This window comes from Sipha flava, unplaced genomic scaffold, assembly GCF_003268045.1.
Source record: "Sipha flava isolate LNK unplaced genomic scaffold, YSA_version1 124_pilon_pilon, whole genome shotgun sequence".
NCBI lineage: Eukaryota > Metazoa > Arthropoda > Insecta > Hemiptera > Aphididae > Sipha > Sipha flava.
In genome coordinates this window covers 164300-218812 of record NW_020271750.1, presented here as the reverse complement: position 1 = coordinate 218812, position 54513 = coordinate 164300, and the positions used below count along the sequence as shown (strand labels likewise).

Below are 54513 nucleotides of genomic sequence, written 5' to 3'. Positions count from 1 at the left end.
ACCTAACCGGCACTAGGTATTGTGGGCAGTGGCGGATTTAAGGGGGGGGGGGCGAAAGGCCTCGTCCACCCCCCATTGGCCTACGTTAGGTTTAATTTATTCAATAGTGTTAAGTTTTTATTTTAATCTTAACAATTTTATTTTTTATATTGTTTCGTTCAAAATTAATTATATAAATTATATAATAATAATATAATGCAATATGATATGAGAATTTCCAAACATTCGTCAACTTTTACTAATTTTGGCAATATTACCTGTAACAACATCGATAAGTGAGTATTTATGAATTCTAAAACGCATAAAAACATATTTTAGAACAACAAATGTTTAAACGGGTTAGCTTTGCTTAATATCCATAAACAAATGTATGTAAAACCTGAAGTATTAGATATGTTTACAAAATCTAATCCTAGAATATTACAATTATCTTTATCGTTATACATTTCTTCCAATATTATTATAATTTAAATATAATCTTTAACAAATAAAAAAAATACACATTTAAAATTATCGTCTATTTGTATGTACCTATTTGTTAATTACTAAAAAAATTTGAAATTTACGTTCTGGACTATGCCCCCCCCCCCAAAAAAAAATCAAATCCTGGATTCACCATTGATTGCGGAGCCCTAGACATAGATATTGGCCTTTAGATTCCCAGAGAGGGACGAAATTCTAGCTTTTTTTTTTAATCAGGATTTTTAAAAAAAAATACTGTTTTTCTTCGAATATTAAACACTAAAAATAATATTATTGGGTAATACATATCAAAATGTTTAAGTAAAATAATGAGTTGTTTAATATTTAAGTACGTGACCGCACCAGGCAGAATAAAACAATATACGACGGTAGACAATAAATATTAAAACTAATTTTGATTCCTGATACACTGTAGATACTCACGCAGTACCTTATTTTATACGGCTATACTCTAAAGTGTATAATTTCATGAAATGAAAACTTGCTTTTGTGATATGCAGAAATTGTTGTAAAAATACAGGAACGTGCAAATCGGACTGCGGTAAAATATTCAATTAATGTCGAACTTAATGTTAGATTATCAAATAAATATTTTAAGAATATAGCTTTTTCCCCTTCTATATAATACGATGATACAGGCATACGACAATACGCGGAAAGCCTTTCCAAATAAAAAACAGTAACTACCTATAGAGATAATAAATATTTTCATTATTATTTATTGTAGGAATCTTACTCGATGGGTATCGTCAAAATATTACTCTTTCGTCGTACTGATAACGATTTACTTTGTACTATAGTTAAATTTAGATATCGCTTTCCAATATAGATTTATAATTTATTGATATAAAATGTCAATGTGTCTCACGGTATAAAGATGATAATTAAAAATCACGGGGCTCTTTAACAAGCGCGGGGCCCTGAACAAATGTTCCATTTGTCCTTCCCTAGCGCCGGTTACTGTTATAACCGGCACTGCGTGCACCATTTTTTTAATTATTTTAAAACCGTTAGTGCATCGTTGTCTCGTACAGTTTTAATGAATAAATCTATTCCATATGATGTCCACGTTTTTTTTATTAAATGCTTTATATTATATTTATAACCGCTTTTTTTTTTTTTTATAATTTTCTTAGTATATAATATAATCAAGCTATTTATTTATTTATTATATACGGAGTAAACTCCATTTATAAAAAATCAATTTACAGCAGCAAAACGTATGTTACATATCAGTTTACAAAATTAAAATTATAATAGCATAATAATTTATAATATATAAATAATAATAAACATTTCAAAAAATATATAAAAATAATTCACCATATTGGTGTAACAATTTAATAAAAATTCAATAATATTAAACAGCCTATTTCTAAATAATTCAACATTTATAACCATATCGATATCGAAATTACATAATTTGGAAATATTAATAAGTAATTTCCGCTAGTTGATTCAGGAGCGGATGTTTAATTACTCAAGCTAACAATACCTATATAATCTATAGTTGGTCTACAGTTAAATACCATTTAATTTTATTTTCAGCAATTTCAGCACCCCCAATATTTGGGCTCTAGTCGCGCCCATGACCATCGTATCGGAACGGGGCCGATGTGCGAGAACCGTGTTCGTGTCGTCGTTGTACGGTGTGGAATATTATAATATACCTGTGCACGTAGCACGCGGTAACATTTGGCGCGTCGAGAAACAAAGACATATTTGCATTGTTTACGTTCTATCCCCCTCGGGCGCGGTACGGCGACGGGTGGAACAGGGCGTTGGGCGGCAAAGGCGCTGAGAGAATAATACAAATCGGCGAACCTGCGGCGTATAAAATCCTCGGTATTATAATAATAAATATATAAAACATTTAATTATCATACGCGTCCCCGAGACCGCACAGGTGTCGCGCCTCGAACATCTGCACGTCCCCCCATCACCCGCACTCGTGGATAATATAATTTCCCGGGCGGACAAGAGACGGAGAGCTAAAAAACAATATCGCAACTTGTGGCGGGACGTGACGATTTTGTTTCGTTATAACCGTCAGGCTGACTGTGCGGCGGCGAACAACTTGAAATGAGCAAAACTCGCACCATCGGAAATCTACTTCGCAAACACCACAAACATTTCCCTGGCGCGTCCCAGCAACGTCTGATACGCACCCGTATAACAACACCAAGGCCGGATTAAGCACTTATTGGGCCCCCGGGCTGAAATTTTATATGGGCCCTTTTGACAAAACATGCTTTACAAAGCTGCTCGCTACACTCGCAGAACGATACATTTTTTTAAACTATTTCACAAATTGTCAATTGCATTATAAAATTATAAAATTAATAGGTACATACACAGTGCTACAATTGCCGCAGATGCAAGTGGTGCAAGACATAGTCTGATGGGCCTTAAAATATTTGTATTGGGGGCTTCGGATTCCGTAAATTTCATATATATGTTACGGGTAATGTTAACATTTGGATAATGTCAACATTATTCGGCTAGAATCGACTTTATCCATATGTTATAGCTAATGTGTAATTTTTCGTTTATAAGCAGGAATTATTAACATTATCCGGATAATGTTAAAAGTCGTATATTAAATAGACTATAGAGTTTTTATCAGTGGTGTAGTGGAGGGTACATGGGGGTACACGACGTGTACCCACTTCTATTTTTTCAGAATATGCGTGTACTCAATAAAAAAAACCCAAATCCATGGTTCACAGCCGTGTACATGCGTATAACCACTCTTTAGTTTCTTTATTTATTTTAAAAATATATTAACATTCGTCAGTTTACAATTTTACATTGGTGTTTCATATAAATTGTAATGTATTATTTTCGTTCATCTCAATTCGTCATGTATTAAGTATCACTTGAAAATTATATTGCAATAAGTGCAATTATTATGCAATATTTTATAAGTATATAGTTGCTATAAATAAAAATGAAAATGTAAATTGTTGTTGTGTGTGAAATGGCTGTAACATTTTTTCAAGCACAACATATAAACTATATCATAATAGAGCATTGAGTTGTATTACATTAAAAATAAATAATATTGTAAGTTAGTTCATAGGTAATTGATAATTAAGAAATTATATTTTTAAGAAATCTTAAGGGGGACGAAGCCCCTACATCATATTTTTACTGTGGAGATTTTATTTTTGACAGAATTTGGAGTATACCCACTTGTATTTTTAGCACTACATCATTGGTTTTTATTAGCATCCTATACAATAATAAAGCGTCGGATTTCTAGAGTATAATATCTTATCTTGACTTGTAACCGAGTTAGTCAGTTATCTTACCAATAAAAAAAAACAATATATCGATGTATGGCAAAGGTTCCCAACCAGGGTGCCGCGGCACCCTAGAGTACCACAAAAATATTTGAAATATATATTTATTTTTAAACACCTTCATGAAAAATATAGCACTGTGAGTAATAAAACAGACTGTACATACTATACTATGTCTATAGTATAAAACCTATTGTGTATAATTAATTAGGTATATACAATATAATTCAATGAATTAATTATAAACACATAATTTTTACATAGTAATACTAAGATGTTCAATCTATTTTAATTTTCATACTGGCTCGATTGCTATCGATTTGATGTGAACTATTTTAAAGTTATTTACTGTGAAATACTTGTAATTTTATCTGATCTTTATTGTTTATTAATGCTAAATAAAACCGAAGTTACAAAATATAAATTTAAAAAAACGATATATTAGTATTGCGTATTCAGTATAAACTATAGAGTATATATAGAACTATAAATTCTATAACTATAGAAATATTTGAATTTAGTTAATGAATTGAAAGGCGGCAATAAATCTTGTGGTTTGAATAAATTTGAAATTATTAATATCGGAGGAGAAGAGACACTTATAGAACCTATTAAAAAAGGTAGTACTAATTTACTATATTACGTAAAAAATGATGAATTATATGACATATTAAATGAGATATATCTTAATATTGGTTATGGTGGTAAACATTGAATGATGGCAGAAATAAAAAAAAATACAAAAATTTGACTCAAGAAGTTGTACTTATATTCTTAAAATTTTGCCGACCCTGCCAAACAAAGCTGTCATCTAAACGAAAAGGCCTTATAGTTAAACCAATAATTCATTCAGAAATAAATAGTCGTTGTCAGGTTGATCTCAATTAAACAGTTAAATTTTTCTGGTTATTAAGACATTATCCAAAAGTCCTTGGCTAATATCATATTATCCGGTTAATGTTAACATTAGCCAACATTTAATAATATTCATGGCGGGTAATGATAACAGTTGGCTAATGTGGACTTTAGACGGATAATGTCGACATTATCCAAATGTTAACATTACCCGTAACATATACATACAATTTCATTGTACACATATATGCGTATAAATGTACACGATTTCAAATGCAGCATTTTACGATCTTTAGAACCGGAACTGTGAGATAATTGAATTAATTTTTCATATATGATTTTCTATATTCCTAATATTTAAGATGATTAAGTGATGATGATTGGCCTCTAAAATATTTTTGCACCTGGGCTTTAAAATTGTAGTTACGGCATTGTATATACAATATGTCTATAAGACTATTAATTTTAGTATGTTAAAAAATTGTGTATCGGCTTAAAATTGTTTGGGCCCCTATCACTTGGATACTTGAGAGGGCCTAACTTAACCTAACCTAACTCGGCTAGACCACCCCCTTAATCCGGCCTTGAACAACACCGATACAACGGTTGAAATTACTGCAGCACAACATCGTACATCATTTCAACAACAAACTCACGACTCGCCACAGCTATTCCGTCGTTAGGTTAGACATTTCTAACATTAGTTATCCTACAAAAATATTAAACCGATTTTGATTTGATTTTATTGTTATGAAATAGTTTGCAAAATGGGGACAAGCTAATTGGATATTTTAATAAAATGTTCAATGTACACACAGTGTATCATGTTAACAATTCAAAACAGATTCATCAGTTACTCGAAACAACTAATACAATTATGGTCCAACAAGGAATTACAAAATAAAAATAATAATTAACAGGAACAAACATTTGTTTTTTAAGATATATTAGCGTTTATAAATAATATCTTTCATTTCAATCTTGTCAGTGAAATTACATTAATTTCAACATCTTGGTGCGGCGTATTGCGATTTCAGTAATTCGTAATGTAATTGATCCTGAAAAATAAATACAAAATTATAAATTTTCAAAAACATATTATTAATATTTGTTTAATAAATAATAACCAAAATATGTGAAAAAAAAACATAATTTTACTAAAAGGTACAAAACGTTTTTTGAAGTAGATTATTGTAGTGTTAAAATTAAATTTACATTTAAGTTCTTCCATTTTCATAAAAATAATTATTTCATTTTAGATAAACTAATATTTTATTTAAAAGATTGTATCTCAACATTTATTTTTCAATCTTATTTACAATGTTAGAAGAAAACTACCTTCTATACCCTAATGGCGATTAGTCTCTAGAGACGGTCATCTATTAAGAAAGCAGAACTACTAATAGTTGGGTTTAAATCGTCAACAATACGGTTAGATATTGCTGCTTTGTCAATTTGGCCATACCAATGCCTTTATATAAAGACTAATATACATATAAAACATATTTTTATTTTTATAATAATTAGAGTATATAAAAAAGGATCAAATAATAAATAAATAAATTATTATACATGAAATAAAGAATATCTAAAAATTTAGAGTAAAAAGTAAACTGTGGGTAACAGTTCAGTTATTTTAAAATGTATAATTATAATCAGAATTTATTAATAAAAATCTACTTTACATACAAACTTTAATTTATTTATTTTTTTTATTAACTTGATTTTATAATTATTTTTTAAATTAATTGTAATTATAATATTATACATATATTTTTAAATGTTTTTACACTTGAATGCTAATATTTTTGTTTATTAAACTTCCAACATAAACATAAATGTTAAATAATCATTTATTATCTGTAACTAACAACTTATAATTATTATTATTATTGGTAATTCTACCATTAAATATAGTATTGTTTTTCATAAAAATTAAAAAAGAAATACATAATATAACTAAATACCTCAGCAGAAACCGAAGGTCTAATTTTCATCATTGCATCATCAAAATGTTTACTCTGGATGGCTAATTTTTTGTTTAGTTCATTGGAGGTTATATACTCTTGTAAGCATAAAATCCCTGCTTCTCGAACAAGAGCTGCTAAATCAGCTCCTGTGAAGTGTGCACATTTTTCGTTCTTTCCAATTGCTTCCAAATCTACATCGTCTGCCAACACTGGTCTTGTACGGTTCTAAAATTACATAACATTTAAGTAAACTTTAGAAAAACCTAACCAAAATGTATTTTACTTTAGTCACAGCTTTAAGTATGTCTACACGCCCTTCTTCATCTGGCAATCCAACATATAAAACTTTATCCAAACGACCAGGTCTAAGTACAGCAGGATCAATCATATCGGGTCGGTTAGTTGCTCCCATAACAAATACACCACCACTTCGAGCACCTTCAAAACCATCCATTTCAGTTAACAATTGATTGACAACACGTTGACCAGAACGACCATTCGCCTATTTATTTATTTATATTTAATATTGAAAAACAATATTAACATTAAAATTATACATACATCCATGTCACTTCGTTTCGGACAAAGTGCATCAATCTCATCAAAAAATATCACACATGGTTGTGAATTACGTGCTCTTTGGAAACATTGACGTACCCCTCTTTCACTTTCACCAACATACTAAACAAAAATTACATTGATTAGCTTAAATAAAGTAAAACTACAATGAAACAATATTATAAAATACTTTTTCATTATTTCATTTAACTGATATTAAATATAGACTTATACAAATTGATTTTCGAATAATGAAAGATAACTTATTTATTTTCTAGAAAAACTGAGATTTAAAATTATGAATTTATCAACAATTTAGTCAAAAACTTTTAATTTAAAAAATAATAGCTATCAAGACACTACAGTTGCAAAAGTAAGTTTAAAAAAGGCAAAAATATTCGATAAGTGGTAAATGGTTTGAAAATAGTGCAATAGTAACTGAAATAACAAGGATGTAATACCATTTTATAATCTTAAATGGTGATCAAAATAATAGAAAAATATAATTATACTACTATTATACTTACCATGTTCAATAGTTCAGGACCTTTAATAGATATAAAATTAATACCAGCTTCATTTGCAACAGCTTTGGCTAACAGTGTTTTTCCACAACCTGGTGGTCCACATAACAATACTCCAGTAGGAACATCTAAACCCAATGCATTAAACTCTTTAGCATGAGTTACAGGAGCCTAAAATGAAAAAAAAACTTACTTTAATATAATCTAATATAATAATATAAATAAATATAATCAATCATAATCAATATTATATATAACAAATGTATGTTAAAAAATGAAAAACTGAAACTTTTCAATATACTAACCAACATAGCCATGTGTAATTCTTGTCTAATTTTCTTTAAAGAACCTATGTCGTCCCATGTAATATTGGGCACAGTGACAAAGCCCTCTCTTTTGGACGAAGGGACAACTTTCTTAAGAGCTTCTTTAAAATCATCTAATGTGATTTGCGTTTGACTCACTTCATCTATTGAGATGACATTATCAGAGCGTAGCAAATTCAAGGTATCTTTAACCATTGTATTTTTGTTATAACCCAATAGCTGTTCAGTTTCAACTAGTGTACCGACATTAGATATAACTTGTAATCTCTTTTTAATAGCTTCAATGGTTCTAGTAAAATATAACGATTATAAATATAATAACGAAAACATTTTACTCGAAAATATTTAAACAATTAATATACAACACAATATATAAATTATAGCATTGAAATTCATCCAATTAAAATTACTATTTTTTCAAACAAATAATTAACAAAATCATAATAAAAATTGGCTGCAATAAATATTTCAACTAAATAATATGGCTTTATTTGAGTCATTCTAAATGTCTAGTTTCATATGTAGAACTCAAATTGTATTATGAATATTAAAAACAATATCAAAATAGTATAACCTATTTCTTCAGATCTACTGGAAGATCAATAATATAAAATATTTTACTTAAATTCATTCTTTAACAACTCAAAAGTTTAATGACTTAACTTTCTTTTTTATATTAAGCTTTTAGCACTTACAGTAATCATAATTTTATTGTATTTAAGTATAAAATTACTTTATATTTAATTTAATTAATACAGAGTTTAATAATAATAATACTTGTGTTTATATACTGAAAATTAAGTTCATCCATCTCTTTATTTGTTATTTTTTTTTTTAAATCAGTAAGCCAAAAGTAATAATTTTAAAGTAAATTACAGTTTACAATATGTGTGTAGAGTATATAATAAAATAATGTCCTTTTTTTTAAGACACTCCTCTACAAGGATATCAAAATGAGAAATGTGAAATAAGACCTTATCAACTAATTTTCTACAATAAAATATATACACTTTTCATATTTAAATAAATTACATGCATGAAATAATATACCTGTTAGCTGATACAGTAGCTGCTTCTCTAGTAAGAGATTTTAAATCAGCTCCAACATAACCAGGAGTTAATTCACTTAATCTATCCAAACTAACTGTTGGATCAATTCGTAAATTTTTACACATAAGATCTAGCATTGCTCTGCGGGATTGTCTGTCGGGTATACCAAGACAAACTTCTCGGTCAAATCTACCAGCTCGTCTCAATGCTGGATCTAAACTATCAGGGCGATTTGTAGCACCAATCACAATAACTTTGTCATCATCTTTTAAGCCTTAAAAAATATTTAAAATATATATAAATGAACAAATGGACATGTATAACAAAGTATTATTAAAAATAATTAAATACTTAAATAATATCAACAGTGAATAAAAATAAAATTTCTTGTTTAGAATATTATTTTATAATATCCACAAATGTTTAAAACTAATTTCGAAAAAAAAAATATCATAAATAATTAAATACATTATAATACTTCAGGCAAGAACTTCAATTTAATTTTAATTTTTGTATTTATACTGATATTATTAAAAATATTTAAACATTTATATATATATATATATATATATAGTATTATGTTTGTGTATGTATATTATTCTATTATAGTAGTAGGTACAGAAATTAATAAAAAATCTCACTGTCTAAAGATGATAGTAGTTGGGCTACAATTCTACGTTCCATATCACGTGAAGTTGTTTCTCTATGTGGAGAAATTGAATCAACCTCATCAATGAAAAGCACACAAGGTGCAGACTTTACAGCAGTTTCAAACAGTTTTCTCACTCGTTTTTCCGATTCTCCACTAATGCCAACAACAAGTTGTGGAGCAGCTATGCTTATCAAAGGTATCTTTAATTCCTATCAACCAATTTAAAAATTATTGAATATGATACAATATTAAGTAAATAATTCTCATATAAATACTCCTGCAACTGCCTGTGCTAACAATGTTTTACCACATCCAGGTGGCCCATGCAATAAAAATCCTTTAGGTGGAGACACACCTAATGTTTTATATACTTCTGGGTGCTTAATATGCATAATTAGTTGACATATTTCCTAAAAATAAGATTAAAACATGATATGCAAACACATAGATTATATATAAATAAATATTGTACCAATAACACTGAATCGCAGCCAGCTAAATCATCAAATGTCACATTAACCCGTTCCGCGGTCCCCATTTGTTGACAAACTTTTTTCAAAGGTGTAGGCAATTCTTCCATAGTCTTATCCAAGTTATTTTTTCTTTTTATACTTTTATATGGAGTCTTGTCGATAACCCAACCAGACTATAAATAATAAATAAATAAATTCTCGCAATATAAAATGTAATAAAAAAAATTAAATTTCTTGCCAAATTTTCTGGTTCATTAGCAGGCGGAGGAAGATGTTCTGCTGGTTTACTACTGCTACCATTTGTTTGTACATTACATACAAATGAATTTGAACCAATACTAAAATTATAATTTAAAAATAAATAATTAACTGTGTTTAATAATGAAATTAATTAGGATAGTTGGGATAGATTACTCTTGGGCTATTTCTGAACTGTTTACATCGGTGATATAATGATTTGAGCTTTCAGGTGGATCTAAATCATTTGTAATATCAATATTTTCTTCTCCAGATGACATAATATCAATAGTTGATCCATCAGATGATTTGTCTTCTACATCATTTACATTTTTCATATTGTCAATTGCTGCTAATGCTGAAAAAATAGGAAATTATCTAATGGTAAAATGTTATTCACAATAAACTTACCTCTAGCAATTAAATTTGACATAACACCCCAAGGCTTTCTGTTATATTCTGGATACGCCGATCGTAAATCATTGACTATTAGTTCTTTGTCAAGAAACCTTCTTTTCCTTGAAGATTCCATGAAACGGTTCAAATACTATAACAAGTTATTCGGTTCGAGTAAGTCAATAGAACACAAAAAAATCCTCTAGTTTGTAATTCAAACAATTAGTAATTACCTCTTCTACCCGCGGTATAATGTTTCGATCAGAATATTGCACATCCGGTACTGATATTTTGTTCAAATATTTCATGCTAAAATTCGTTTGCAAATCAAAATTGTATAAACGCAACATTTTTGAATGATATCAGTCGTAGAAATTTCAATTTTTTGATTTTAATTTCACATTGAATAAAAGAAACGAAACGACTACCATCGACCGCAAAGAATATTGAACCTAGCTGAATACATTCACATCCTCGTATTTACTATTTTTGAAAAATTCGAAGTGTATTTTCTTGTCGCTTGTAAATGATAACGATAAGCGTCGCGAGACATAACCAAATAAACTCATGATCAAAGAGAATATAGCAACACGTTATAATCTCCGTGACAAAGTAGATTCCAGTGAGTTTTCAGTTTATATTCCGTACACATTCCAGAGTATATCTATTTCTTGATCACTTCTAATGTAATTTTAAACTGTGTATTTTAGTGTTGCGATCTCAAGCTTACGAAAATAGTTTATAGACTTTTACAACACAATAATTTCATTGACTTTATGATGCTCTACAAAATAAATATAATGTACAAAGAAGTCTAAAGTCTTAAAACGGATTCGAAAATTCGATGATGATCGACTGAATAAATCTGTAAAAATATTTGCATAAAAAATGAACCAACAAAATTTAATTTCAAATATAACTAACCGATGAAAAATAGTCGATCGAAAAGAAATGAATACGAATTAAAGTAATTAGTTATTTTCAGTTAGTTAAGTTGTTCATTTGTAAACATTAATTATTTCTTAAGTTTTTAGTTCGATTAAATTGTACCTGGATAGTTAAGACAATTAAACTATAATTTATAGGTCAATAATTAACTCCCAAGTATACTTTTGATGGTGTGCAACGTAATATTATTGCACAACATAACTGCAATTTATACAATTTACTGGCGTAGCATCGATTATGGGTTATATTCCATACTCTACGTCTCTAATAGTCAGTAGTGAATCCTGTATTTAACAGGCACCACTAACGGTTCACAAAAAAGATTTTTTTAGTGTTCCTGTTCGTAAAAAAGATACGTTTATCGTTCCGGTTCAAACAAACTATTTAACTCAACATGTTATAAGTGACATTTTAGTATATATTCGACTATAGATGTCGACGATTATTGAATGAGGATGATTATACAACATATTATAACTGTGGCCTGTGCTTCGATTTTCTTAAACAGCAACTTTTCTGAAAAGAAAGTAAATATAGATGATACTTTGGCAAGTCAAAAATCAAACTATTTCAATACTTTTTAAAAGCATCGGAAAAACCAAAAAAGAATTACGAAAACAGGAATTTTTATGGAAAACCACGTTTTGGCAAACTACATTTTTTTTAAAATGATCAAATTACATTTGATGCCTGGTTAGAATTAAAAATTAAGCATTTAAACAATTTTATAATAACATTATTGGAAGGTAGAAGGAAACAACATTAATAATGAAACTAGTAAGAGTATATAATGATAGATGTGAACTTCTAAGTCTAAATATAAATTTTTTTATCATAATATTAATTTACTTCTTTTCAATTAGGGAATTGCAATACATTTTTTTGGCCAAAATATGAAATTGCTTTTGGCATTGAATTAGATAATACCCGGGCTGCAATTTTACATTTTGTCTTTGTGATCCTACTACATTTAAATGGAGATCTGTAACTTTGTAAACACAACTTAAATCTCCTTTGTTTAGACCAACAACTTCTTGAAGAACTTGTTTTCCAACGTATGTTTGATTCGGTAAAATAAAACCACTATTCAATAAATTATTTCTAACAAATTTCAGAAGATGTGGAATGTCAGCAAACATGTAAATTTGTTCTCCAGAAACAAGATGCTCAAATGAAGTTTTTGTTGGTGTGATTCCAAGACATTTCCAAAGTCTAATATTTGTAGAGGGACCCCACAGCATATGCAAATGGGGGGGTCCTCTTTTTTTCATTAAGTGTGCGTGTGTAAGACGTGTGTGTCCGATTCTGAGGCGGTTAATAGCTGTTTCGTATTTTCTTGGGGTGTTGACAGGAAAAGTCCAGGGTAGTATTGATCTTTTAATTTCATTAAGCTTCGTGGTCATATTGTTCCATTGTGTTTCCCATTGTTGACATGTATCCCTTTCGATGACCTTTTTTATATAGCTGTAAGAGAAGAGGAAGGAGTAGGGAATATTAGTATTTGTGTGAGCTTGTTTGGCGGCCTTGTCCGCACGTTCGTTACCATCGATGCAACAGTGATCAGGAATTCATGAGTACGAAATGTTTTTGCCTGATAGATGTGTTTTATAGTGGGCGTTATGAATTTTTCTGACTACTTCGGTAGGATTTTGGATATTTTTAAGACTAGTAAGAGTAGATAGTGAATCACTATAAATTGTGATATTGTTATTATTTATTTCTGAAATAGTGTATTTGATGGCTTTGAAAATAGCTAGAGCTTCAGCTGTATACATGGAGTATTTTTCCGAGAGTCTCCATTGGATCTGGTTGTCATCATGAATGATGGCCATACAAACTCTGCCCTCCGAGAGAGAAGTGTCGGTGTATATTTGTGTATGAGTATGAGATAGTGAGAGTTTTTCCTTGAATAGGTTTTTAAATGTGTTAGGGCATGTGGACTTTTTTGGAAATTAGTGCAGGTCTAGGTCAATATTCATTGAAAAAGACCAATGTGGACATAAAGGGGTTTCGGTCGGAATTATGTTTTCGAGATCGTATTTTGTGTATATATTATTAGAAGAGTATTTAGGATGATATGTGCTGTCTCGAGGCAGTCTTGACATTTTGGCTGCTTTTTTGGACGTTTGTTCTTCCCATCGTGTTGCTAGAGATGGAATGCCTGCTATTGCATGGATGCTAGGAATGAGGCTGGAGCGGAAGGCGCTGATGGATAAACGAATTCCGTGTTGTGTATAGTCTCCAGTGAATTTAAATGAGAAACTTTGGCGGTGGAGAATAAAGGAGCCCCATAATCCATTTTGGAAAGGATAAAGGCTTTGTGTTTTTTCAAGAGGGTAGAAGATTGGGCACCCCAAGAGGTGTGGGCCAGTATTTTTATTATGTTAAGTCTGGAGGTGATGGAATTTTTTAAGTTTTGGATGTGTGAAATCCATGAGGCTTTGCTGTCGAATGTTATACCTAAAACTTTAACTCTAGGTTGATCTTATATTGTGCGGTCTCCGATGTTGATGGAGATTTTTTGTGATTTTCTTTTTTGGTTGAAGATTAAGAGGTTAGTTTTGGATGAAGAAAAACGAAAACCAGACAATTTAGACCAAGACATAAGCTTATTAGTTGAATTTTGTATAAATTGTTGAATAAGAGCAAAGTTTGTGCTACGGCAGATCAGGGTAAAATCATCTGCATATAGCATTGGTATACAGGGAGAGTTTCTTTCTTCGGTGATGTCATTGATCGCTATAAGAAAAAGGGCGACGGAGATGGTTGAACCTTGTGGGACTCCGTTTTCTTGGCAAAAGGAGTCAGAAAGGTTATTGGAGGTTTTAACTTGGAAAGTGCGGTGGCTGAGAAAATTTGTGATAAAATCGAGCATATTTCCTTTTGTGATAATTTTATTTAGTTGATATAAAATTCTGGGTCTCCATGCCGTATCGTACGTAAGTAATATTATGACTGTTTAAGATGTCAATTAGTATTTCCTGGAACACATGACTTTAGAATGTCGGAACGATTTGAATTTCTTTTAATGTTGATATTTCAATTAAGTAATTACCTTTGATCAGACCCTTTATTGACTCTATTGCATTAAAATACTAAGAATAAGAGTAAAGATTAAGCCCATGTCTAAATCCTATATTTTTGAACAATTCCTAACTATTATTAAAATTGATTAAGTGGGGTGAAACAGTATTATTAAAGTATAATAAACTTAGTATATCAATATTAATTTTCATTATGGTTTTCGACTACGTGTACTGTGTAGTATGTAGTAAAGACTAAAGAACAATTATATTATTGCTCTAATGCTCTGTATTTGTATACGTTTTGTTTTAATTGATTAATATTTCGTATTCAATTGTTTGAAATTACAAAATGAGTAAAAAAAAAAATAGCAATGTATGGAAGTTTTTTAAAAAAATACGATGACAAAACTGCAACATGTTTGCTTTGCCAAAAAAAATTGAATCATCAGGTAGAGTATAATATATTTAGTATTAATACGTGGGTATCTCAGTTCAAATAATTAGCATTAGGATTTGTAAGCATTTCAACATTTGCATATTTATTCTGGTTTATCGTACGCTAAGTGAGCACAACATTTATTTCATAACATATTTTATAGGTAACCTTAATTATTAAACATAAAAATACTTTATTATCTAATAAAAATAAACCAAAGGGTCCTGAGGCATCAGTATCCGAGATTCCTGAGGTATCAACATCTAAGATTCATGATATACCAGCAAGTTCCATTGAACAAAATAAAAATCATATCGTATCCAACAAAACTTTTATGGGAGTATTTAAACGGCAAAAAACGATTTCAGAATCATTTGGTGTTATGGCACCGTTCAAAAAAGGTGATGTCAAATCCGAAAAAAATATCCATGCAATTATGTTTATGATTTGTAAAGACAATCAACCTTTAATCATAGTCAAAGATGAAGGGTTTAAATACTTAATGAAGACAGTTTCACCAAATTTTAAAGTACCCAGTTGTCGATATATTTCTAGCAAAACATTTAAAAAATATGATGCAATGAAGGACATTTTTATGGCCAAATTAAAAAATGTACAATATTTCACTTTAACGACAAATATTTGGATAGACATCCAAACTAGGAGTTATATTGGTGTTACTATTCACTTTGTAGATCAATATAAATTCAACGCAGCATTATTAGGAGCATATGGACTAGACGAAAGACATACAAGTGAATATATAGCCACTAAATTGGTAAATGTTTGCACAGAATAGAATATTTTCGATAAAATTAAAAATAAACAAGAATATCCGGACTTAAACAAATCGAACGCCATATTTTTAGTCCGTATTATCTAAAAATAATAAAACAAATAAAAATACAATCTCGAATGCAAGGATGACTGCACAATAGTTATTGAAACACACTACAACTTTTAAATAATCATTTATAAAAAAATTAATGATTAAATAATTCTTAAGTGCTACAAGTGGCTTTGATATACTTCGCAATTTAAAAACAATAACTCTCTTACCCCCCCAAAAAAAAATCAAATTACTACCATGCAAATATTGAAAAATATTAACAATAAAATCAATGTGTAAATTTTATGATAATAACTGTAGTATAATGAACTTCAACAAAATTAACAATTAAATAATATAATTTTTTCTTTTTATACGTTTTGTGTGTAGTATAAATTATTCTTAAATATTAATCATTCAAACTAAAAGAAGGTCTTAAAAAAAAAAATTAAAAATAACTGAATACGACTACATAGTATTCTGCCCCGATAAACATTCATTTCAACAAGGGTAAGTAAATATTCAAAATCTTGAGGTGACATTCTAGTAAAATTTTGAAAAAATAGCCGATTTTCGTCCATCAACATATCATTTAAAAAAATGACGCCTCTGTTTTTATTATTTTTATATAATTGTGATATCCACCACCGCCTATCACGCCGTGATTTTCTTTTTTTTAATGCATGCATTAAAATAAATGCTGCACTTACGATTTGTAAATTGTTCATAATAATATTTATAAAGATATAGGTATAATTATAATACACAATGTAATTAATAAAACTTAAAAAATCAAAGTATAAATATCACCCGTTCACAGACATACACGCAACTGCGAACAGCTGGAATAGGTACGCACCGCATTAACCAGATGGAACAGTACTTATTATATGTTAGAACGCTTCACTAAACTAAGCAAAATAATCAATGATATTGTGCATAAATATATTACCAATGATATCCGCAAAAGAAATCAAAGATATTTCTAATATTATAGATTTTTTAAGACCTATTGAAGCATCTACTAAAGAACTTTGTGGTCAAAAATATATAACTTGAAGTATAGTTATTCCTATGTTATACATGATGGTTAAAGACATCAGCCAATTCAAACCTACACAAGAATTAGACATTCAGTTAAAAAAAGAAACCTTATTTCATTGTGAGAAACGTTTTGGTTCAGTTGAAAGTATTGCACTTTTTAAGCATAGCGACAGTTTTAAATCCACGTTTCAAAAAGATTTATTTTAAAGATCCATTGGCACTCTGTAAGACGTTAAAATATATTTCTGATGAGATAAAACAAAACCAAAATCATAGTGAAAGCTCAAGTGACAACGATACTGTAACAACAGGTATGGAAACTTCAAGAAATAAAATGTAAAAAACTGTATTATAATATTATTCTGTGTATATTTTTATTTTGTTTTAGAACATGATAAAGCAAGAACTTTCAATTTAGGCAAGAACATGAATCTATGGTACAACAATCTACCAGACGTAGAGAGCAGCTTCGGTCTGATGACATGTGGTTTCCAAGTGAACTAAATTTATACTTGAAATCAAGCGTGGCTCGGTTATCAGACAATACTCTTCACTTATGAAAAAATGAAAAGTGTATATCCCATAGTGTCAAACATTGCAATAAAATATTTGTCAACTGTTGTAACATCTGTACCAAGTGAGAGGTTGTTTTCTAAAGCTGTACTAACTTTAAGTAATCAAAGGAATCGTTTAACTCCAAAACATCTTAACAAATTATTATTTTTGCAATCCTTAGATGATACGTTATGGTCATTATAACCAAGTTATTGTGTATTATGCCATAAATGTTTAAACAAAAAGTTATCGTTTTTAATATTATACGAGTATTATCTTTTTTGTTAAAATCTATTTGTTTTAATATATGTATAAACATAAGTTATGTTTTTAATATTTTACTCTCTTAAGTTTTTAGTTTTTTTTTTTATAATTTATAAACAAAGCTATGTTTTTAATATTATATATTTTTTGTTTAGTTTTATTGTTTTTATTAATATTATATTTGTAATTTGTATGTATTTTAAGTTATAACTAATAACTAAGTACTAAGAAAACCTATATGATTTATCTAAAAAAAAAAAATGTACTTATTATCTTTACCTTAGTACATATAACTAATTAACTGCTCATAACAGTTATTATTATAATAAAACATTTTATATTAAACATTGTTATTTGTATTTATTTAAAAAATTATTCTTATGAATATAGGTATTAGGTAAGTTATACATGTATTACTAATCGTGGGTAACTAATGATTTATACAAATAAATAATATAACAAAATAATTCAAAATAAAAATGTTTAATCTAATATTTATTGAAACATATAGTTTTATATTTAAGGTTTACCTAATTAATTACCATTTAATAGTAGGTATAAAATTTGCACAATGTAGCAATTAAAAATTCCACCTCACTAAAAAAACAGCTTTTAAAGTAAAATTTTTTTGTGAAAACATCGGTAAACATCGATATTTTTTCTATGTACATCGAATTTTAAAAACATCGATTTTTCACTGTGAGAATCGATGTAAAAAAATCGATGTTTCAAATTTCGATGTATCGATACATCGAAAATCGATGTTTAAAAATTGTTACCCATTCCTATTTAGCACACTGGTGTATCCTCTGTATATGCCGGTCAAGGTGTTGGATGTTTTGGTTTGCTCGATCAGTATTTCTCAATCATGGGTCACGACCTAATTTTGGGTCGCGAATAATTTTGATTGAGTAGCCAAAATATTAAATCATTTATATAATTCTTGCATTTTAGAGATTTAGTTTATGATGAACTATATGAAATTATTTTAAAAATAACTATCTAGGAAAATATTATACGTAGATAATTTTTTGAATTGATAAACAAGCAAAGTAACAACAAAGCAAAAATATCACTCGTTCACAGACATACACGCAATTGCGAACAGCTGGAATAGGTACGCACCGCATTATTCTATATGCGATGCGCGCGATGAACGTCCATACTCGTATGGGACGAAACGAATGCATAAACGGCGAATGCCGAACGCTCATGTGTGCTTACTGCTCACCCTGTTTGTGCTCTCGTCTGTACGGCACCTTTAAATACATTTGTCCAATTATTGTGCGCTCTGTGATCATTACATCAGATCGATCCGACCACAGAGACTCTCCCCCAAAAATAATTAAATTCATCTTCCCCACTCCCTTGTATAAATTCAATCTCCTTATTCCCTGTATTATTAATTTATTGTTCTAGTCTTCCGTCCTGGTCACAGTCGTCATCGTGCATATTAGATTGCGTATACCGTAAACCGTCAGGTAACAGTACGTTAAGTTGCCTATACGGCAAAGATAGGGCGTATACTTTTAAATCGAGTTTTATTTCTTGGTCAAACCAAGTGGTCCCTCGATTGTCTTTGCAATAAAGCAAACAAGTATTATTATTATTATTATCAGTTTATTACAAATTTACTCTGAATAGTTTCCAAATGTATTTTTACTGATGTATTTGTCGTCTTAAATTTATATTTATAGCCATAGAAGTTTATAATGTATGCTGTGTACTTACAAACATTTATTTAAGAATTAAAAATTAATAAATATCAAAATTCTAATGCTATTAATAAATAAAAGAAAATATGATAATCTAATCAAGTACACTTAGCTATACTTAAATTGATCAAATTACAAAATAAAGCTAACACACACTCTACATATGTCAAAAATGCATTGAACATTCTTATGAATGCTATAGAACTGAGAGTACAGAGAGTAGTGATTGAAGTCGTAAGCTATATTTTCGAAAGAAAATTGATCATGCTCCAGCCCCCTTAATGACCGCGACAGACAATGACCTTCCATTAACCTTACCGTACTGCAGTTTTACTACAATTCGAAAAAGTGCACATAGCACAGCACAACTATACAAAGGACTTTTAGTTATATCTGCGTTTGGAAACATGACTTTATGCGATTGATACCTTGACGCTCAAAACATGACGTAATCATGCTGTTGATCACTACACCATTCACCAGTAGTGGCGTGGCAAGCATATTTCAAACCTTAAACAAAGTATTTAAACAATGATCCATCCCTCCCCTTTCTATCTAATTTACAGGTATATGTATGTAACTATTAAATTGTACACTCTATAGGATTTTCTTTAATACCTTTCAAATGGGCGCATGTAAATTCCGCCACTTACCTTTTTTTACTATAAACTCCGCCAGAAAAAAAAAAAAAGGTAAAATTGAGTAAACGCCGCTAGTGAAGAAAATCAAGTAGTAGTATAAAATTAATAGGATATATTATTAAAAAAAATTATAGTATAATATAATATCATATCGTTCACATTAAATCATAGTAAAAAAATTATAATAAATAATCGTTAAACCTAATAATTAAGGAACGGATTTGAATGCAAATTGCATTTTTTTCTGAATGTCCGAAAACATTGGTTTCCAAGCAAACAGTTCATTTCATACATCAAAGAATTAAAAAAATGTAACTTTTATTTTGCATTTTTTTGCATTTTTTTTATATTTTTAAGACTTAAATGCATTTTTAGAGCATTTTTTGAAATTTTTAGTGCATTTTGTGGTTTTTAAGTCATTTTTTCAACATTTTTTCCACATTCTTTCTAAAAAAAATTAAAATACCTAAATATGTATTATGTTACGAAATTACGAAATTATTGTTGACACGTGTAGACACAAATTTCAAATATTTTGGAAGGAAAAGCAACATCTCGAAATAGTACAATATCTGAAAAACTAACTGTTGATGATATGGCTCATATGAAGTTTGCACCTATGACGTCAGTTGACGTGGAACGAAGTTTCTCGAGATACAAAACAATACTGGCCGATAACCGTCGAAGATTTCTGTTTGACAATATTAAGCAGCACCTGATTATACGAGTACAATGCTATGAAACAAAAGGTAAAAGTATAACGAATATGCCTATCTAAATGGTATACCTATTAATTTTTTTATTTTTAAGGGTAAAAAGAAGATAGTATGACATATATCAAGATAATTGAAAGTTAATTAATTAAGGTTGTATTGTATTTAAATATTTTTTTATTTTTTATTAGATTTTTCATAATTATGTGTTTTTTTATAAGTTTTAAATTCAAAATTTTGTTTTTATTGAATATAAACCCATTTTTAAAATTTTTCAGGGCATTTTTTTAGTGCATTTTTGATGTTAAAGCATTTTTTTAAGGCATTAAATCGTATTTTTTTTAAGGCATTTTTCCTGTTTTTTAGAGCATTTAAATCCGTTCCCTACTAATAATCCAAAAATATATAGTTATGTTATGTACAGTGGCGTAGTCATGGGGAGGGTGTAAGGGGTTTCCACCCCCCCACAGATTTTTTTTTTAATGATTTTTGATTATTATTTATTAATATTTACATATTATAGTAAAATATTTTGATTTTACTATGATTAGGTATATATTAAAAATTGAGTAACAAAATAATTTTCATTAAATACGGGACACAATAATAATACCATTTTAAATGTAATATTATTACATATGAGACCTCGTTTTAAGATATACTAAGAGCACTTAAAAACTTACTCTTAAACCCCCCCCCCCCCCAGAAAAAAATTGTATCTACACCACTGATTATATATGTAAACTAAAATGATGTGATACAATTTGTAAGTATTTTTGTAATACTTGTAAGTCTTGTATTATTCCATTAGTGTATCTATTTATAGCATCCTGTAACGGTGGTTTTTTTATATTTCGAATATTTTAGCTTATTTACTGTAGATATACCATTTAGTTTTATATAAATATGGAATTAAAATTCGGTAAGAACTTTACTAAAAATATGAACATTCGGTTGACTTCTATAAAATTAATTTCATAGGTGACTATGAAAGGATTCACAGGCAAAATACAAAAAAAAAAAAAAAATGTACGATGGAGATCTTATAATCATATAATTATATTGAATCAATCCCACAAATTTTAAGCACAAAAAATTTAAGGTAATATGTGATCATAGTATGGTGACGTATTCAACATTCAATTTGTCTTATAATTGAAGTGTACAACATTTTATATTGGGTAATATGTTAAAAATTGAACATCATGAATAATTTACATAATTTTAAATTTCTTATTATCTACAACAAGACAATATTTCGTGTTACGGAATATTATTATTACTAATTTTTTTTTTTTTGAAACAATATGTATTTTTTTACTTTACAAAGAATATTTTTCATTTATAATAATTCTTACAAAAACGATTATTGCAACAAAAATTAAGTTTTTCAAGGAAATACCTGTTTTATATTTTTGTTAACTGTAATATACAGAATACAAAGATTAACCATTTATCAGCATTCCGTATTATTATAATTCGTATTGTATGTTTTCAAATCTATTATGAGTGTACAAAAATATGTATTGGTTTTTTTTTAAAAATTACAAATTTTACAGTTTTTGATAATTATAATTGTTTTGCCATTTCTAAGAGCAGTAAAATATCATTATGCATATATACTGATTGTACATTTGAAATTCGCTGATTATCGTATGTTCACGTTTTAATTAATACTCAATTATCAAGGTGAATACATAATTTAAAAAATATGAACCACTAACGCACATATTTTTATTAATATATTAAATGTTTTAGATTTAGTTTACATACATAATGTTGTAATCTTATTACTTATTTGTGATGTACTTATTTTAATAATGTTCATGACTTATCGTTTCGTCAACATTTTATAATTAAACACTTGTATTTTTTTTATACATATTGAGCTCAATGTTCTTCTTTAATCAATAATATACATTTTTAAGGAAATTTATAATAAATTCTCGACTTTTTGGCAAACCGAAATGATTTTATAGATATTTCGAAAAAAACATTAAAATTGCAATTTTATATAAATAGTTAAGAACATTTGAACATTTTGAACATTTTGAAATTAAATCCATGTATAACAAACGGTGATATAAACATTCGGTGAACATTTTATATAAGTACGAAAATTAATTTTTGAATGACGAAAAAAATTTGATTTAGTTTAAAACTATCATGCAGTATATTTATGACTTTATTTATTTATGACTATATTATGACTTTCATTGTTTTTTTGCTGCTGTTAAAAAAACAGTTGGGAAATTCATAAAATAACATTCTTTCTAAGTACCAGATAGACACATTTTTCAATCAGAAATCTTTTATGATTATGATGATTAAAGCAATATTTCTAGTCGAAATCGTGTAGTCTCAACAAAAAAAATTGTGTTTAACAAAATATTATGTGATTATTAGTAATGGCTCATTACTAATGAGTAGAGCTCGGATGTTAATAATCAAAATTTTATAAAAATATGCAATTATATGCATAAAATGTATTTAATATATCTAAATTTTCAACAAATATATGCAAAAAAACAGTTAATATTAATTCAAAAAATGTGTATACTCTTTTGAATGTGTATTTAAAATACTTTTTTACAAAAAACACAGCTTATAAGTATGAAAAAACATGTTAATTAGTTTTCGATCTATTACAGTTAAATTTTACATAAGTTAGGCACTTTAAGTATCAGGATTATAATGATTACTCTGTACAATAAAAATTTTGCTGATATTTTCAAACTTGAAGGACTTTCGACTATCCGACAACATGGGCGTATTTTAGGGGAAGGTGGAGGGGGCATTCGCCCACCCATGGCTCTTTTTTTTAAAAATATAATACATTGATTTATTTAAAAAATGTATTATATAAATAATTAAGAACATAAATTACTAGTCTATCATTATAATATGATAATAAATTCAATAATATGTTAATTTGATCATGGGTATCAATTTTTGTTTATCTTTTTATATCATAACATTTTTGGTTGTGGAACAAATAGTGGTATTATCTTCCACGGATATTGCTACGGTTATAGACATTTGCAACCATAACCGAGGTATTTATCAGATAGTAAAAAGTAATTTAAAGTAACCCTTTTTTTACCACATATTTACTAGTTAGTCATTTTTTGGTACATTAATGCATATTCTATATTTTTGTATTTATTAGAGCTATTTAAGTCCTTAATAATTTTAATCGCCTATTTTTTTTTTTACAACATAATATCTGGTACTTTTTGTTGTGCATAGGTATTTAGTCATTATTTTGTGCACAAATGTATGCATATTAATGTATTTTATATAGCTAGAAGCCCTTAATCCAAATAATAATCATAATAACTGACAATATCTGTTTCCATATTCTTTAACTTGCAAATATTGGCCAAAAATATATTCTTGTAAATTGAATACATGGTTAAGATCAAGAATAGGCCATCATAAACTAACAGGTTTAGCTTTGCTGCATGGGCATAAAAATAATATTGTATCCATTGATGAAACAATCAACAAATTTGCCAAAATAAAAAAAAAAGAATTTTGGAATTTGTTATTTGACTACTTATCAACCTAATGTTTTTTACTTAGATATTTGTTAAATTAAGTTACCTATCATAATTGTTTTTTAAAGTTTTTAAAAAATAATTATTAAGTACTATTACTACTATGATTATTTGTTGTTTTTTTTATACAGGATTCAGACTGAAAGTACAATCTTAAATAAGAACTATTTGTGTTGTTATTATTAATACTTAATTTAATATAGTTTAATATAATTTGAAATCAATTTTTATTTGGTAGTAAAATGTTATAAAAAAATACATTATTTAATTAATAGTAATAAATAATATTAAAAAATCAGTATAAATTGAACATGGTTTATACATTATAGGTATATTATAAAATCTGTACACTCTGTATATTGAAGATAATAGGAAATTAAAATACACTATATAGTATATACTATTTACTATTAAACCATTGAGTATGTAGAAATTTCAATGGGGAGTCCGGACCCGAAACACCTCACCCCCTTGGATAAATCCCAGTAATAAACTGTAAATTATTTTTAAGTTTGTATTGAAGAAAAATTTGTTTCCCCCCCCCCCCCCCCATGACCTCAACACAAATACACCTTGTTCGACAAGTAGTTTTTGTAGACTGAAAATAACACAATCAACGGAAATGATTGATAATTTATAACAATATGGACAATTTTTAATATTATACTTATTATTTATAAAATATATGCTACTTAATCTAGAATCAATTGTTATATGCATTTATATGCTCAAAAATGTCAAATACGTAAAATAAGTTTGCATATTTGCAATCAAGATTTCATGAATCGAATTTATATCATATTAGGGTATAATTCTGGTTGCTTGAAAAAAATATGCATTAACATCCGAGCTTTACTAATGAGGATATTTTTTCGGTTGAAATTTAAAATTGCATGCATTTTTTTTGCAATCATTTGGAAAATTGTCGAGAAATTCAAAACATGACATTCCAAAGGTACCAACTGTAACTTCGTTTGTTTTTATATTTTAATTGCGATCGGAGTACTCCTTCTGGTTGAAATCTTATACACGGGCACACAAAAAAAAAATTCACGTTATAACGATTGTTACACATCATTAGTTTACACACATAATATTTATATTTGCTGAGTAGACGCTACGTTCCCATTAGGTCATAAATCACTATTGTAAGGCCTATGGCCAATGTCGAATGTGTAAGAGACGACAGTTCTTCATGAGTACCGGTGAAGTACTTGAACTTTGTCTTATCGTGATACAGCTACAACTTCATGTCCAATGTTCGAATACATACAAATATATGTTGAACATTAATAACCAAAATAAATCGATTTGCATTCATTTGTAATATTAAGATTCCAAAAACCAAAAACGGTCCCAAGCTACGGTTTAATACATTCAATAGGATTGGAAAGCCTTCTCTGAATATCACATATCTAACTGATCACCACCGACCGCGTTACATCACGGTAGAAACGGAACAGTTTCCCACTTGAATGCATTACACGCATGTGTATATGATTCGTCCACATTCGTATGAGAATAGAAATTACACGTGGTTCGAACACTATGGATGAGCATTTTTCTGAAAACGATTTTCCAAAATTAAAAGGTAACAGTAAACCGTAAGCGATAACCTTCTCCTTAATGTGCGTTACGCGATTTATGGATTACCCATCTATGTTATAAAATAGAATACATTACATCACAGGTTAAAGTCCACCGAAAATGCGATTAATGAAAAATACTGTGTAGTAATTACGAAACATACACGTCCACTCGGGTCAACGATGTGTGCATAGGTAGGTAGGTCTTCATATCATTAAAACTAAGCTATTGTTTCACTTTCGAGTATTATATTTCTTCGTTCCAATAACAAGCGAAACAAAATCAGTGATAACCATTTAGAGAAAAAAAATCAATCGAACGATATAATATATAAAGCTTCGAAAATTTAATTATACAACACATTAACAAAAAAAAAAAAAATAATAATAATAAAAATTACCAGTATAATATTTTGTTCGCGTGGAATAAAATCAAAACAATAAAATATACAAATAAAAACAAAAGGTATGTACGTAAACTTATACTCTAACTAACAAATACTGAATTTTTTTTTTTTATATAATTATGTATAATTACATATTACTTGCCGTTTATTTTTCTTGTGTATAAGATTAATAATTATATAATTGTTATAAAATATGAATACAAAAATATCGGATATAGTGTCTAGTAGTGACTAACTTATATAATAAATATGTCTGTGTAATATTATGAGTAAGTACAAACGCCGGGATTCAACAGAAGGTCATTGGCAGCTTTACAAACAACACGCATTTAAAGTGAAGACGTTCGGACGCGACGACATATTCGATTGTGCAAGCTACTAAGTCACCTCTTCGTTTACAGCGATAAGTGAACATTATAAAAAACACGATGTTTCCTTAAAAACTAATTATAGTAACACATATACGATCAAAGGCTATACGAAAAAAAAAACCAATAAAAATCTCATTCTGAGGAACTCGTTAGACCGATGATTTTATTTTACGGAAATAATTTTTTTTTTTTAATTTTAACCATTTCAAGATAATGTATACTTTAATGTTATATTCATTTGCTCCCGAAGGGATCGGAAAAACCTCCTGGTTTAAAGAGATCATAAAAAAAAAAAAAGTTTATAAAATAAGATCTCGTGACATAATATGTTAACATTAGTAAATACGCCGTGCGGATACGCTGCGCGCGCGTATAATATACACACACTTCCGCAAAAATATGATAAAACATAACAAAAATAATAATAATAGTATTAAAAATAATGCAAATAAAAACGCGGACAGCCCACGAGGCGTATAATAATAATAATAATAATAATAATAATAATAATAATAATAGTTATAATATTATATCAGCGGGTGGGTGGTGACGGGGAAGAGGGGTAGATCAAAAGTATGTTTTCTTCATTATACATCATGTTCGGAGGAGGCGAAAAAACGATTAAAAATGATCAAACTGGACGGAGCGGAGCACGCGGTGGTCATGGGGATGACAGGAGCGCGGCAGGCTCGGATTTGTTGTTGCCGGTCGTGGTCGGATCGATGGTTTCTTTGGTGTCGGGGGCCGGCACACTCTGCACCTTGTCCGTGTGCCGACGTCGGTTCCGCCGGCGCAAGCACACGCACAGCGACAGCAACACGACCAACGCGATCACCAGCCCCAGGCCGATGGCCCAGTATGGCGTGTTCCGGTGCTCCCACTCGACCATGCAGTTCTTGAAAACGGCCCGTGCCTCGTCGTCCATGGCCGAGGTCGCGGTGCAGTTGTCCGCGTCGTCCCCGCCGCCGTCGTCCGCGGCCGGGCACGGTGGCATGCCCACCACGCGGATCTTGTACGTGTGCGTCCACTCGACGACGCGCAGGCACCGGCACCGGGACTCCGGCAGCTGGAACAGCGCGGTGCAGCCGGTCACGTCGAGCCGGGTCAGCCGACACGTGGCGGCCAGTTTGGCCGGGTCCAGGTCGTCCATCAGCTCGTTGTTGGACACGTCGAGCTCGACCAGATTGGGCATCACGCCCAGCGCCGGGTACTGGGCCAGGTCGCAGTTGCTCAGCTTCAGCACCTGCAGCCCGACGGCGCGCGACAGCCTTTCCATGTGCTTCACCGGGTTCTTGTTTAGGTTCAAATGTATCAGCGACGCAGGCAGCCCGACCGGCGCTTCCTGCAGTGCGTTGCCTGACAGGTCCAGCAGCTCCAGCTCGTCGAGCACCGTCAGCGCGCTGGACTCGATGGTGTGCACCACGTTGTCCGACAGCAGCAGCTCTTTAATTTTCGGGTAAATGACGAAGCTATTGTTGGTCAGCTTGGAAATACGGTTGTCCTGTAGCTTCAACAACTAAAAAAAAAAAAAGACGGTGAGGATGTTATTTATATTGTGCTATAGTTAAAGGCGGAACTAGGGGTGGAAGACGGGGATTCATCTCCTAGTGCATATTGACATACCATATATTGCTACACGACCGGTCGTTTTTGATTGGCTCATTTCAAATAGCGCGCTATTATCAATTAATCAATTATTATAATATTGTATTAGTATTAGAATCACAACAGTTATTAATAATAGGAATATTATATTTATACTAGTGATAGGCATAATCGAATGATTTCAATAATCGAATTATTAGTATTCGAGACATTTTTATAAACGAGAGATGTCTCGAAATAATCATTCAAAATATTAATAATTGAGATACGTGATTAGTGATGGGCATAATCGAATGATTTCAATAATCGAAAAATTAGTAATTGAGACATTTTTATAATCACAAAATGTCTCGAAATAATCATTCGAAATGTTCAATTGAAATATAAATATAATATAATTTTATTTATAAACGTTCTGAAAAATTTTTGTTGTTTTGTAGTTGAGTAATTCAAAAATTATAGCTATAGTTAATTATAAATAACTAAGAATAACCGTATGCCCATCAATATTTGTCCAACAACCAGTCCCACGAATAGCACGAGTCGAAAATACAAAGACTCAAAGTGAACAACTAGTATTTACTTATTCGATTATGAAGATTTAAAATAGTATTCCTCTCTCACTCCATCGTTCCATGAAAATCATTCGAAATATTTTTCCATTCGATACACATTTCGAGATCAAGAATTCATTGCTTTTAAAATAAACGAGATATCCACTCGAAATAATCTCTCGGGTATATAATCGAATTTTTATTTTGATAATCGAGATATCTCGATTACGCCCATCAATAATTTATACATAGACCTTTACTAGTGTAAGGTCTATGTATTTATATAATAATTGAATATTGAAATTTATCATAATATTGTAGTATCATAGTATTGAAAATTGAAATTCAACTCGTGATAAAGTAAATTATTAGTTAATTTGAAAGTATAGTTAAGTTAAACAAAGTTAACATGATTTTACCATTAAATTACACTAATGTCACATTATAGAAACAATTTAAAACTTTATGAAATGTAGATCAAGTATAGCAAATTTAGTAGATTGTAATAATTGGGTTGCTGAATATGAAAAAATTAACCATTGAAAATGAAACTCACGATCAACTACACCAAATGGAAAAAAAAAATTACTTGTTCATTAGTACTTACCTATGAATTCATCAGTACAAGCATTGATTATAAATACTATTTTATGTGTTTATAATCAATGGTACAAGTATTTGTTATTATGACATAGTATTAAAATGTATATTAAATTATTTATTTTAAGTACCTATAAAATATAAAAGCATTATAATAAATATAATGTAAATGTTTTCTACTAGTTTCAATATAAAAATATTTTAAAAATGTATATATTATTATGCTATATTTCCAAACTAAATAATAATATCAAAAAAAAAAAAAAAAATAATAAATAAATAATAATAACAACTGTGATTCTAATACTAATACAATATTTACGATAATTGATTAATTGATAATACTATAATAGCGCGCTATTTGAAATGAGGCAATCAGAAACGACCGGTGTAGCAATGTATGGTATATTAATATGCTCCCCGGGCGTAAAATTTTAGTGGGTGTAATTTTTATAATAATTAATAACTAATTTGATATTTTTAACTTTTTTAAATACTGATATTAGGTTAAAACTCAATAAGTATTATTCGTGTATATATTATATAAGTATTTATTTATTTAATTATTATCATAAATTATTAGAAAAAAATTAGTGGTCAACCTTGACGTTAAAAATGTACTTTTCATCGAAGCTAAAATATTAGTGATGACCAAAATCGGTGGACGATTGGACGGCACGACAGGATTTTTATAGGGAAAATATGTTATTTAACACTTCAACCGACTATACATCCTTATCGCGTTCGGATCTAGTATATTTGCAGACCGATTATTATAACCAGGGTTGGGAATTTATAGCACTTAAAATTGCATAAATATGCGCTATAAAATTACCTGAAACATTGCTAAATAAGCTCTAAAAATATGCAATAAAAACAACAAAATATGCAACCAAAAAAATAGAAGGAAATGTATTATTTAATATTTTTGTACGAGCACACGAGACAAATGTGGACTGTTAAAACGAATTCTACACTCGTTTGTTGATAATCGGCAATTATTAGATTTAGTAGTAATCCACAAAAAAAAAAAAAAAAAACAAATAAGATCAGCAGATAACAAAAATTAGAATCAAATAACTAAAACGAAAGTATCGTAATATTATATTATACCTACCTATATATTATCGCTGTAATTGTATAGCGTTGCATCAGCGTAATCGGTCTATTTACTTAATCTAAACATCTATAATTTACTTGAAAATTCGATTGATAAAAATCAAAAAACACGTTTACTAAAATACAATTTCATAAAATATACCCGATTTTGATTAAAATACAGGTAAAATGTAAAAGTCTCTAAAAATCCAAAAAAAGCACTAAAAACTAAAAAATGCAAAATATGCAAAAAAAGCAAAATACAATTATTTATTTGAGTTCTCTGTATCACGAAACACATTTTTGGCTTACTCTGCAATTTTGTAAGCATCTCATAAGAAATATACAAATGCTATAAAATCCCAACCCTGATTATAACTATTACACTCTAGGACAGGCTTGAAAAACGTTGCTGGAGACTGTTTTGTTGAAGAATATTTTTTGAGTCGTCACCGATTTTATGCATATGTAACATTTATGCCATTCAATTACGTCTATAGTGAACACGCCAGTGGCGTAGCCAGGAACTTTATGGGGGGGGGGATTCAGCATATTTATATATATTTAATCTTATCACGATTATTTTGACTACTATTTGTAATGATCTCGGTATTTTTAAGTGTGGTTGACATTAGTTTTTTTGACTCAGGTTTTTCTAGTCTATTTGTTAGAGAATTTGCCTATAATAATAAATAATAATAATAATAATAACAATTTAGGAATTAGAAACTAATATAGGAACATAAATATTAGATATTAGAATATTTTCTGTCCAATCACTTAGGTAAACTAAAAATCAAATTTTAAAAATATCTTACCATAATGGAATGTTTAGACGTCTTAGAATGAAGTCAAATTAAAATAAAACAAATATAATGTATACAATGTTAAATATAAACGAATAAACGAGTTGTAAGTAAAACAGTAAGACACTAACGGGCAACGACCAACTATTAACTATTAGTTCCACACAATAAAAGGTGCTTGTGTTAAATGATCGGCGAGCCACGAATGCAATAGGTATACCCAAAATAAACTTTGAATACAGACAATGACATAGCTTTTATCTCAGTTATCGGGACCAGACGACCGATTTAGAATCAACCGTTGTAGAAAACCTAAATAATATGTTCCCAAGAAAAAATTATCAAAGTAGTAGTAAAGTATCTAAATATAATCATAATATTACGGCTTTTGTGTGTGTGTGTGTGTGTGTGTGTGTGCAGCGTGTGTATAATACGTGTATAGTGTTTATACAAACTATTAAAAAAAAACTTATGATTTCAAAGTCAAAATTCTAAAATATAAAAATGTTAAAGAAAAAACCGTGTTCACGTAAAAGTTAATTTACCATCTCAGATTTGGGGGGTTCTGACCCCCAAAGGATACGCCATTAGAATACGCTGTGTAGAACACTGCGCTCGTTTGCATATAAATTATTTAAAGATACGTTCGTCGATAACGTTGAAACGTCAATGTGGATTGGATAAATATAGGCGAATAAGAAAACAATAGGATCATTTTAAGTTGTACTTATTATTTTTAATATACATTTTGAATAAAGAATATAACATTACCAAAACACTAAACAGCGCACATGCGTGTTTAACTTCCAATTTCTAGTTTTAACTGTTGATATAGGTGTTGCTATCAGCGTAATTACGTAAAAATTATAAACTGACAAGATAATACAATCATGTGACCTCTACAAGTTTATCAACGAATTGCAGGTAAAACGATTCCATTCTCTACTGCATCTAAATTATGTTCCTTCAATATGATTCAACTTAAAATATCCTATTTAAACGTAACAATAGCTTTTAACTGATTAGAGTATATTGTATTATAGGAATTTAAATAAATACGTTTTCAGAGTTATACTGAAATAAAAATAGATTTTAGCAAAACGCACATATTTCTATCATGGATTTACTTATCACACATTGATATATGGTCCTAAGATGTAATTTAACTTATTAAAAAATTCATTATTTCAAACGGTTTTTATTATTTTTTTATTACGATTTTAAACACAAGCAATATGTTGGATCAATGTATAGGTCATGTTGGAATATTATAAAATATGAATATTACACCAAGTGGATTAAATTTATTTCGGTAATTTCATGAAATATGTGATGAATATATTACGTTGAACTTATGAAATTACCGATTTCATAAAATTGGCAGAAAATTGCCGTATTCATGCACGGCATCATATAAATGACACATGAATTATACTACATGCGTACAAAATATTATTTTAATACATGTTAATTTTCGAGATATTCACGCACAATTTCATCAGTGTATATTATATAAATTATGTTTATGATATAGTAAAATATTTTTTTAAAACACGTTGAAAATAAATATAGGTAGATTTTTGGACGATAATGACATTTTTTGTTCAATGAATCATCGATGATTTCCCGGCCACCGGGGTGCTCTCGAAAGAAAAGAAAAAAAACGTGGGTACATGAATACCAACTAATTTCATTAACAAGTCGAGTATAATTATTGTCCTATTGTTTATTGTACATGTCACGAGAAAAAATAGCCATTTTGCGTATATTTTTTTCCCTATATACTAAAAATAAAAATCAAGCCTGATATACGAGTAGGAGGGCATCATGAGAGTTTATTTTTATGTCCTGGAGCCGATGAATACACATTAACAAAATATACGACGTGTATAATAGCCAAAATGCGTGTCCAATTTCTACTCGTCATAAAATAAAGAGTGTGGGACGCGACCTTTATACATAATAAAAAAAAAAAAGAAAAGATGAATTAAATTATTCAAATATCGACTGTAAAATGCTTTACGGAGATCTATTATAGCACAAATGCATATACCTATCATGTTATTTAAGAATCGAAATTGATCGAGTTTTATTTTTAGCTCAATTTTATAATATACGAACATTTATTTTCTCGCAGAATATAAAACTAAAGTGTAACAGATGCCCAAATTATTCTAATAACATTAATAAGAAACGCATGTATAATTCATTTTTTCCAGTCAAGTTGTTTACTTAAAAGTAATTTGGTAAATTAGTACGAATGGATCTCTATCGATCGTATTTAAACGAGAAAAAAAAAATCGAAAACTATCATTAATTTTATACAATTGGCTGTGGTGCATTTGTTTATTGGATATCAGTCAAATTTCAACCGTCCAATTTAGTTATAAATTATTATTTCTATTAAAACATTTAACAAACCTGAACTTCCGGCATAATGTTGCCAGGTATTGATTCAAGCTTTTGTCCTTGATCACCGTGACAGTTAGCTACCAAATACCCTTTTTCTTTAGAGTTTTTACAACTCGCTATTGGTCTGCTGGTAGTCCCCTCAACCTCGAAGACAGACATACCAACAACAATAAACACTGAAACATAGTACAATTGTATTATAGTTAAATATCACATAAATTAACATTGAACTACGGTTAGCTACAAAGTAGCAAATAAACAAAAACAATTATAACGAGAAAATTTAAATACCGTGAGTTGAACGAATATAAGATAATTTGTTTGCAACAAAGTTCATAAGTCATTACTCACTAAAAACTTAAATAGTCGGTAGTAATAGGAAATAGGTTACGAAAAATAAAAAATAAAACACAGTACCAAACATTAAGTGATCATATTATTAAACGGATTTGTTATAAAAATTGTGGATTTTCAACAAAATAAAATAATAATTGGTAACACTGTTATTGAACGTTGATTTATTCATAAAAATATATATGTAATTATGTATGCGTAAATGTTTAATGATTATTGGTTCCATTAGTGAAATACAATTAATAAGTAATCATACCTATTTTAATATTATAATGTATACCATATACCTACTGATCGTTAACTTATATTTTATTTCAATTTAAAATTGTTCCTGTTCGTTTACCATTAAATATGTTTATTATGTGGAGCGTTAAAAATAAAATAACGACTTCTATATAAAAAAATTAAATTAATAAGAAACAAAATATTTATATATGTTAATGACGTTTTTTTATGTTTGAATAATGATTGTCTAAATATTAATCTTAAAAATTTCAATTAAATTAATTAACACTGCATTGTAATCAGTAGTAGAGTATAGTACTTATGATAATCCAATTAATTTTTCATTTGCTTATTATATAAAACAATAATACTTTCTTTACCTAATATTATTTAATCTAAAAGATATTCGTAAAAAAAAAAAAAAAATAAATAGAAATGTTAATTCTAATTTTGATGATACAATAACAATTTAAAAATAACTTTCAATCATTTACTAACATTTAGTATATTCAGTTTGGATTTTCATTAGTAAAATTGATATTGATTGTATCATAATAATTATAATAACCATAATTCAATCATAACTCAAACATAAACCAAATATTGTTTTATGGGATATACATTGTTTGGTTTATAAGTTGATATCATATTTGCGATAAAAAAATACAATAATTCGCATTATTTTAAAATGTTTTATGGGTGCTGAATAAAAAACTAAACAAAGAAACATGTCTCATTTTCAAAAGTTTACATAACGATAGAAATTTATTTTAACGATATTTAACTTGGTTTTTAACTTTGAATGGCATATTATTTGGTATTCATATTTACTGGTATATAATTGTAAATTATTGTAGTAAAAATTACAAATTAAGTAAATAGCGTTGCATACAAAAGTATTAAAAAATACCAAAGACAATGATTTGAAGCTAAAACATTAGCCTTACGAAGTCACCACTACTGTAGTTGTCATACATCATACAAATATGGCAGGGATAACTTATGAATAAAGAGGGACCTAAAAAAGCTTAGATTATTTTGGAAATAAATAATTTCTTTTAATGACCCTGTGAGCATAACCAGTAATTTAAGTAATCTTCATGTACCACTTTCAATCTACTACCATTTCAAATTTAATGTATATTATCAAAAGTAATAAATTCCCAAACATATTTATTAAAATTTCCCGTCAAATTTATTTAGTTTGTGGTTGCTACATAACCACCATTGTGGTACCATTGGTACTGTTGTACGCAACATAATTCAAAGCGACTTTATCTATATAATTGTGGTTTTTGCTTCTTGCAAACAATTTAAGGTCTTTCCATAGGCGTGCGCAGGGGGTATGTAGGGTAGGCAACTGCATACCCTTAACATAAAGCCTTCTTTCTAAAATTACAAAAAATAAATAAAAATTATGACATATTTGGTCTTATGTATATTATGTGATTTTTTATTACATTATGATTTTCATTATATTTTTATACTCAGTCCCAGACAGTTTAATTTATTTTTGAAACACAAATCATATGCTAGAATAACGATTTTATGTGTTAATGAAATTAAGAAGTACAATAATTCAAGCGAGATTAAATAGCTATCAACTACAGAACAAGAAATGGCTTTAAATTCAAATCGCGAAAACATTATTAGGTTATATTAAGAACTCAACTGTACGCAGAATCGTTTTATGATTAATTTTGATTATTTATCAAATTTATTTTGTTTTTCATTTAAGTATATAATCACGTTTATATTTATTTATCCTATTTAAACGTATTACTCAAACCATTTCAAATGTTATGTATTTAATTTTTTTTTTTCGTAATTTATTTTAAATTTTAATTATGTAGACAGTTATAAGAAATGGCTATTCAGTCATTTTTTTCAGAAAAAAAAAATTAAAATTTTAAATTAAATAGTTATTAAGATCAGAATTTCGAATGCTTAAATTAACTTTCAGTTGTGGAAGGGGGTAGGCAGTGGCAGCCTTTTGCATACCCTGAAAAAGAGGTTTGCGCACATCTATGGGTCTTTCAATTGAATTGGGACGATTTTCAACAATATGAAACACCGACGATTTTGTAATCATTCAATTTGCATGTGTAATGTCATAAATGTCATAACGTTTGTAATGATTACTATTCATAAACAGCAATACAGGAGCTCTCGAGTTAAGTGGGCGTAATAATGACCATAGTAAATATACGATCATATTCAACATTTTTTTCCACGAGTTCTTTCATTGTTTTTAACTTTGTTTTGTTTTAAATAATACAGTAATAAGGTACGGTTTAACTAATTCTTAATTGCGATACGGGTAAATTGTTATTGACTAATAATAATCATAAAAATGTATAACAATATAAATATTTTTTTAAATATAATTTATGTGAACCAATATATTATAATGATCTAAACTAATCATATATTTAAAACTTACACACGACTCCCATTAGTCATTACCAATGACCTGATTAAAAATTAACACAAGACAATGATTTCATATTCTTATGATTTAAATAAAAATATAGTCTTTTAAAAATAAATACAGATATACCTACATGTGTAAATAAAAAGTTAAAATATATGTTGAAATAATATTTATTTTTATGATCGAATTCGTACAATGAATATAACACTTAATAAACATAATTAAAATAAAACATATAATTCTTATTCTTACAGTGGAATACAGTCTACCGGAAAATGTACACATATATAACTGGAGAATACCTATTATTGGATTATTGAAAATATCAAATTACTTGAATTCATAGGAAAATAAATATTTTATTTTATTACTTCGATAAAATGCGCTTCAAAAACGTGTAATGTGTAACCATCTAAAGGCATTATAATTTTTAATGATTTATTAAATAATGTATTAGAAATGTTAATATTTATTAATTTAAAATGTTACATATACTATACATATATATTTATTGAAACTATTATTGATTTTGATATCAACGTACTAAATCATTTTTAATACAAATTGATCCTGATGGAAAAATGAGTCAGATTCCCATATATACGTTGACATTGCTGAAATATTATGGTTTTTATACATCAAAATATTATTATTTAGAGTAGTAATTACGTCAATTTAAGTAGTTAAGTGTAGATGATGTGTGATTGGCGAGCATCACATAAACCGAAAAAAATACATACTTATTAAAATGCATATAATACTGGAAGTCACACGATAAATAACATACACAAGTAAGGAATCTATGTACATAAATAAAAATTTTTTTCTATAAACGTGACATTGAATATTGAATTCGAATTCGTCATTTAATACTCCAATATGGTATCCAATTGCATATTAAATAATTCAGTATCTTCTCCGTCAGAAAGGTATGAGTAGTACATTTGATAGTCGTCTCCTCTATATTATTGCAACTGTGTCTTTAGTTTTTAAATCGCAGTTTGTATACAATAATTTAATGATGACAACAACATAATATTTATGTTAATGTCGCTATACCACCATTAGGCAGAAGATAATGTATATGGAACCGATGGATTGGTTTTGAACGACTTTTTTCTTTTTTTTTTTTAAACAGAAACTACATCATTCGTTTTAATTCGGACAAATGTATGTATTTTACACTCGCGGACGATTTTTCATTTTTTAACTCTTCCAATTATTGCACCATATTGAAGAACTAAATAAGGCAAGAAGTCGTTATATTTACATATACATTTAATATAATAATAGTAAGTAAAAAAAAATAAAAATGAAAACGAACGGAAAATAATGGATCCGATATTGGTACACGTCATGTTCGTGGTCGTTATTGAGTTTGTTAGGTGTTACAAATATAGATATAACTGGCTAGTGTGATTGCGTATTCTAATGTGTTTGTCGCGCGTAGAGTTGACGAGTTACTTTTGTCGACGTAGACGGGTTATTTTTACGTACCACTTGTAGAGTATTACTACGTAACACGGGAAAGTTTTATTGAATTTATTGATGATATTTTCCATGTAATAATTGCACGTACATATGCTACTACGACGACAAAACAGGAGAGTTTAATAACAATCGGTAAAATATTATATTCATGAAAAAAGAAAAAGCCAGCCGACAATCCAAATATATATTGTAACACGCAATTCATTTGTCACGGTATTCCCATACAAAACAGTAGTAATAGTAGTAGTAGAATTAATAATAATAATAATAATAATATAATACATAGTATAGTTTTTGGTATTATTACTATGCGCGTGACGCGTCTTGGAAAACAAAAAAAAAAATAAAATAATTTTAACCGATTGATTTTCCGAACAAAACCAATTGATTAATGTATAATAGATACACACACAACGAACGGGTACGCTACATAACGTTTGGTGTGATATGATAAGAGTGTTCGTGTCGAATTTGCGATTTCACGAGATCAACGGGTTCGTCCACTGCGAGCGAATGATTTTTCGAACAGATTCCGACCGACGGACGTAGCAGAGGAGGCAAAGGTAAGCATTACAATATTAAGACCATGTACATGGTTGGTGCGGGGAAAACCGTTTTTGGTCATACCAACCGCTGCCGTGCGGTAATCGTTTTTCCTTACACGGTTCACCGGGCACGCGGTCTTGGTAGGTGCATGTAAGAAGCGCACAAAGAGGGAATATTGTACTAGTTTTTTCTTCTATTTTCAGTGTACGGTAATAAAAGAAAAAAAGAAAACGGCAATCGATTTGTGTCATCGGTAGCCAGTGGACTGTGAAGGACATCCGTAGGTTCCGAAGCGGTAGAAGAATTATGTTTTTTTTTTATTTTATTTGTCTCAATGTACACATGCATCAGCTGCGGCAAAACAACATAATCAAGATCATCGACGGTGTTTGATTTGACTGCTGTCCCCGTTGGACTCATTTATTGTCTATATATTTTATATTATAGTACCTATGTTGCACGTGTAATCGCATTATTTGTAACATTGAAGGTGTACTGCAGTCGAGACGTACACCGCCGCAGGCCTACACATATCGTATCCAGTATGATCGACATGATATTACAAAACCTTATGGGATATATTTTATTTTAGCGGTAACTTAAAACTAATACATAACTAAATCGCACTACTTAGGATATACTATACATAGTTGTTGCGTTAAATATTAAACGATTTGTTAAACTTTTCAAAACTATTTATAAAGCGTTACATCAAAGGACCATCCCTAATATAACAATAAAATAAAATGCAAGTAAAAAAAAACCCAACTCCTTAATTTGATGAACTATAAATAAAGAAATATGTATTGACAAATTAGATTTGATTTCGTTGACGAGGAAAAACCACTATTTTTTCAGGTATTCCGTTTAAATCTTATTGTTCTTGTTGTCGAAAAATATTGTTTTCGTGTAATATATTAATCGGTTAAAATAATTGATACTAAACAATTTATAGTGTGTACATGAAATAACTGTAAATATTTGGGTTTTGTAGAAAAAACATTCAACTTGGACATATTTGATATTTCATCCAAATAATAATACATTTTACAGGAAACAATTTTTTTTTATTTTTAAAAAAGTCTTATAGGTCGTTAGAAGAATAAAATATAAAAAAAAATCGAAATAAAATTATAAACCTATTAACTTTCAATCAAATAAGCTGCCGTCATCTTTTAAAAAAATGAAGTTAGAATATTTTGTCAGTAATATAATTATAATCTATAAATATTTTTTTGATACGTGAGTTACAAATAAATATTTTATAACCCTATACAAAATAACTGTAAATAAGTAGACATAAAAAATAATGAAAATTGAAAAGTTTTCGGTTGATTATATATAATTAAACATGGCATAATTTTTTTTTTCAATTGCAATGGTTGGTTTACGCCAGCTTACGCAGCTAGGCCTATCCATGATTTTTCATACAAGAAGGAAAACTCGGGCGTTACACTATAATTCATGAAAATCATCAGGAAATAAGGAAATCTATTCTCGGGCAACGTTAGCTATTATATTACTATTATTATTGTTATTATCACGGTCCCTATTGATTAACCGCATCAGCTCTATGAACCATGTCCTTGGCCAGTAGGGAGGACAGAGAAGAAAGTGGAGAAAACTAAATGATGGAAGTATTCAAATTTAATATGTTATCAAAAATGAAAAATGTAATTGCACTTTCTACATTCAAATTGTCAAAGGACTGCAAAAGTATTTTTATAAAATACAATCTCCGAGCCGTAACTAAAACTATTCATAATATACATATTATACTAACTTATGCTATAAATATATAAAAGATGGACCAACGTATTTTCACCCGTAAATGATTTGAAAAAACATGATGATCACGATAAAATGTATTTTACACTCAAACTTCTATATTATGTATGTAGCAAATAGTTTATCCGTTTAATAATTTTCAATTATTTTTGACTATGAATTACATTTATATATTTTACATGATATAATTTAAATACATTCGATATAAAACTCCGGTAATGTTATTGTAACACATCTATTTAATATTCAACGATTAGGGGTCCTATTTTAAACAATCTTTTTATAGCGTTTTTAATACCTTTACATTATAAAAATATTTCCCATTAAAATGTATTATAATTCACTGGGAATATATAAATCGTTCAGCGCATAATATCTGTACTTTTTATGAAGCATTATGAACTAATGTTCATTTTGGAACGTATATTATTGTTTGTCACGTACGTCCACTGTATTTTAGAAAATATAAACTAGTAGTAAAAAGTATAATAAGTACTTACTTAAAATCCTAATTGTCTTCATATTGTATTTTCTTATACTTCAGGACTTCGTTTTCTTATTGTTAAACAGTATTTTCAGTCATGTTAATGCAACGCTCCATTATCTTCAGCGTTAGGGAACATTCCAAATTATAAGATGGAAAGGATCATTTGAAAATAACACCATGGGTAATTCTGAAATAAAATAAATCAAATTTTTAGCCAGTTATACTTATAATTGTTCTTATTCAATTTTCACTATTTAACGCATAACTATTACTGTCCTATATTTAGTTATGTATCTATTGAATAAAACCGAAAAATTCAAACTAACCCATCATTGTCATAGAATACGTACATGTCGTACCAGTGCAAAGTTAGTATTTTTCAAATAATATTTCGATGGATAAAACAAACATACAAAATCAACATGATGATTTTATACTGTAATATTTCCTTAATATATGTATAATAACACTGCATTGCTAAATATGCAATAAATTAACTTTATTAAGATGAATTTAAAATTGCAATTACTAAAAATGTTATATAGAAAACTTTTATAGTAATATAAACACTCGAAACTACACTCGGACAAGGTAGGAAAAACACAATTATTTCATGTAAGTACCGTATGTCCATTTTTTCATTATTAAATTGACTATAAACTTGCCAACTGAAAACATGGAGAGGTTATACTTCAAATGGTGGATGCACCTTATCGTTCTAAATCTATAGAAACTACGATTATGATCTCATTCGAGAAACATTTGATTTAAATTGATTTCGTTAAAAATAAGGTTTAATGATTTTGAATAAAAGACATATCATTAATATAAAATAATAAATAATAGTTAAATCACAATAAACAAACGATTTCTATGGTATTTGAATGATGGATTCAAAAAGCAACTCCAAATAAATTAATTATTTTATTCGAGCAGATACATATTCCTACATCTCAGTCGAACGTATTTTTATCGAAATTAAATAAAAAAAATTTCAAATATAATTTCGTAGTAAAGAAATATAATCCATCACCAACATTGCGTTTTATAATTGGAATCAAATTTTCATTGAAGTTAATGATGATATTTATTTTGAGAAAAAAACCATAAATACTTTATAAAACAAAATACGATGTTAACTTAAATATTCAATAATTGTTGTGTACAGAAAAAATACTCAAAGGCATTACTTATTTTTTATGAAATTGATTTTATCGTTTAAATTGAAAATTATATTTATTTTTATTTTTTGTTATGATCAATCATTTCGAACAGCAGTTCCTACATTCAGGATTGGGACTCAAAATAGGTTCGAGGAGGTTTTTATAATGGGTCACAGAAAAATAAATAAATTGACATTTTTTTATTGTTAATTTGTTTTAAATTGAGTAAAATGTAATTTTAATTGTTGAAAAATTATACACTGGAAATACTGATTATTATGTTGAAAATTTTACTAATTTATAACGTTTTTTAATTTAAAATAGTTATAAATTTATATACCAATTTCATAATGCATGTAAATTTAAAAAATAAATTTAACTAATATTCATAGCTTATATCGATGAAGAATGATATTATTTTTATTTATTTTTTTACTGTTATTGGTAAGCATGTATGACTAGTTCACATAAGTTACCGCGGTGAAAATAATTTGGAAACCGCTAATTAAGAAATATCTATTGAGTATATTTTTTGAACTTAAAAAACATTCGATCTCCAAAATATTATTCGGTAAGTAATAAAATATGTACAAGACTTATGTGTCTTATAAACCAATTTACGATGAATACATTTTACCTACATAATACGAATATAATTTAAATAGGGAATAACAATATTCAATAATAAATTATGTTACAATACATTCGCACAATGAGCACAATAAGTATAAAGTATAATTTTAAATTATAACAAAATAGTCCAAAAAAAAAAAAGAAATCACCAATTTAAGTATCAAATGTTCTTCTTTTCACAATAAAATATTAAATATATGTGTGTTAAAAAGGTAAATAAAAAATATCATTTTTTCTAAATATCATTCGATCTCATTGTTCAATAGAAAAGAATGCGTGTCGGTTATCATGTTTTTAAACCCATAAGGAAATACTGACAGTTTATTACAACAAAAATAATTTTATACGAGTCCCTTCTGAGACTTTTTCAAACTTGTGGGATTCAGGCATTTCAACCCGTTTTTCTTCGTGTCATAACTTCAGAACCTTGGTATGTTTCAAATAACTTCCAACATAACGAAATCAATACAGAAACTGTAAGTCAATTAGCAAAAAAAAAAAAAAACATTATTTAAATCTACATAGCAAACTTCATTCCCACTAAAATCTTCTAATTTCTCGTCTTTCTGCTGTCAATCTACCTGATAATCTGATCCATCGGTTAAACCGTATGGTATCGACATTTTTAAAAAATGGAAAAAAAAAATAACAATGTAGATACACTGTACACACATGAATGTATAAACTCTTTTCACAAAGAGTTCTATCACTGGATAGGCCTCCCTTCTCTGATAGTTTTCATGTGTTATCTTAAATTATCCTATTATACGTTATATATTTTTATATAACCTTAGCCTATTATCTTATTGTGCAAAAGCATAGATTATTAATTTTCTTAATTAAAAAAAAAAAAAAGAAAAAAAGGAAATAATAACAAACTATACACTGATACATTTGTAAAAATATATTTTACCTTAAATATATAATTTATTTTGAGCATAAATTAATGAATATTAAATTATAGTTGATACGACTATAACAATAAATTATACTTACAATGAATTAGTTAATTTTTTTTTAAACATTTTTTTTAATTAATAATAATATTTAAAATGCCATACAAAAAATTAATAATGATATTCTTTCTTAATATTGAAAAACCTTAATGCAAATTTTGGAGCAATTATATTTTTAACAAATGGTACACATCGCTTGTCCTAGTCGGTCAATTTGCTAAAAATAACCTACTGGAGCTTCAGATGCGATATGTGACCTCTGATGTGGCTCAATTCCAATAACTATACGATGAAAAAATATGTTATAAATTTGGGTGAAATACTTGTAGGAAAAGGAAATGTTTATTTTAATTCTACTCGTAAAAAGTACTAAATATAGTTTATAATACATTTCAGATAAGTTATTTGCATTGATTTAAAAAATATAATGCATTTTTAATTAACCCCTCGTCAAAATAATTTGTAATTATAGTCTTTGAAACGTTTGTTATCAAAATCAACTTAACTCTTTATTGATTATACAATAGACGAAGTTGTATAAAATTGAAAAATATTTTTTCAAATAAAAAACAAATATCACTGCCCCAAGATACGTAAGCTAACAAATGAGAAGGAAGTGGTTTTACCATACACATAAAATAAGTACTATATTAAAAATGATTCTCTAGGTACAACAATGAGCACAGCCTTCAAATACTATACAACTATAATTTAAATCATGAACATTTTGGTTTCGAAAAAATTTTTTTTCAAAGACACTAGACAATTGAAATATAATATATGTTTGCCAAATAATTTAAAATTAGATTTTAAATTATGATATGAAAATGTTTAAAAATTTAATACTAAATTAATAGTAATAACAAATAATTTTTAAAGTTTTAAATTATTTATAAATTACAAATAACCAAATTCGTAGTATAATGTGATAATAAATGTACTTATAAAATATATATAAGTATACAACTAGGTCAGTTAATTTTAAATGCTTAAACTTTATATAAGTAAAAGTGGTGTTATTATATCGTATAAGTATTTTAATATAAAAACTTATACTTGAAAGCTAATAATAAGGTAAAAATAAATTTATTATACTAAATTAAAATGAATAAGAAATAATATTATACTTTCTATTCCTCTCTGCGCGTTATAATAAGCACTTTATTTCTTTTATAATAGAATTACCTTTATTGTAATATAAATCTTATGTCTTAAGGGTTCAATGTTTTAAATTTGTGTTTAATTGCTAACGTATAAATAGCCAACGAATAAAATTAATTTCTCAAATAAATATTTTCTTGGAATGTACAAATGTTAATAAAACTTTAATGTCAAATAATTTATAGAAAACCAAATGTTTAGTTATTATTTTATTGCCAAAGTAAAATAAATCCGTAGTCAATTTTACACAGTTGCAGAGTATTATAAACGCATCCAGGCGCTTAGTTTTTCTTGTCATTTGACACGCGTATGTACTAGCGAACCGTTAACTGATAGAGAAAATATAAGTAAATAATTAAATAGGTATGGATTTTTTTTTTTATCACGGTACTATGATTCTTTCGCAACATTTGAATACACTTCCCACGATCAGATAATTACCGTATAATCATTGCTACACTTTTAAATGTCGAAATTCAAACCAAATTACCGCTAAACATATTTGATTTCAACCAAATTTACCGAAATGCAAAATAAGCATAGATAATACTCCAGTGTAAACATATTAGCTAATTACATTGTGAAAATAGAATTATGTTATTAAAATAAGTCAAATTCAGACGGACTATGCGGAAATATAATACGATATAATAATATTTGAATTCGTAGAATTATAGATGATGCAAACGAATGTAGTTGACGTAGCAAAGAAATTCAGTTATTAATAAAATATTAATAATAAATTAACAATGAACATACAAACCAAAAACAATTGTATTGCTTACGATGATGTATAGATGTTTAAACGTTTTTATGACTACGATCACAGTAAGTATGTTTCTATAGGTGTATACATAAATAATATAGGCTACAAACATATAAAGATTAAATTATTTAAAATTTTATTATTTTACAAATAACAATCGTATCTTGGTAGTACTTATGTCAGAGATTACATTAAACAGTCAATACATTACATTTTTAATGTAATCTGTGCTAAAGTGTTTTTAAGATATACCTAGTGTAATTACACAGTTTCGATATAATAAGACTGCAGCTGGTATAGATGAATTTATCTTCAATAAATATAATATTTTATCTCATTAAAAAGATTTTTAGTCACCTTAGTCACAATAAATACATTAAATAATAATAATTCCGTTATTATTAAATTGATGAACTAAAATATAACGTATTCTACAACTAAGTCTAAAATAAGATAAGATTAAATTACTAATTTGGATTTGTGATTAATTAATTAATTTATGCTTTACGATTGTGTAAATTGTATTGAAAATAACAAAAAATTATTATGACGCTGTACAACTATATGCTTATACCATGTTTGAGATTTTGTGGAGTAATTCACTATTTTATAAGTATATATGTAATAAGAATTATAATATTAGTACATTAATTATGAAGAATTTTATGAATAATTAAATAATTTGTGCGATTGTATCTTGTCTGAAAAATATTGGTAAGTAAATAATAATCACAGACTTCTAAACTAACTACTGTAGTTAATTAATCAATCAACTATTATTAGTTTATATGTTCATCATAGGCGCCAAGTGCTCGAGCACCCAATGGCCATTATATTAATTATAATAGGTAAACCGTTATCACCACGTTCATTGTATGATATCAGTGGTTACACAAAAAAACCTCGTAAGTCAAAATTAGAAAAAAAATGTTTTTTCTTTTGTTGGATGCACTGTATTTTTCTATACATTTTGATTTATCCCGGTATTTTCATAAGATAATACTACGACTTAAGATATAATATATTATATAGATATTGTTTTAAATCGTGGATAATAAACAAAAACAAAGAGTTGTAAGTTGTAATCATATAACAGTACAATATATTTTGTTCATAGTCGTAACCATTGTATCAATGAGAAAACCTTTTTGTTTTATGTTCATCATCAATTTTATAAAAGTAACAAAGGTCTTGCAGTTACCAGGTTACCAGTTTATAGAAAATTTAGTATAGGGAGGGAGGGGAAAAGCCCCTCACTAAACTTGACGTCAGTTGCACACAGGTTTTTTTTCGGGGGGAGGGGTGTTATTCTATTAATAATTTACTATAGAGATAAATACTGTATAGCCCTAACATTATATTAGGCCTCAGAGAAATTTCGAGGGGGGTGAAACCCCTTAACCCCATACAACCCTGCGTGCACCACTGCTTGACATTGGTAAGAGCACCCAATACATTTTTGAAAATCTGGCGCCTATGATATTCATAATATTGTTATCTATCAATGTTTTGCATATTGATTTTAATTAATTTTTATCATACCACATGGCATATTTATTAAACAATAATAAAAAAAAAATAATTATCATTAATAATAAGACATAAACTTTTTTTAAATTTTAAATAATTTAAAGATACTGAAACGAGTGAATAATATGAATATACATGAAATACACAGATATTATTATGTTTACGTTTTTAAGTCCATTTCAACCTCTATACTGGAGTATATATTTTAGAGTGGATTAATGGGAAGAAATTCCCACAAGATTATTCTATAATAAGAAATGTCTACTCCGTCTCAACTTCAAGACCTCAAGGCTAACCCTATAATCACCCATGAAGAAAATCCTCAAGATTTGGATTGCACAATCCAAACCTTGAGGATTCCCTCTACGTGTTTACCGATCCTTATAGTAATTGATATGATCAAAAACTATAACCAAAAATATAAAAGCATTAAATGCAATGAAGTATCTACATTATTTTTTAGTATATCTTATTATTCTTTCTATATCTAGAATATACTTCACAATACACAGAAAAAATATTTTCAATATTATACAAATTAAAATATAATTGTTAAATAATGAATAATAGTAATTGAAATTTTTTCTCGGTATTGTACAGTTTTACATTATGTAGGTATTTTGATCATACCTTACCAAAAATAATTAAAAATAATAAAATAATATTGGTCGGACTTTTTTTTCAGGTTTAAATATTTACATAATTTATGATTAAATATCTAAAAGTAGGCTGTGTACACATCGGTGAAATTTTATAAGCAAAATGAACGATATAACGATAATAAATGAACGGCTACAGAAATTATTTTGGGTTAACTAGCATTAAATTTGTAACAAAACAAGTGACAAGATTAGACTGCTGAATACGTGAAAAACAAAATAAAATTTATGTACATCGCAGATATTATACAAAATGTAGTAAACTCAAACAACTGGAATATGATAAAATAGTGCTGTTGAAATGTTTGTTATTTAACAGAAAAAAATGCATAAATTAATATATTTTAATGTCATTACAAATGAAACATTAATAATACAAGTATTTCATAGGAGATATTTTGGGTTCAATCACTTGTGATGTGAATTGAGACAAATAAAATGGGCGGAACTCTTTTTGCTCAAAAATGACCTTCCTCTTTTTGCCCACGTCCTCTTTTAGACCAAAAATGAAAAAAACAGTTTCCTCTTTTCGCCCAAAAATAATTGTATTCTTTTCACCCATGGTTTCACGTTTTACATTTTGGAAACCCCTTTCTCAAAATTAATAATTTTTAAAAAATCATATTTGATATTCGATAAAATCACGTTTTTGATTGTTATTAATATAGTCAGTCGAGAAAAGTGTATAAAGGTGCCGACTCTTCTATCGAAATATATAGTTTAAAACTCTTTAATAAACGTAATAATTACTTAAAAGTCATAATTAATATGAATATTTGTATTATTTTACAACAACAAAACAAACTATTTATTTAAGTAGTAACCTGATCAAATTACTTATTAGTTATTTTACATCGATAACACTATTTTAAATACTTATTTTTAACACTTATTAAATTATTATTAATTATTATTAATAATTATATATTTTTCTATTTTTTTATTTGATTATTATATGATTTTTTTAAAAATTATTAATTTTGAGACAGTGGTTTCCAAAATGTAAAACGTGAAACCATGGGCGAAAAGAATACAATTATTTTTGGGCGAAAAGAGGAAACTGTTTTTTCATTTTTGGTCGAAAAGAGAACGTGGGCAAAAAGAGGAAGGTCATTTTTGGGCGAAAGGAGTACCGCCCAATAAAATACTTTATTAACTTTTTTGTTTTAATTAGAGTATAGGCTGTGGTCATGTTTGTAACAAATAAGTAAATTCATAATTTCACGTGAATTTTTTATATTACTCTCATTAAAATTTAAGAACACATAATTAATAATTAAAAATTATAATTCTCCTTTGTAAACACTTTGCTCTGAGATTATTCTACGTTTGATAACTTGGTATAAGCTCTTAAAAAAAAATATATATATATATATCAGTAAGAAAATATATGAATCACTAATATTTCCTAAAATATGTTATGTATAATAGATGCTCGAATATATGTATACTGAAAATGAGAAAAGTATGTCAGCCCGTGAGAAAATAAAATACGTTTATTAAACACGGAAATAAATATACACAAAAACTAAAAAAAAAACTTCAAACAAAAAATCATTCAACAGTCTTATTGACAATGTTCTATCTGAAAAATCGATTTTAGAATTTCTCAATGACTTGCGACCAAGATACATTATTACTTAAAAATTAGGACAATAAATCTAAAAACGCAATGGACCAATAAACTTATTTTATGATTCAGAAAAAAATATTTTTATTTTATAACAAATAGGTTAGGCTGTGGAAATCATCTATACTAACTATATACATCGTAATACTAAATAAAATATTAGATACATATACGTAATATTAATTTATAGATAAATTATATATACATATTGATTTATAGAGTTTAATTAAAATATTTTTGATTATATGGATATGAATAATTTTGCACTTACCAACAGTTGCTCCGTATAATTTTTTCGAACACTTCAAAAATATTAAACGTACCAATGAATTAGTGTTACAAGTTAACCGGACAAAAAGTTTAAGCGAAAAAATTGCAGGTTCATCAAATAAGTTTTTAACAAACAAAATGCATAGACTTGTAACAGCGAACGGGTAATAAAGCAGGGGACGAGTTCAAATTATCATGGGTTGGATCGACGTGAATGAAATAATTCGAAACGTACAGAAAACGCGCGAACAAGGGTCGACGACCTATAGCAACTACGATAGTTATGTCGAGCAAAAAGGGTTGGAAAACATTGCGCAACGAATGGAACATTTATTTTTTATCATGCCCTTGCCCGAATGGTCAACGTCAATGGTGTTTTGCGCGCCAAAAGCAGCTGCGGTAATAATAGGCGGAGGGAAAAAAATACCGTCCGCGCCGCCGCCGCCGCCGCCGCCGCCGCGTGCACGTAGCGGACCGCATACCTGGAACACCGGCGGCGGTGGTTGTGAAAAGCGAGAAGGGCAGATGGTCGGAAATGGTTTGCACGCCGTGGCACAACGGGCGAAGAGCACAAAAGAACCGCCCTCCCCCCGCGTGCTTCGGGGTCTCCACGGGCGCTTACGATATCGTAACGCGCACGCACGGAACACAAACGTCCATGCGACGGAACACGTTCGGGACGTGCGCGCCCGGTCCACCGGTAACGTACAATAAGATCGCCGCGCGTTCGTGCCACGGGATTCGTGCGACAATCGGATTGGCTAACACGATTCCGTCTCGTTAGAACAACAACGATCAACGTGTTCTCGTCACCGGGGCGAGTAGGCGAGTTCTTATCGTTTAATCATATTATTTCGGTTTCGGCGACCGTAAGCAACGTCCGTGTCGTATCCCGGGGATCATGTGCTAGGAAGACGATTTGTGTTTTGCGTCTAGTTCGCGTAATAAATAGGCCGCGTGCATTTTAACGCACCGCACGCAATATTACGCCGTCGCGTCTTCAACAACAATAATAATATACGTGCAACAGTGGACACCATTATACGAAACGTCTGCCGATAAGTCAGCGAAAAAAACATGTCATGAAAGCCCGACCATTGTACCGTGCGTACCGACATTATTTCTGAGCATATTCGTAAACGTGAAAAACGAAATGTTCTACGGTTTCCAGAAATGTTTCAATAAGAGTTAGAAATGTGTTTTTTTTTTTTTTTTTTTGATGGCACGTGTTATGCGTACGATCTCGACGACATCATTTGCCCGATCATCGATCTTTCGACGACTATCATAATATGCTTTCATGTCGAACTAAGCCCTTTTTTCTATTCGAAATACCAATTAGTACCAAGAGAATTCATTAACAATATACGAATCAGGGTCTAGACGCAATTCATAAACGCCTTATCTCGTTTTACTTTCTATTTTATCAAGAACAAATATTAATATTTGTTTTACGTATTATTTTAGGTTTATTTAAATATGTATAATATTATAAACACATTATTATCAACGCCAAGATATGGTAACCATTAAGTTATCTAACAAAATGAGTGGAACATTATAATTAACTCGAAAAATGGTTCTGAATTAAGAAACAAACATTTCTTTAATAATTTTTTGTTTCAATCATCAATAATATATTTGGAGTAACATTATAACTATATAACCATACAGATGTTTGACATTGAGGTGTTACACCATTAATAGTTATATATGTAGTTGCTAATCTTAAAATGTATTTATCTTCACGTTAATTAAAAAAGTATTGCCCACATTATCATTGATTTAACCATAATATATATCGAAATAAATTAATATCTAAATTACACCTAAAGTTAATGAATATAATAATATGCTTTTAAATTATTCTCAAATACCTAATTTAAAACACGTACAATTTATACCCAAGTTTCCTAATATTGTTGTCAATACATGAAAAAAAGACTATTAATTCCAAGTGTTAAGATATTTTCATAGTCTACGGAGAAACTGTTCTTTGATACAAAATATTTCAAATAAACTATCCAAACTGAAAATAGTTTATATCGCACATTTTTCAGGTATCTCTAAATATAACCATTATCACATGACTACCTGGCGTCTATAAATAAATATGATATATAACAATTGGGTACATTTATCATGCTCAATAGCATTAATAATTATAAATAAATAGATAATAATTATAACATAAAATGTTTAAATCTGTTATTTGTAAGTTATCAGCTTTCGTTTAGTATAAAACTCGTAATTATCAACAGTTTAGCATTATCTTAAAATATTTTGTTGGATTTTAAAAGTTTTAAATCTAAAAACTATCTAATTTAAACGGTCTACGAAAATGATCTATGGGAATCTAGAAAAAAAATTTAAAACTTCGTCTTGATTAATTTTCTTAAAAGTAATTTTATAATGACAAATATTAAATTAGGGATTTTCTTCGCAATTGGTTGAAAATAGTAAGAAATCGGTACACATAATTTGAAAAAATTACCTAAAAAGGAAAAAAATGACAAAAAACTTCAGAATAAAAATTAGTTATATAGATACGTGTGTAATCGAAACGCATTCTAAGTTAGGAAAACATAGACCACGATGTCCTAATCGGAGATAAAAAAGTCATCAACATCCAGGTCATATCTATAACGTTTCTGGTCTAAAAATAATCGGGTAATCCGAACTGGACGGATACTACGTTTAAGTGATGCACGTACTTGAATGACAGTGAAAATGTTCAGGGCGACTGCAACGTTCACGTACACGAACGGTTTTGAAGCATTCGAATGCGCCAATTGGTGAAGATGTTCAATGACTCGAAATCGATGACGATCAACGGACAGCGAAGCGGAACACACGAAACGTGCAAAGACGGTTAAAAATTGAAAATACACGACGAAGATCACGACAGCCGCAAGGGGACGAGTACAAGACGGACGCACGTTGTGAACTGATGTCTAATGTTTATTATTGTTTTGGCAAACCGGCGTTGACTGCAGCGAGCGCACTGCAGCAGGGTGGGAGGGATATACAATGGATGATTGACGGTGGCGAAGCGCTACCTATTGGAACAAAAGGTAAGGACCGCGTACAGCGATGTGAAATACCTACCTACGCTCCTATTATTATGTCTACGGCGAAAAAATCGCGTTGGCCACGTGATCAACAGATTTACCATTTGGACCGTTCAACAATCTAGTTCGAGTGATACTGCCCCTTAGTGGATTTGATGTCCACTTTGCTTCAAACGGTTTTCAGAGTTGTCCGATACAATAGTTGTGTACTGTTCGATTCGCTGTTGTCAAAAACGTAAATCTTTAATAATAAATAATAATCATTTAACGCGAGTAGTGTGAACCTATGTAAAAACCGAAATAAACGTGTTTGTATTACCATCCGGTGATAATATTAAGACGCGTATAATGATACACGTGTAAGTTTTCCAATAAAAGGTATATACGTCTGTACCTAAATGATAAATTTTTTTAAATTTCAAATTTCAAATCTGTATTTGGTTAACACCTTATTGATACAGCAATAATTTTAATAATATAATGTCGAAAACGTTTTTTAAGGTTAAAGCTATTCGAATCCTTATAAAATTGCTTGCAAAGGATAATAACAATGATTAACTGTTAATGATGTTTCAGATATACGTAGTTAATGAATCTAAGGAAGTAAGCGAATAAAAATAAATAAATTCATTATTTTACTATTCAAATATTATTAGATTAATAATATTAAAGTAACAAGTTTTATAAATGTATAGTCTCAATGGTTTTTCGTACATATTTTCAAAAAACTGTTCACATTCATAATTGGTTATTGATTTAATTACCAGTTATAATACTAATTAATTACTATACATTATGAACAACTTAAGTCTGTAATATTAAACCAGGCTTAAATGTTCAAAATGTTTTACAAAATTAAAGAACATAGCATTGTATAAAAAAATCACAGAAAATTACGAAAATGTTTAAGAAAAGAAAAGTTAGCTAAAATATAGATACATGATCAACATATAAGAACAATTCCTCACATTTTTAATAACTTTTCTAAATAATGTAAGCTTATAAAGTTTTATAAAACTGAATATACTTAATAATATTCGTATGTCCTATTACATATAAATGTAGTCCACAATAATTGCTAAAATATTTTTAATATAAGTTATTCTATATTTTAGTAATAACTAGTCTACTAAATATATATAGTTAATAAGTGGTAAAATCACGTAGTATAAAGTTTTTTCAACACTACATTCATCTCTAAATGACATTATAGGTATTCTGATCAGTCGAATTTCTTTCCCTTTTATAGAAATACTAAAATATAAATTTAATTAAAATATATGATACCATTTCCTATCAATATTCAAATTTTACCAATTCAATCTACAAATTAAATCATTCTAAATTCAA

General features: G+C 28.7%; 2 protein-coding genes across 3 annotated transcripts; both read right to left on the bottom strand.

Annotated features, from left to right (window-relative positions):
* Positions 1 to 5361: 5361 nt before the first annotated feature.
* LOC112694181 (nuclear valosin-containing protein-like) lies at positions 5362 to 11348 on the bottom strand. Its single transcript, XM_025569570.1, has 14 exons — positions 11063 to 11348; positions 10845 to 10980; positions 10611 to 10791; positions 10435 to 10534; positions 10196 to 10369; positions 9999 to 10133; positions 9713 to 9932; positions 9072 to 9345; positions 8001 to 8310; positions 7699 to 7866; positions 7175 to 7294; positions 6897 to 7115; positions 6611 to 6838; positions 5362 to 5701 (listed from the first exon to the last, which is right to left on the bottom strand). The coding sequence occupies exons 1-14, from the start codon at positions 11177 to 11179 to the stop codon at positions 5648 to 5650; spliced, it is 2436 nt and encodes an 811-aa protein (XP_025425355.1). The 5' UTR covers positions 11180 to 11348; the 3' UTR covers positions 5362 to 5647.
* Positions 11349 to 27380: 16032 nt separating this feature from the next.
* Positions 27381 to 53075, bottom strand: LOC112694182 (podocan-like protein 1). Of its 2 annotated transcripts, none has more exons than XM_025569571.1 (4): positions 52807 to 53075; positions 41338 to 41511; positions 34009 to 34175; positions 27381 to 28440 (listed from the first exon to the last, which is right to left on the bottom strand). In XM_025569571.1, exons 2-4 carry the CDS (start codon positions 41357 to 41359, stop codon positions 27586 to 27588), a joined length of 1044 nt encoding a protein of 347 aa, XP_025425356.1. In that variant the 5' UTR covers positions 41360 to 41511; positions 52807 to 53075; the 3' UTR covers positions 27381 to 27585. The 2 variants fall into 2 exon arrangements, with proteins under 2 accessions (XP_025425356.1, XP_025425357.1); XM_025569572.1 differs by lacking the exon at positions 52807 to 53075 and adding an exon at positions 50094 to 50344.
* Positions 53076 to 54513: the final 1438 nt, after the last annotated feature.

Coding starts and splice junctions, on each gene's coding strand:
- LOC112694181 (XM_025569570.1), bottom strand. CDS start 11,179: ATGTTGCGTTTATACAATTTTGATTTGCAAACGAATTTTAGCATGAAA. Junction 10,535..10,610: donor AGTTCAGAAATAGCCCAAGA/GTAATCTATCCC, acceptor TTATAATTTTAG/TATTGGTTCAAATTCATTTG. Junction 7,116..7,174: donor CGAAACGAAGTGACATGGAT/GTATGTATAATT, acceptor ATAAATAAATAG/GCGAATGGTCGTTCTGGTCA.
- LOC112694182 (XM_025569571.1), bottom strand. CDS start 41,359: ATGAAGACAATTAGGATTTTAA. Junction 34,176..41,337: donor GAAGACAATTAGGATTTTAA/GTAAGTACTTAT, acceptor ACTATGTTTCAG/TGTTTATTGTTGTTGGTATG. Junction 28,441..34,008: donor ACATTATGCCGGAAGTTCAG/GTTTGTTAAATG, acceptor TTTTTTTTTTAG/TTGTTGAAGCTACAGGACAA.